At 33.8% G+C, this 52,367-nt stretch overlaps 6 protein-coding genes and 1 pseudogene across 6 annotated transcripts; 2 read left to right on the top strand and 5 right to left on the bottom strand.

Moving 5' to 3' along the window:
• The first annotated feature begins 121 nt into the window (after nucleotides 1-121).
• On the top strand, nucleotides 122-779 carry LOC113750120. The gene has a single exon (XM_027294058.1). The coding sequence runs from the start codon at nucleotides 283-285 to the stop codon at nucleotides 631-633; it is 351 nt and encodes a 116-aa protein (XP_027149859.1). The 5' UTR covers nucleotides 122-282; the 3' UTR covers nucleotides 634-779.
• Nucleotides 780-1,623: 844 nt separating this feature from the next.
• On the bottom strand, nucleotides 1,624-6,912 carry LOC113748940 (chlorophyllide a oxygenase, chloroplastic). The gene is made up of 9 exons (XM_027292544.1): nucleotides 6,740-6,912; nucleotides 5,326-5,562; nucleotides 5,004-5,108; nucleotides 4,430-4,705; nucleotides 4,002-4,149; nucleotides 3,698-3,882; nucleotides 3,497-3,609; nucleotides 2,745-3,039; nucleotides 1,624-2,279 (listed from the first exon to the last, which is right to left on the bottom strand). The coding sequence occupies exons 1-9, from the start codon at nucleotides 6,815-6,817 to the stop codon at nucleotides 2,109-2,111; spliced, it is 1,608 nt and encodes a 535-aa protein (XP_027148345.1). The 5' UTR covers nucleotides 6,818-6,912; the 3' UTR covers nucleotides 1,624-2,108.
• An 11,279-nt stretch (nucleotides 6,913-18,191) lies between these two features.
• Nucleotides 18,192-19,478, bottom strand: LOC113750741 (annotated as a pseudogene).
• A 306-nt stretch (nucleotides 19,479-19,784) lies between these two features.
• Nucleotides 19,785-20,741, bottom strand: LOC113750740 (glutathione S-transferase T3-like). Its single transcript, XM_027294683.1, has 2 exons — nucleotides 20,325-20,741; nucleotides 19,785-20,195 (listed from the first exon to the last, which is right to left on the bottom strand). The coding sequence occupies exons 1-2, from the start codon at nucleotides 20,739-20,741 to the stop codon at nucleotides 19,785-19,787; spliced, it is 828 nt and encodes a 275-aa protein (XP_027150484.1).
• A 1,938-nt stretch (nucleotides 20,742-22,679) lies between these two features.
• LOC113749902 (peptide chain release factor 1) lies at nucleotides 22,680-28,213 on the top strand. Its single transcript, XM_027293777.1, has 11 exons — nucleotides 22,680-22,926; nucleotides 24,273-24,373; nucleotides 24,718-24,816; nucleotides 25,417-25,600; nucleotides 25,716-25,764; nucleotides 25,844-25,922; nucleotides 26,112-26,186; nucleotides 26,258-26,335; nucleotides 26,477-26,635; nucleotides 27,413-27,508; nucleotides 27,597-28,213. Exons 1-11 carry the CDS (start codon nucleotides 22,719-22,721, stop codon nucleotides 27,792-27,794), a joined length of 1,326 nt encoding a protein of 441 aa, XP_027149578.1. The 5' UTR covers nucleotides 22,680-22,718; the 3' UTR covers nucleotides 27,795-28,213.
• Nucleotides 28,214-28,769: 556 nt separating this feature from the next.
• Nucleotides 28,770-33,027, bottom strand: LOC113749901. Its single transcript, XM_027293776.1, has 4 exons — nucleotides 32,536-33,027; nucleotides 31,697-32,322; nucleotides 29,203-29,718; nucleotides 28,770-29,128 (listed from the first exon to the last, which is right to left on the bottom strand). The coding sequence occupies exons 1-4, from the start codon at nucleotides 32,747-32,749 to the stop codon at nucleotides 28,982-28,984; spliced, it is 1,503 nt and encodes a 500-aa protein (XP_027149577.1). The 5' UTR covers nucleotides 32,750-33,027; the 3' UTR covers nucleotides 28,770-28,981.
• Nucleotides 33,028-45,493: 12,466 nt separating this feature from the next.
• LOC113750739 (abscisic acid receptor PYL4-like) lies at nucleotides 45,494-49,293 on the bottom strand. Its single transcript, XM_027294682.1, has 5 exons — nucleotides 48,775-49,293; nucleotides 46,348-46,427; nucleotides 45,921-45,975; nucleotides 45,782-45,832; nucleotides 45,494-45,592 (listed from the first exon to the last, which is right to left on the bottom strand). The coding sequence occupies exons 1-5, from the start codon at nucleotides 49,291-49,293 to the stop codon at nucleotides 45,494-45,496; spliced, it is 804 nt and encodes a 267-aa protein (XP_027150483.1).
• Between the last annotated feature and the right edge of the window lie 3,074 nt (nucleotides 49,294-52,367).

Below are 52,367 nucleotides of genomic sequence, written 5' to 3'. Positions count from 1 at the left end.
AAAATTTTAAATAAACATCCAAAAAACTCATTTGTGGGTTCTAAGTTGCCAAACATGAAACAAGATAAATGTATATCAAAACTTTTTCCCTCTTTTGGTACTTTTTCGGACTAGACCAGACTAGACTACGTTAGAGTGGTAACCAAGTAAGCTTTCTGAAACTCCTAGAATAAGCTTCTGAAGCTCCAGAAATTTCGTCTTTCCATATTTAAACTTCCCATTCCCATTTCCCAACTCAAATCCATATCCAATAGTTTAAGGAAAAAAAAATCAGAACCAAAAATGTTCTTCTTCTTCGTTGGAGGCGTGAATCAGCAGGTAAGACAAGTGCTGAAGAGCGGAGTAGGGAGGTGTATAGCATGCGGTTCACGCGCCGATCTTGTGGAGTACGAAAAGGTTTTGAATCTTTTCTTCATACCCGTCAAGCGATGGCCGGGGAAAGAGCCTGTCATGTACTGCGACGATTGCAAGCTCTTCTTCCCTCAGTCAATCTCCCCTCCGTCACCGCCGCCGTCGCCGTCGGTGGCGGAGACGCGGCTGCCTTCGGTTACTGATGCGTTGAAGTGTCACTATTGTTCTCGAGAGGTTGACGCTGACTTCCGATTTTGCCCCTTCTGTGGGTCCGCCCTGTGATATCTGAATTTCATTTTCAGGATTTTGTAATTTTTTGCAACTTTTTGTTTTTTTTATTGTGTATATATATTTTTTGTTTTTAGGGTTTGATTTTGTGTAGGTAGGGAAATTTTGTTGTAGCTTATGTAAAAATAGTTGGTTCTTAATTCAGGGCTCAATCTTTCAATCTTCTTTACTGAACCAATGGTTTTTAAATCAAATTAATATTATTAGATTCGATGGAGTAAATAATTTATAAAAATGATGAAAATGAATTAAAATGTTGGACGCTTCAATCGAACTTGATTTGATAAAAAAAACTCGTTTAAATTTAATTTATCAATTAGTAGCAAATTATTGATCTGAATATGAATAAAATACAAAATGGGCTCGACATTTGAGTTGAGTTCATCTTGACAAAAGTTTGTTTTACTTTGTTTCACCAATTGATCAATTTTTTAATCCAAAAATATAACATTTGGCAGCACCGCCCCCTTACAAAAAGAAAATATCAAATATTAGCATATTTTACAAGAAAGAAAATTTAAAATATTATTCAACTTGCATCACAATCAATTTTTAAATACCTTTTCATTTTACATATATCACATCACAAAAAGTATTAAATTATTATTTTAAATAATTTTTTTCAAATAATCTTTTTCCCATAAACGGTAGAAACACGCACACACAATTACATTAGAAACACTCTAGAAGTTAATACCCATTAAACCTAAACGGGATCCACAGAGAACCCACGTCCACAGCCAATTGGTGACAGGATTTTCAAATAATCTCCTATTCAAATTATAATGTATGAATTGAACTCGAATCAATAAGTATATTTGGAGATTCAAATGTAAAAAGTTCAAGCCATGAAATGTGCTTCTGATTTTGCTGATAATAATGTTTGTTGTTGACATGTTCAATCCACATATATTTTCAACTGCAAAACTGTTAAGAATGAAAGATTGTTCTAGTCCAGCTAAAAGGAGGAAAAGTCATGAGAAATCAGATCAAGGCATCAAGCTATTAATGAATATTGATTTCGTTCAAAGAAAACATGTTTTGGTATGGTACAGAAGTGGTTTCATTTCCCAGGCTGAAACAAGACTTCAGGAGTAAAAGAACCTGCATGGTTCCCATGAGGCTAAATCACAAATAAAAGAATCTGGGGAAGGCAATTGGGCAAAAGTGGGAAAAGGGAAGTGTTCCACTCAGAGGATACAATAGGGAGGGTTGGAGCCTGATTAACTGTACACTAAGCAATCAAAAAAAGATAAGTGCAGAGTTCCTTTACAAGCGTGTTATTCGAAAACCATTTTCTTTCTGCCTCGAATGAGTATATTACAGTTCCCGGCTGAGACTGCAGCTTTCCTGTGGTAGAGCAGGTAGAAACTGATACCAGTTAAAGGGATGGCACAATCGTCTGCAGTTCTGGCATGCTTTGATGATTTATTATGAAAAACCCAAGTTGAACAACCTTGAACCTGATGCTATACTGATTTGCTGAAGGGTAATTGTTTCACTCCCCGGTCCACTGCGTCCCTCCACATTCTGTATCTCACTCCTAACTTATCATATGAAACTGGCAAATTCCAAACATTTGCTCCATTAATCATTCTATCTTGTTGGCCAACCACTAGTCGTAGATCTTCGTTCAAAACCTGCAGGAAAGAGAATGATAGTAAGAAATTGGGGAAAAGAGTCGTTAGAGGGGAAAGAACAGGAAAAGAAAGATCGAGGGAGAAACAGAGTGAATGCAATATTTGGTCAATGCAGAAAGTGCAAAAGCAAACTGAGCATATTTTCCAATTTCTAATTGTAAGTTGAGCTCTCTAAGAATGCTTGGATAGGAAGTTGAGCTCTCTAAGAATGCTCGGATAGGTTTGAGAATTATAAAATAAAATACAGGAAAGATCATTGTGCATGAAATTTTGGAAGAAGCACCAAACTGCAGGTCATGGAATTTTCTGCCGGCATCATTTCAAGATTTGTGAAGTTGGTCAGTTCAAGCAAAATCAACACTGAGTCCTTAAAAATTGTATCCATGCAACCCCCAGTAACGAATATTATGTTATGTAATTTATCTAAGTGATACCTCTCAAGGTCAATATAACACAAGCATTTACCTTTTCTGCAAAATGCCTCCATAAATATTGCATGAAAGGGATATGTTTTAGCACAGGAGCAAAATCTAGTGACATTCTGTATAATAATCTTGTCTTTTGCCTAGATGCAGGTAAGCAAACATGAAGTTGATGAAGGTGAGTAGTGCATTGATCAGTGCTCCGTCCCTCTAATTTGCCAGGCTCCGAGATTCCGATGGTTGACAACACCATACAGGGTGGTCGAAATTCCATATCTATTGGGTATGGATCCCAATATCCTTGAAGGCCAGATGCAGGTGTCAAAAATTTAACCAAGCTGCCAAAAAACATTAATCAGGAAACAGCATAGGTACATCTGAAATCATACTATGGTCACGTGTTTAAACAGGTAAGATTGATGAAGAGAATTCTAAAATTGTTGTTTTTTTTTTCCTTTATCATATTGCATTCAAACTACAATCAACACAACTGGTTGTATTGTGTGTAAGTTGAGAATTGACATTTCTTTGTTCACTCAGTTCTTTTGGCACCAGCATCGCTAAAAAGAATAAAGATCATGTATGTTCTTAGCTTAACATCAAAGGCAACTACATCCTGAATCCAGTGTATTTTGTCTGTTATGGTAGGACTGGTTTAAAAACATGGAAAGCAAATCTCAGTGGACACCATGTTCAAGCAGTGATCATCAAAAAGTGCTTAAATAATTGCTCTTGAGCCTAATAATGTGAACTAGAATATAGAAGCCGAAAACCAAAGAATCTAATACTATGAACCTGGGTACACTCCATCCCTTGGCAAAAGTGGATGTATGAGTGAAAGGAGCATGTGCAAGATCCAAAAGGTTGTCCAAGAGTAGTCCATGTTCTACTGGAAGTTCCATAACAATCTGCAAAATAAATAAGGGTGAAGCTGTGCCATCTATGAAGATTACGCTTGCTACAAGTGAGAAAGCTCTCACTGAATCAAAGACAAACCTCAGCATGTATTTGGAATCCTGAAGGAGGCTGTAAAGAAGGAAGGGTGGCTGTTGGAGGATCATTGCCTGGCCATATCCATATCATCCCCTCGTGTTCAAAGCATGGCAATGCCCTGATCTTTACATTAGCCAATCTTGTAGATGGCATTTTTTCACATTTCCCATTAGTAGAGTATTCCCACCCTTGAGTCAATCAATTTGAAATTTAAATAGTCAGTAAGTACAAAAAGCTAGTCCTATTCTTATTTTGGATTTTTGTGCTGGAATGCACAAGTCATCCACTAGAATTATTTTGAGCTCACCATGATAGGGACACTGTATGCGACCCTCATTGACTGAACCCAGGTGAAGTGGGCAGGCTCTGTGAGCACAGGTGTTTTGGACACATCCAGGTTTCCCATCTTGCCCACGAAAGATTACCCAAGGTTCCTCAAAGCAATCAATAGGAACCTGAAACAGAAAAGTAGAAGAGGCTCACCAAAAAGTAAGTCAACACATAGTCAGAAAAGTATGTTTTTTATGTCAATGACACTTTCATTGAAACTTGTACATTCCATGCTGATAATGGAAACCAAATCAGTTATTAGAAGTTAGTAAATATAACAATATTGCAATTAATTATTACTGTGAGGATTACATCCTATTCAACTGAAGTAGTGAAATGAATAATGGTGGTGAAAATGGAGCAGCACCATTCATATCCTACAAATAGTTGAAAATTTTGACTAACCATGGTGTCATCCTTCAGGTCTGCAGAGAAAACCACGGGGTACCAAAAGTTCTTCAAACGGGGATTATAAGGTTGGACTGGTCCAGAAACATTCAAGCTGCTCCTTGGTAGCTTACTTTTTACAGTTTCAAGAGATGGTTGAGAAGTGCTGGGAGAAGAATCTACACGACTGGCTTCTGATCTGGTTGTGTCTTGAAGCAGCTTGTCATTGACCAATGTCTCCATGTAAGCCAGTTTATCAAGAGCAGTTGCAACCCTTGCTTCTGATATATGCACCTGTTACATGTAAATGGGCCATTTGAGTTGCTATGCAATATTACCCCCACAAAGTTGCCAATAAGTAACCATGATGACAGAGGATGAGCCTATTTTACTTTCTTAAATTCAGGGCATGGATATTCCTGCATATCTGAAGCTCGATTTCCGAGAACAGACTATGGTGATTTCTACATGCATGCATACTTTGTGTGCAAATAGATGTATGGTTGCCCCATATGGAGCAATAACAAAAGATCGAGGTGATAATACTGAAAGTCTGACATACATATACATTGAAAACCAGTTAGTGCTATACCTGTCTGTGAGCTTGCGCAAGCTCTTCTTGCAACTCTGCAAGCTCCTTCTTCATGGTTCCAATTGATTTGAAGTCCCGGGCAAGAGGGTTTAATACTTCTACGACCTGCACATAAAATTTTCAAAATGCCAATACAACAATTTTGTAAACAAAAATAAAGTGTTCTCATATTGTTTGTCCATCAGAAAGAAACTGACATGAACCTTGGAAATTAACTCATAAGTGTCACCTTGTTAAAAAGCCTTACAAAGTACTAAGCTACTAATTAGTAATGTGATAGTACAACACTCTAATAGCAGGTTAAAATTATCCAGACACAAACCTTTTCATGCAGGAGCATGATAGTGAGAACGTCTTGCCGAGCCCGCCAATCGCAGTATTGTATATCATATCTAGCAACTTCTAAGGCCTGATTCACGTCCAGAAATTTCCCTTTGCACTGGGGAATTTTAGACCTTGGATCCTCTACATCAAAGAGCGGATACCATGGGCTTTTCTTGTCCACTAATGCGCCTTCTTCTCCAAAGACTGCAAAGACTCTAAAGCCTCCTCTCACAGACTGAAAATTCAACAGACCAGCCACATTTAGAAGTCAAGCAAGGACTAAACTAACAGAAGCAGGAAGTGACCCCTGCATACAACACAACACACTAGTCTGAACATTAAACTCCAAGGAACAAAATTCCCAACTGCAGATTGAGAATGCATCTTTAACTCAAGATGCAACTCAGAAGATATTCTCCACCCTTTTAGCAAGGAAAAGAGACAAAGCAGAAAGCAGGCAAGAAGAGAATCCCTCATCACGCATTCTGGCTAAAATTAATAGACTAATAGCTCTTCCAAATAACTCATTCAACTCATCTTTTAATGAACACAGATCCCGACTAATATATATTTGTTACAATGAAAGAGCTTCTAAGCGCCGACCGTATACAGTATCTGAAGAAAGATTGACCAGGCCCCAAGAATTCATGCAATGTTTGTACACATTCTTTAGGGCTTACTAAACGATTAATGACCCGATAGCTAGGCAGGTGGATCAATTCCAAAAAAGTTATATCTACTTAGAGTTATAAAAAATGACACCCTCCTAAACTGCATTACAGGCTTGGTCATCATGAATAAACCAATTTTTATTGTATCCATTTTGCTTCTGCTACTGATATCCCAAAAAGGTTTTATCTTGAGCCACTCAACTGAATTCATTTTAGAACTATAAAACCAAATTAATCCACTTGATTAACAAACATATTCTTCAAGATCAAGTTATATTAGCCAAAAAGTGCAGTCCAGATGAAATCTCTCAGACTCTCAATTAAGTTCTACCATCATTAACTAAACCAAGGCTTACAAAACTGTACTAACCATTAACAACTCCAGTCTTGCTTCACCAAACCTTGTGATCTTTAACTACAGACCTTAGAATCTCCAATAAAATCTCTCAAATGGTTCCTATAAAAAGGATTGCCTACTAAATTGATCATCCTCTCCTATATCCTTCAACCATCTATTCAACACCCTGATCAAAGCCATAAATTTCAACGAGGCAGCTACCGAATATCTATTAAGAGGAAAATTTGCCACTTTCTTTACAATATAGTATCTGGAAGAAAAAACAAAAAAATAAAATATAAACTTCCATTCTAAATTTTTCCCGAAAACATTGCTCTATGACCGGACACTGTACGAAAAAAAATCGTAAAAAAAAATTAGCTAAAGAAAGAAAAGACACATACCCTTTTGGAGTTAAACTTGGAAGATCGACTTAGAGGAATGGGAAGCGAAAGAGCTGTAGCAGTAGCAATGGCGGCCATGGCGGTGGCGGGTTGATAATTCAAAGGTGACAGAGACGTTGGAAGATGATATTAGAAGGCAAGAAGAAGAAGAAAGAAAAAAACAGAGAAAAATATTATTGGTTCATATTTTTTTTAGTTTTATTTTATTTTTACTTTTTCAATTTTAGAGATTTTCAAGATTTTGTTGATAAGAGGTTGGTGTTTCGCGCGATCTCACCAGGCCTTCCACCGCTTGCCACGTGGCCAATACTGGGGCTCCATGCGTTTCACACGTGGCGCTTGCATTCTCCACATGCTTTCGCCGGCGTGAAACGACGTTGTTCTCGTACCTTGGCGGATGGAATTGAAAAGTATCTTCTTTTGTTCGCGTATCTTGGAAGATGACAGGTAGGATTCTGAAGATGTATATTGTCTGTTTTCCTTTGGTGCCTTTAAATGACAAGGGCATATTTGACAACCCCAACACAAGAATGGCATTTATGGTCTGGGATATTTGAATGGATAATGTGATTAGTCCTATTTTTTAGTTATTCATCCAATTATATTTTTTATCATTTCCCTTCTGGGTACAATAATTATTTATCAAAGTGTTCTAATAATATATATTGGATTACTCCTATTTTTAATGATTTACATTAATATCAATAAATCAATTTTCTTGTGGGTTAAAACTTATCTTAATTTTTTTTTTATATTCAGTGAACTTAAGGCACTTTAATAGGTTTGTTTTTCCTAAGTTTTATATTTTTGTGTTTGACTTTAATTAGTAGGTTTGTTTTGTCAAAGTTTTAAATTTTTAACGTTGAAATTTATACTTTAACATTATATTTGGAGTATGTAAATAATAGTTATGATATTTTATTTGCATTTAGAATAAACTCAATATTAATATCATGCAAGCATTTAGATGATTTTTCATCTAGCACATGTACATCAAAAAGTGCATGTAAAAGAAATTTTATGTATGAATTCTAAATCAATAAAGGTGTATTTAGATGGTTGTTTTTTGTGATATTTTTTTGAAATTTTGATGAAAATGTAGTATTTTACCAAACTCACACCCAAAAACTTACTTTTTCTCGATGATTGCAATTTTAGCTTTTTATTTGACCAAAAATACTTTAAAAATGAGGCAACAAATCCCTTGATAGTGCAAAAAGAGTGGAGACATAATTCTAGCTTTTTACATGCCCAAAAACACTTAAAAAGTAAGGTAATGAATCCTAAATAGTGAAAGGAGTTGAAAGATAGGACTCTAGAATTGAGGAGAGTAGATCTTAGTGGAAAGCTATCAAAATAGATGATTCATGTACATTTGGGAAAGTTATAATTGAGTTAACCTCTGTATATATCTACTTAGTTAATGGTTCAAAATGGACAAGTCATCAATGCATCTAGTTTTAAATGGGTTTGAGTTATCCAATTACACACTCATGGTCCACTACTAAGTTTTGTTTACCTTTTCTTTCACATTTTGTTTAGCAACAAAATAGTATATCATTATAATAAAAAAAATAACAACATATCAAGCTAATAAATCAATGTTTAACTAAAGAAAGAGAAAAAAACATAAAAAAATTGCACGGAAGAACCTAAAATGGTGATCATAGTAAATTTCAAATTTTGTCACTCCATAAGAATCTAAAAATAATTTAGGTATTAATGCAAATAATCAATTAACATTCAGTAAATTTATTAGACTATTATGAAAGGAAGGGAGGAAGTAGGATAAAATTATAAAAAATAGAAATTAAAGAAGATGAAATATGATAAATATGTCTTTGTAAAAATTAGAATATAATTATTGGAGTGATTTAGATTAACCCACTAATGATTGAGTCTAAATCCACGTCTTTATCTTAATTTAATTAGGTCATCTATCAATTTAATATCCACTAATTAATGGATTTAATTGGGTCACTAATTTGAATCCAATTAAATTACACACACACCCATTTGTTGATAGGCGAGTCAAGTAAATAGGTTACCATTTATAGCTATAAATAGATGAAAATAATAGTAGGATAGGAGGCAAGTAGGCCTCAAATTTGAATGAGGCATGGGGTAATTGGGTAAGAGCGGGTAGAGTAAAGATAAAGTAGGATTTGGGGGATGGGAAAGGGTTGTAAGGATATAAGAAAGTTGGACTAAAAACATGAGTAAGAGAGTAATAAAGAGTACGGAGAGTGGAGAGGAGAGGGGGTTGTGGGATAGGGAAAGTGGTGCGAAGGGGAAGAAAATGGGAGAGCGGTTCCAATCCTCGACCTCATTTTCCCCCACCCTTGTAGAGCATTCTTTACGTGTTTTTGCCATGTGTCCCAATCTATATCTATATGTATTGAGGAAGGGGTTTTTATCAGAGACCCTCTCAATGGCTTCTAAATTTCTCATTCTTTTTTCTAGATTTTTGTATTTATTTTAATACATAAAAAGTAGTGGATTATAATCAACCCTATCACCAATCAAATTTAAAATTTAAAACATTCCCACTATCTACTTCATAAACCGTTTATACTTTGTTATTTATACTTTAAATCCTTTTTACTTCTTAATTAAAAACAAATGCTCACTCGTATGCTATTTTAATTCAATGTTACATTTTTATAATTAAGAAATATTTATCCCCAAACTAACCCTATAACCACCCCTACAAATGAGCTTTGTAAATTACAATTACGTTTCAAAAAAATCACAAATGTGCAACTACATGTAAAGTTGAGGGGATATAGTGCAACTATATGTAAAGTTAAGGGGTTTACTATATTTAACTCTAAAAAAAATCTCAAGAACGGAACAAGTAGTGGGTTATAGATTTTTGTATTTATTTTAATACATAAAAAGTAGTGGATTATAACCAACCCTATCACCAATCAAATTTAAAATTTAAAACATTCTCACTATCTACTTCATAAACCGTTTATACTTTGTTATTTATATTTTAAATTTTTTTTACTCTTTAATTAAAGACAAATGCTCATTCGTATGCTATTTTAATACAATGTTACATTTTTATAATTAAAAATATTTATCCCCAAACTAACCCCATAACCACCCCTTCAAATGAGCTTTACAAATTACAATCACGTTTCAAAAAAATCACAAATGTGCAACTAAAGGTAAAGTGAAACTAAATGTAAAGTTGAGGGGGTAAAGTGCAGCTAAATGTAAAGTTAAGGGGTTTACTATAGTTAACCCTAGAAAAAATCTCAAGAACGGAACAAGTAGTGGGTTATAGATTTTTGTATTTATTTTAATACATAAAGAGTAGTGGGTTATAACCAACCCTATTACCAATCAAATTTAAAATTTAAAATATTCCCACTATCTATTTCATAAACCGTTTATACTTTGTTATTTATACTTTAAATCCTTTTTACTCCTTAATTAAAGACAAATGCTCATTCGTATGCTATTTTAATACAATGTTACATTTTTATAATTAAGAAATATTTATCCCCAAACTAACCCTATAACCACCCCTACAAATGAGATTTGCAAATCACAATCACGTTTCAAAAAAATCACAAATGTGTAACTAAATGTAAAGTTGAGGGGTAAAGTGCAGCTATATGTAAAGTTAATGGGGCTTACTATATTTAACGCTAAAAAAAATTCCAAGAACGGAACAAGTAGTGAGTTATAGATTTTTGTCTAGATTTTTGTATTTATCAAATCGAATGCATAATATTTGTAAGTATTTCATTTTAACAACATTTAATTACATTCATTTTTGTTCATCTATCATTCATTTTCTAAAATAAATTTCTATTATTTTTTTAAGATCTATCTTCCAAAAAAAGACAGTTCTTGAATGATATGCACATTCTATCATATTTCAAACTATTGTTAGATAGATATTACATTTTAATTCTATCGGTACAATTTTTAAATTTTTTTTATTCACCATTTTATTTTTACTTTTTCAATAATGCCAGCACCGTGCGTAGCACGGGTATTCACACTAGTTTATCAAGTAAATCTCATAATTACTGAAGCAATAATTGCAAGGTACTGCATTGAAAGATATGTTTTTTCCATGGGACCATGATTCTGAGAAACTAAAAACAATAACTCTTTAATTTTCCTTTGGTATCGATGCACTTCAGCCATTTAAAATGATAAGAGATCAAAATAATTTTTCATGAAAGTATTTTCCCATACTACTCATTCCCAGCATCTACATATAATGGGTTTGCTTCGGTTTTTTTCTTGTCGATTTAATCCCCATTAAAAAGCATACACCGTTGATTCAATCCCCATTAAAAAGTCTTCCAAATTAAGTTATTAATTTGGTCTCAAAGCATACACTATTGATTCAATCCCCATTAAAAAGTTTCTTTCCTTTCTTTGTTCCCCTCAATAGTAAAGCATATGAGTAGAACTAATAAGGAGAGCAAATTTACACAAGCAGCAAAAAAGTAGGAAAAAATAGATGAAAAATAGGGACACATGACAAAAACACATAAAGCGGCTCCAAAGGGGCAGGGAAAATGGGGCTAAGGATCGAACCGATAGGAGAGAGGGATAATAATGTTGTTTTTGGTAATTTTTTTAATCTTTTTTTCATATTTTTAATGTACTTTAAGTTTTTAGGTAAGATACATAAACATGATACAGATTAGATAATCAAATAGTACTCTTTTGAGTTTTTAATATTTTTCTATGTAACTATTATAAATAATTCATTTATTATTATTATTATTATCTTAGATATAAACCCGTGCTAATGCTAGTTTATATGTATGTAAAAAGGGGTTTTTAGTGTAGACCCCTTAAAGAGCTGTCAACTCCCCGTCTTCTTTTTCTTATGTTTTTTATTTATTTTAATTAAATAAACAACTTTCAATCTTTGGGTCTTACAGTGTACGCAAGTATCAGTTAGTTACATTTTAAAAATATTAACAGCATCCAATATACTAACACAACTAGTGTGAATACCCGTGCTATGCACGGTGCTGACATTATTGAAAAAAATGAAAATAAAAGGGTGAATTAAAAAAGGTTAAAAAATTGTACCAACACAATTAAAATATAATATCTATCTAATAATAGTTTGAAATATGATAGAATGTATATATTATTCAAAATTACCTTTTTCGAAAGATAGATCATGAAAAAATAATAGAAATTTATATTAGACAATAAATGATATATGAATAAAAATGAATGTAATTAAATGTTGTTAAAATGAAATACTTACAAATATTATGCATTCGATTTGATAATCTTGCATGAAGGTGCGAACACTCTTCACACCAATCAATTTTTAGTACGAAAGCCAAAATTGGTGATTTAATTAATTCTGTTGAATTTTGTGGAATGTGTACTACAAATGAAAATGCACGATCTTTGCATGAATTGATTCGTTGATTGAACAACCTATCACCATTGTCCTAAGAATTAAGTACGTGCGAAATTCAAAATTAGTGTATTTTTTGGGTAAAATACAATGAACCCCATTGTGGTTTCGCGAAAAGACGCCTTACCACCCTATCATTTAGAAACCTACATATAAACACCTTAAACTTCATAACTAAAGTGGAAATTACCTTATGAACCGGCTGAGTTACCGGCAGCAGGTCAAATACCCTGGCAGGCTGTCCAATTCCTTTAAAAGAAAGAAAATAAAATATAGAAGGCCCATAGTCTCAATGTCTGAGTATTCAAAGGATCCAAAAATATAGGGAAGTCATGTAGACAAATCAAAAGTATAGGCGATTAGGCTACATCAACTACTAAATTATCTGATTTCAGTGATGTGAAAAAGCCATGGATTCCTCAAAGAAGGTGATGGTCTTGTTCACGAATCTCCTGCATTGAAAAGAAGTTCGCACCTGAAAGTTTGCCAATTAGAATGTCGATTTGGGATAGCAAAGGGGATTCACCCACTAGTCTTACGGGTATGAATTGAAGAAAGAAGCTATCCAGAGATCAAAGAAAGGATTGCGCTAACTCCTGAGCCTTCTCAGGCAGCATCGCCCAGCAGTATCCACTCCATCGACCAAGACGAGATATGGTGGGAGGTGGAAAAAATAGGGGAAGCATACTCTTCCACCCCGCCGGCAGCACGAGAAGTCGAGGTCGCTCCCTCGACAGGGGGCAAGGCAGCGAATTCAGGGTCGGGGTCGATAATTGGCAGTTGGCAGAAATTCCTCAACTTATCCTCAGATAATGAGGGAAATTCTTCCTCGGCCCCAAACGAGGAGGAACAGGAGGAGGTCCAAAGCCAAGCGCAGGATCTCATACCCCTACAAGAACTCCAGCATCGGCTGGACGAGTTTATCTCTTCTTTTAATAAAAGAGAAGTGTCGGGATAAATCTCCTAATAAAAATAGGGGATAAGCTGGGGTTGAAGAACTCTAGCCAAACAAAACGCCAGAAATGTTTGGAATTTAGAAACCAAATTTCCAATTCCAACGAGGCCGAACAGCCAAAAACTGGAAAGGAGGCAGGGGACCGATTAATTAATCTCGTCCAAAAATGGGAAGAGGAAGAAGGCCGCTCCTAATTTCTTCTTTCTTTTTTGAAAAAGTGAGAATTGTTGGCCTTGGGAATTTGTTTGAACCTTGCCTGAGTTTAGCAGTCAATGAAATGCTATGTTGTAATTTCGATTCTTTAATCTGTAGTAGATTACTCTCCATTCATAGGGATCGAGAAGGGTGCTGTTCTGCAGGAAGCGAGGGTCTTTAATGATCCTCAATTGGATCCTAGGAGATGTTCACAGGTCTAGTTTTCAGCTTGCCTTGTTATCTGATATTTGACCTGCACATCCGGTTAAAGGTCAATTTCCACTTTAGTTATGAAGTTTAGGGTATTTATGTGTAGGTTTCTAAATGATAGGGGGTAAGGAGTCTTTTCGCGAAACCACAAGGGGGTTCCTTGTATTTTACCCGTATTTTTTTTACATAGTTTATAAATAGCATTATAAAAAATAAACATATATCAAGAAATTTTACCTTCCTTTGTAATTTTCTGAGATAAGAAGCATCACAACCAAATACGAATCATGCATGTCTGTCCTGTAGATTAAAATGCATGTTACCACTGGAATCTTTGATTTGTATGTTAACATTGTACCTATTTGACAAATAAAATGTTATATACAATACAGAAAAATTTGTTGAAATTAAAGATACATGAAATTAATTACCTAACAACAGTGTCGACCACGTCATTACAATGCATACACACTGTTTTTTAAAAATGACCTTCACATAGTTGTCCACAATTTTTGCATAGTTCATAGAACATGTTTTCTATGTTAATGCTTTGAATGTAAGCAAGTATTCGAAAATATTTAACCTAGTAAGAATGAAAGAAAGTATAGGTTATGATTATAAATTTAAAAAATTTGTACAGTAATTAAATTAAATAGAGTAAATTTACCGTATGCATGATTGTATATTCGGATATCCATATTCTCTTTGAATTTACTATCAACAATACTTGTGATGTTGTAAAATTGTTTGACCTCAATCACGTAACTAACTTTCGAGCACATGTATCATTTTCAAACCTACGATTTTTTGAACTACATGTTGATAAGAGTATGAAACAGTATTAAAAGTTTGATATAGTGTTACTGATGGAACTCACCAACTGCGTAGGTATCGAGCAAAATCTAAATTGTGATTGATATACAATTTGCTAGTTCTAATTATACAAAGTGATGGTCTTGTATAATATGGTTATATTCGCTAAAAAACTATTCAAATTATATAGAGTATAAGTAAAAGCATTTGATATACCTCTGAAATTTCGTACGCAAATATTACATGCTAGTAAAATATTATTTTTTGTAGCAGACTGATATTATAGGATTTGTAGTATATTCAATAACTTAATACTCAAATCACCGATGAGGCAAAGTTTGCCTAAATAAGTTTTACAGTGTCCTAACTCCTTGCACAAAAAAAAATGCTAAATAGTCCTAATTGGCATTGCAAGTTACGGCAACGTGCCAGTGGCATCTAGGCCTAATTTTATTTTTAGGTCAAAATCTAGTCCTAATTGGTTCTATTGTTTCTTGATCATGTTGTATACTTTCGAATTAAAATTGTATTAAAATAGCATGTGAATGAGCATTTGTCTTTAATTAAGGAGTAAAAAGGATTTAAAATATAAATAACAAACTATAAACGGTTTATGGAGTAGATTATGAGAAAGTTTTAAATTTTAAATTTGACTGGTGATAGGGTTGGTTATAACCCACTACTTTTTATGTATTAAAATAAATACAAAAATCTATAACCCACTACTTGTTCCTGGAATTTTTTTTAGAGTTAAATATAGTAAACCCCTTAACTTTACATTTAGCTGCACTTGACCCCCTCAACTTTACATTTAGTTGCATATTTGTGATTTTTTTGAAACGTGATTGTAATTTGCAAAGCTCATTTGTAGGGGTGGTTATAGGGTTAGTGTGGTGACAAATATTTCTTAATTATAAAAATGTAACATTATATTAAAATAGCATCCGAATAAGCAATTGTCTTTAATTAAAGAGTAAAAATGATTTAAAGTATAAATAACAAACTATAAATGGTTTATGAAGTAGATTATGGGAAAGTTTTAAATTTTAAATTTGACTGGTGATAGGGTTAGTTATAACCCACTACTTTTTATGTATTAAAATAAATACAAAATCTATAACCCACTACTTGTTCCGTTCTTGAGATTTTTTTTAGGGTTAAATATATTAAACCCCTTAATTTTACATTTAACTGCACTTTATTCCTTAACTTTACATTTAGTTGCACATTTTCGATTTTTTTGAAACGTGATTGTAATTTGCAAAACTCATTTGTTTGTAGGAGTGGTTATAGGGTTAGTGTGGTGACAAATATTTCTTAATTATAAAAATGTAACATTGTTGATGAGAATATAAAGACCAAGACCCATTCAAACACATGGGGAATTGGAAGATTCAAGTGAAGACTAGTTGATTGCACGAATGCTTGAGTTTAGTAGGATTATTTGATTTTCCTCGTTGATTTTGGTTATTTCTCATTTTAAAAAGTCTAGATAATTAAGATAGTTTAATTGCGGCCTATTTGTTAGTAAGTAAGGCCCAAAATCTTTCTTAAGTATGTAGGGTAGTTTGATCAACTTTTGGATTAGGGTTAATGCTTGTAAGGGCTATAAATAGCCCCACTTCCTCTTTGTTTGGGATCAGTTTTTGGCTATTAAATACAATTAGTGAGTTTTCACTTTCTTTTTGGCAAGAGAGTTTCCTTTGAATACTTGAGAATCTTCTCAAGTTATTCACCCGAACTTATCAATCGAGTATCTCCTTGATTGTGGCGTTCTACTACCTCCAATTTGGTTCGTTAATTCGAGTAGTTACGGGTTGAGATAATATCAAAATTGTTCGTGACTTCTAGGGATTAGTTGGGTCAAATTTCCGCTGCCTAAGCCATGGTGTTTTGGTTGTCTAGATCGGGGTTTCACATCAATTGTATTAAAATAGCATATGAATGAACAATTGTCTTTAATTAAAGAGTAAAAATGATTTAAAATATAAATAACAAACTATAAACGATTTATGAAGTAGATTATGGGAAAGTTTTAAATTTTAAATTTGACTGGTGATAGGGTTAGTTATAACCCACTGCTTTTTATGTATTAAAATAAATACAAAAATCTATAACCCACTACTTGTTCCGTTCTTGGGATTTTTTTTTGGGTTAAATATATTAAGCCCCTTAATTTTACATTTAACTGCACTTTATCCCTTAACTTTACATTTAGTTGCACATTTTCGATTTTTTTGAAACGTGATTGTAATTTGCAAAACTCATTTGTTTGTAGGGGTGGTTATAGGGTTAGTGTGGTGACAAATATTTCTTAATTATAAAAATGTAACATTGTATTAAATAGCATACGAATGAGCATTTGTCTTTAATTAAGGAGTAAAAAAGATTTAAAGTATAAATAACAAACTATAACCGGTTTATGAAGAAGATAGTGAGAATGTTTTAAATTTTAAATTTGATTGGCGATCGGGTTGGTTATAACCCACTACTTTTTATGTATTAAAATAAATACAAAAATCTAGAAAAAAGAATGAGAAGTTTGGAAGCCATTGAGAAGGTCTTTGCTAAAACCCCTTCTGCAATAAATATAGATATATAGATTTCAAATTGCATACTTATCATGTAGCTCGTTATCTAATATTTAACATATTAACATATTACCAAACTTATAAATGATTATTGCTACTGAGAAATAATATTTGAAACCCGTCAAATTGGTAACAATAAAATGAAAACAACTTATCAAATATAAAAAATAAAACATACTATCAAATACACACACACGCATATATATATGTATATATATGTATGTATATAAATACATATATATATTCGAAGACAACTTTTCGATCTGAGCATCCATTGAGCCTCCAACTCATCATTCTATTTTTCTATAATTTTGAATTATTTTATTTGTAATAAATTCTTTTCCATATTTGAATAAATACTACCATAATTAAATCACTTAAATTGAAAATTTCTTATCTATCATATAGTAATTGTACTTAAATGCACTAATCCTACCTAATATAAACATTTGAGAACTATAATATATCAATTAAAATTGGAAATAGATTCAAATCTTACAAGAAAATATAAAAAAATTTCCATTATAACATTTTAATTTCAACTTAAATATGTAAAATGTATCATTTAAGCTTAGAAATTTCTACCTATCATATGGTAATACTAATCTTGCCCGGTATAATTAATATACTACTCTCATGTTTCCTTAGGGAATATACAAGAAGGTAATAGCAATATGCAAATATTATAAAAAAATAGAAACAATATAACATAAATGTTACAATTTAGTAGTTATGATTTACAATTCTCTTAGGGAATTAAGTACACTATATTAATGAATTTATCACTTTACTTTTTAATTTTTGTGTCATATTTCTTTATTCTTGAACTTTGACATAGCAATGTCTATCATTAGAGCATCCACAATGGTTTACACCCTTTAGGGTGTAATCTACATGCTACATCAGCATTCCACTATTTCACATCAGCATTCCACTATCTCTTTTTTTTATTACACTCTCATCCACAATGGATTACACTTACAGAGTATAATAGCATGGGTCCACATGCCACATCAGCATTCCACTATCTCCTTTTTTATTATACTCTCTCCCCTCTTTTATTTTAATAATGCACAACTCATAACCCATAAATAAATAAATTTATTATTTAAAAAATGGTTATTTTTAAAAATAAATTATTGACGTGACACCTCAAACGTGAAAATATCATAATAATCCATTATTAATTAATAATACCCAATCTACTGAATTTAACTCCACGACATAATATTAAAATTAAATAAAATACAAATAATAATATAACGAATACTAATTTTCATTATTATTGCCTCCGAATCATTCCCAAATATGCTCAACCAAATCCGATAGAAGTTGATGATGTACTTCCTGATCACGTAGTTCCGCATTCCTTTGAAGATAATGGTGAAAATTTTCGACTGAACCTTGAGTCACAGGGATCGTTGGTTCTTCATCATCATCATCCCAGTTTCTTATTGCAACTCCCTCATCCTCGACAATCATATTATGCAATATGATGCATGTGTACATTATATCTTTCAATTTATCTCTATGCCAAAACCGAGCTGGGCCACATACAATTGCCCAACGAGATTGGAGCACTGCAAAAGCTCGGTCAACGTCTTTTCTTGCAGCCTCCTGCATTTGCTTAAATTTGATCTTTAGGAGATGTAAAACTTTTAACAAATGTTGCCCATTTTGGATATATGCCATCTGCTAGACAATACCCTTTGTTATATTGTGTGCCGTTTACCATAAATTGAATATCAGAAGCATATTCGTGTAATACGTCGTTAAATAGTGGAGATTGATTGAGTACATTAATGTCATTGTTAGACCCCGCGACGCCAAAAAATGCATGCCATATCCACAAATCTGCTGATGCAACTACTTCTAGCATTATTGTGGGAGATCCTTGATCACCTCGAGTAAATTGACCTTTCCATGCCACGGGGCAATTCTTCCATTGCCAATGCATGCAGTCAATGCTACCAAGCATTAACCATGGCGCTCAGAATGCAATTGAAGTAAACGTTCAACGTCATTAGTATTAGGCCTTCTCAAGTATTGTGCCCCACAAATATCGATCACGCACCGACAAAATTGTGACAAACATTCGATTGCAGTGGATTCACCCATCCTTATGTACTCGTCCAACTGGTCAGCAGGTGCTCCATATGCTAACTGTCGGATAGCTGCTATGGTTTTTTGAAGTGGAGAAAGTCCTCTTTTGCCGGCTGCATCGACCCTCATTTGAAAAAACTCTGAATGATTTGTCATTGACTCCACAATTCGAAGGAACAATTCCCTTCTCATTTGAAATTGTCGGCGGAATATATGTAAAGGATACACTGGCTCGTCGGTGAAATAGTCATTAAAAAATCGAACATGTCCGACACCACGCTCTCGATTGTAATATCTTCGATTGTGTGGACGGATGTTACGACTTGAAGATGTATGTTGCATTTGCCATTGCTCCAACATCTTCATAATTTGATCATCAATGTCATCCATCATTTCATCGGCTAAAAACTTTTTAATTTCTTCTATAAGAGAGATATTAGGATATTGAGACATTTTTTGAGTGTGTTGAGTATTTGGTGGCAATGTATTGCGTCTTGCCAATACATATATAGTGCTAGTGTTATAACGGCTAGTTTTCCAATGGCTATTTTTCCAACGGCTAATTTTCCAACAGCTAGTTTTCTGACGGCTATTTTTGTAACGGCTAATTTTCATAATAAAATTAAAATGGTGAACTTTAAAATTTTATTTCCAAATAACATAAATGACATGAAATTATAAGTAATATTACAAATAAACTATTAAAAACTCAAATATAAATTTAACAATTACATATAGTAAAATAAAATTAAAAATAGACTAAGAAATATTATATTTGGCTTTTAGGATGGAGAACATTTGCTCATGAATTCGAAGCGGTTGATAGGTCATGCCCGTGGTATCCTTGAGTAAGATTTCGTAATCACTTCGAAAATTATAACTTTCTAACTTATTTGCCAAGTTTTCCATAGCCTGCAATTTTTCTTCTTTTTGTTGCATCAACATTTTTCGGATTTGATCAAATTCCCCACTTACATTTTCCTCATTCACCTTTGATTTTGCCTTTCTTTTTCCCTTCTTTGATGCTTTTTGACCAGGTGGGCGAACTTCACGTGCTTCATTATCATCGATGTCAAAATTTGAATCCGCATTGGATGAAGAAGTGTATGCCCCGTTTTCATTAGTCCTTATCTTTTTTGAAGAACGCTGCATAGGAGCATTTACCTTCCACTTCGGATCATTTTTCAACAACACCCACACATGTTCATGTAAAAAATGCTTGTTATTATTCTGATGAAATAGCTCACGTGCGTGTTGCTTGATCTAGTCATGATTCCACCCGCTATGATGTTCGCCAACCAATCTGTTGTAATATTGGTTGAACTCATTAACCATCCTACTCAACCAATGCCAATGTGATTTCACTGCTTTATATTTTCGTGGTGGTCCAGATTTCCGATTCTCATTGAAGTAGTCGACGACTCGTTTCCAAAAACTCTCTTCATTTTGAAAGTTACCCACAATGCTGCAATTTGAAATTGTGAGCCAAGCACATGCAAGTATCTTGTCATCATCCACACTCCATGGAACACGTTTACCGTCAGGTTTTTCCACCGCCTCATTTGTGAGATTTATATTTTCTACCTCACATTGTGTTGAATACGGCGGAAATTGAGAATCCGAAATTGACTCCGTTGGTGTTGCATTATCTTGTTGACCGGCGAAATCAAAATCCTTCCTTATCTCCGACAGAGTCGTTAAGCCTTCACAACCCATACCAAGGTTATAATACCCCGGTGTATAGTGATTTTCCATAGAAGGATAAAAATAATTAAGTGACGGATACATGGGAATTTGATATGGAAAATGTGGTGGATTTTGGAAATTTGATGGATTGGGTAAATTTGGAATTGAAAATGGATAATTTGGCAAATCTAGTGAATTTTGGAAATTTTGGTGGTTTTGATTTTGTGAAGCGGATGAATTTTCTATATTTGGACTATTTAACATATTTCTAAAACTACTAAGATTCTCATCCATAATGACAAAATACTAAAATTTATAAAATTATGTAAAGAGATTGAAAATAATGAATAAGGGAGTAGGAGAGATAATGGAGTAGAAGATTGTGAGGTGAAATGAAAAAATTACTTTATGTGTTTATAGGAAGTAAAATAAATTATCTGTTGCTAAAATATAGCTGTTGTAAAAAAAGGCCGTTGTAAAATACCTGGCTCCAAGAATGACCGTTGTAAAATGTTTCAAAAAATGACCAAGTAAAATGCTATCTCATTTTGGCTATTTGGACGTTTGTTGGTGTTGTCATGCCGTTTGGGTCCCACAATATCTTCCATGACGCGCATCATCAGTATTGTGCGTGTAATCTCCATAACACGGCTTCACATTGAAGCGGTGTCATGGAGCGGTGTAATGGGGGGCATTACACCCCCGATTATACATTGTTGTGGATGCTCTTACATATAAGAGAAAATATTTTCATTCTAGAGATTCAAATGATACTGTGTACTCTCATTAATTTCTTATCTAGATTCTGTTAACATTTAGTTTTGACTAATGTAAACTTCTTTTTTGTTTACTAAATTTAGACGCATATAAAATATGTTTTTGATATATCCACACGTGCATGCATGGGCTACACATACATATATATATGTGTGTGTGTGTGTGTATATATATAATATTTGAAGATGAGTTATATAGTAAATAAATTCTATTGAGATGAACTCAAATAAACAAGGATGTGTTTGGATGGTTCTTTTTAGGAACATATTAGGAGTTTTCGAAAAAAAATTTCATCAGATATTTATAGAAAATTTCAAAGATGCAAAATTTTATAAAATTTTTCGTCGATCCCACTTATAAAAAATTTGACCTTGGATTTGGCAAAAACTTTTGAAATGATAATGAAATAGGTCATGAATTGGAAAAATATGGTTAGGAGGTGGAAGAATAGCAATTGGTAGGATAAAGGAAATATCATGAGTGACATGGACAACTGTCCAGGTCGTGACAGCTCTTAGATCGTTAGCCTGGCAATCATTGTAGCCCATATTCGATTAGAAGAATCTTATATAAATAGAGGTGTTAAAATAGGTGATTCGGGTTTGAGCAGATATAAATGGATAATGGGTATAATTAGGTCAATCCATTTATATCCATTTAATAAATGAGTCTAAATGAATTAATCCATTTATATCCATTTAATAAATGGGTATTGATATATCCAATTACCCATTTATAACTCACTTGAAAATTTACTTATTTTTTTTATTTTTTTGCATGTTGTTTGATAAAAAATTCTGACATTTTATCGTTATTAGATTGGTAAAAAATTCAAATTTATTTGCTTAACACCTACTAAAATTTGTGTTTAAATGTATAATTATTTTTAGAAGAGTTCAAATGGGTGAGTCGTGTCAATCTACTATCTACCAATTAAATAGGTTTAATTGGATACCTATTTACATCTATTCAAAATTCATTGCACATCCAAGTTCACTTATTAGTGGACGGATTTAAACAAGTCAATATAATTGAATTATGGTTGACACTTGTATATTATGTTTATATGAAAATAAAAAAAAATATTTGTAGGGCTTGGGCTTGGGACCGCTCGCATTGCCCAATTAGTATATAGTAGTATTAAGTTAACAAGGGGAAACAGCAAGCTAGTCTGCCTACTACTTTGAACACCTTCAAAAAAACAGAGAAACCGTTAAAACGGAAAATCTAATGGGAAATGGAAGGAGATTTTGGTTTTGGCGGAACAATCAATTTCTGGCTTGGGCATTGAAAGAGTTTGGATCTTCTTCTTGCTGTTCATGCAAATTACAAGTCCTCAAGCTTAAGAATGGAGCTAGTAGGATGCAATCCTCCAGGGCGCCGGCGCCGGAGAGGTCCTCCGTGCTGAATTTCCTCCGCTCATATTCCACCACCACTGGTTTGCTGCTTCTTCATTATCCTTTTCATTTTTTATTGGTATCCTATTAATACAGTATTTTTGGACTATAAAATGTTTAGTAGAAATAAGTTCCTGCTGTTTTTGTTCTAGACACAATCATTCTTCTGTACTCATTATAGGTGTTGGAGCCATTAATTCAGTGATAACCCCCGTGTTCGTTGTGCTGATTTTTTATTAGATTAGACTCATTTTGTATATTTATTTAACTTTCCTTTTATGCAATGAGGAAAAAGCTAGGAGTAGATCATCCGCATGATCAAGCAATTACAATACAATTTCCCTGTTTTAAACTGTTAATCTAATGCAAGAATCCTGAAATCCTGAAGAACCTACAAGAAGGATAAAGGTCCAGACCATGTTATATGTTCTATGCATATCTGTTCTGATCGCAAACTTATGCTTGATTCGATTACATTTTGGTAGAATTGGGAGAATACCTCAATTTTTCTTGACTTTGATTCATGGTAGCAGTTGTTGGATATTTAGGGTCCGTTTGATTTAGTGTAAAATTTTTTGCCAAGGAAAATATTTTCAGTGAAAATCATCTTCATAGGAAAAAAAATTATTTCCCTTCATTTTCAGGTGTTTGGTGCACTTTTGAAAAATAATCCTTGCAGCAAAAACCCACAAAGAATGTTCCCCTCAAAGATTTGTCAGTTTCCTTCTGCCAACAACCTGAACTCCCATCCACACCTATATCAATTCATCACCCCAATCCAAATAGTTCAAATTCCAAACAATTAGATCGTACTCCATGATCAGGAAATCCATAGTATCGCAAACCCATTACCATTACAGCTCATACTAATTACCTAATCGCTATGTCAATGGAAATTGCATCAAGAATGAGATCCTTATCATTGATAGAGTTCTATCAGATGAAGCACTCCACTGATGCTTACAAATAGTACTAAGATAGATAAGGAAGATGGGGAGGTGTCTTTGTGGTGGTGGTGGGGGAGGCGGCTGTAGGTCTAGGTTAGGCACAATAGATAATTTTCTGTCATGATCTGAAAATTTTCGGTTTAGTCATGAGACTGATGAGCTCTCAAATTTTTTCCTCTTAAAGGGATCGTGAGGTTGATGAGTTCTGAGAGTTATTGGAAAATAACTTCAGCACAACAGATGCGGAAGTCATTTTACTCCTGATTGCGTAAAAGATTTCCACGGGAAAAAATTTTCCCAATCTTTTTGGCTGCCAAACACCAGAATTTCCTGAAAATATTTTCCAGCATATTTTCAGTCCAAACAAACAGACCCTTAATATTCATTTTTCCAATTTTGGGACGACTCAATTTGGTTTTTCTTTGGTTGCAAATTGGCAGAAACACAACCTCAATTATCTATTGATCTTGTCAAGATTATGGAGCAAAGATTGTCAGCTATTGAGCAGAGGAGTTGTTATCTTATGGGCCTCATAAATAAGGTTATTTTACCTCAGTATTCTTCCAATGTTATTATCTAATTCCTCGCTTATTTGTGTTCCGTGTAAACAAGCACCTGAGGGTCTTTTATCTTTTGGTTTTTTTTTTTGGGTTAAATTATAAAGTACTGTCGTCTGTTGTAAAGGAAGTTCGATAAACAGAATCGTGCTCAAATGCTTGTGCCTCTCTTTGGTTATGAGCTTTCTGTCAGCACAAAGCTAGTGCTGGTTCTGATGATCTTCTCTTCTAGTAATATGTTCTTGCTTTGAGGCAAATCCACTTTAAGTCATGTTATATGGCAGATTCTGTTTTCTTGATTTAATTCCTGCCTTTTGGTTTAAGACAGCCAGAAGCCTCACCAGCAGAATATTCAACGGCAAATAAGGAGCTCCGCAAGCTCAGACATTCACTAGATCTTATTAATCAATTGAGGGCCAAACAAAAGGTAAGGTTGATTTGTTCTTTAGGTACATTCTTCTATAGGCACCTGCTTGGATGATGTCTGACTATGTACATTCAACAAGCTGGAAAAGACTCCCACCTCTTTAGGGAATCTCTATAGATACAAAGCATGTAAGGCTTAGCTTTTGTATGGGTGTCTAAGAAGGGAAGTAAAAGGAAAAAAAAAAGGTTGATGAGAGAGAATTTTCCCCTTGTTTTTGAGTTTGGGAGACAAAACAATCAGAGTTTCGTTTTCTTTGTAATTATGGAAGTTGAAAAGAATAGAACAGAAAAGAAACGAAAGCAAGGAAAATTTGGTATTGTTTCTGTTCATTGGCTATTCTTTGAAAGCGATTAGTCCAGGGCTGAAACATTATTCTCTGTCATTTCTTCTAATTTTTTGATCTCTTTTTCCTCTTGGATTGCTTATAACCACCATCTCTGGTCTTTCTGGTTACTTTATTTTATTTTCCTTTATTTTTGTTACAGATACCATTACATGCTTCTAACACATTGCTTGTAGTGGACCTTGACTTCTTCTTTTGTTCGCAATGCATTTCCTTTTCGTTACCCTGTTCTCTCTTCCCCCTCCCATTTCTGATAGGAGATTAAGGATTTGAAGTTGGTGATAACTGAGTGTCAAGACGATAGAGACATGAAAGAGATGGCTTCCGAAGAACTGAGCCAAGCCATGGAAGAAGAGAAGAGACTACAATGTCTCCTCCTTAAACATCTACTTCCCAAGGATGATGCAGATGAACGTGACTGCATATTGGAAGTAAGAGCAGGTACAGATAAAAATGGGGCTTTCTTTTGAAGTTGCATTTCTCTTCTCTTTTCTGTAAATGGATTGAGTGCATTTGGAATAGATAATGTGAGTATTATTTACAAAGTCTATTTTAGGGACTGGAGGAGAGGAGGCTTCTCTGTTTGCAGTTGACATTTTTAAAATGTGAGTTTTTGTAATATGACATGATTAATTGTCTTGGATACAGAAATACTTTTGCTGTTCTGACATTTTCTTATATCAGGTATGATAAATATGCCCAGCAGAATGGTTGGAGGTTTGATGTGCTAGATGTGGCAGAGTCTGATCTTAAAGGATACAAGGTCCATTTTTCCTCGCTTTTTTTGCTAGTAATATTCCATCTTTGGTGGATATCCTGATGTGTATTTATCCTGATAGCAATATAGCATCTTCGGTAGTATCTAAAATGCTCCATGTGTTTGTTATGTTTTGCCAACTTTCCCATATATGTCTGTACAAAAGTCCTTTTGACATGTGCTGGCTCTTTCCAGGAGGCCAGTGCAGCAATATCTGGAGTTGGTGTTTATGGGAAATTAAAATTTGAAAGTGGAATTCATAGAGTGCAGGTTGCAGCTCTCCATTTATAGTTGTGAATTTCGGTCCTTCTCGGAAAGCTTACTGATATGCCTTTTTTTAGCGAGTTCCTGTGACAGAAAAATCTGGTCGTGTGCATACAAGTGCTGTATCTGTTGCAATACTTCCTCAGGCAGATCAGGTAGGAGAGTTTTAGCAAGAGAAGGGAAAACTCTGTTGTGCTATATGGTCACATGTTTCTGGTGTTTCATATGATTAAATTTGCAAAGACTAAGCTTGAAATGATAGGCTTTTATAGTTCTATTTTTAACTATTCTTGCAGGTAGATGTGCAGCTGAGGAATGAAGACTTGAGAATCGATACATACAGATCTGGTGGTTCAGGGGGTCAGCATGCTAATACAACTAACAGTGCTGTTAGGATTACTCACATTCCATCTGGGTTGACAGTTGCCATACAAGATGAACGGTCTCAACACATGGTAACTGACCCGATCTAATCCTAATGTGTCTTCAAACTATAATGGGTAATAACTCTAATGCCAAATAAGAGATTAAGAGGTATAGATATTGAGTACATGTATTTTGTCGTGGAGTCTTTGCTTGACGCAACACTATAATCGTGTCATTATTCTTTCTCCAATTTATCCATGCAAACATGGTGGGATTAATTGCCTGAACAGTTTTACCAGTTACTCATTGACCTATTCTTTCTTGTGATTTCAGGTCCATATAGGGTCTAATAATTATGCCTTGTATGTTGTAGATGCTAGAATGGTGACTGCACTTCTAATTTGGCTCTTCATTAACTTGAATATAGAAGAGGAACTGTTTAGTTGTAATCTTGCTGCTTTAGAATAGATTATTTTTCTTGAATCCCCCTCTTTTAGTTGTTTTTCCAAATGGAGCAAGAGGGACACAGATGCTTAGCTTGTAGGCCTTTTTATTTTTTTCTCCAAGAGTTGTTACTTCCATGGCTATGTGAATTGAGTTTTTACCTCAAATTGCCAATATTCCACCAACTGATCAAAGTATCTACTGAAAAAATCTCTTAAGTTTTGTCAATCACATGAAAAGAATTAGTTTTTTATATTTCTCTGATATGAATGTTTTGTTGGTTGGATGGATACCTGCTATTGGTTATCTTTAATTATGGCTTTAGGAACAAGTTGTATGAGTATACTCTTGCTGCAATTTGTTTCTTGATGCTTATGTTCAGTGATTTTTCTTAAAATTTTCATTTTGGAATCTCTTGCTAGAACAAGAGTAAAGCACTTAAAGTGCTGTGTGCAAAGTTATATGAAATGGAAAGATCAAGAGCTCACTCACTCCGATCAAAGCTTCGATTGGAGCAGGTATGGATTCTATTCATAGCAAACTGGTAAATTGACGTCACTTGATTGACAGTTTCCAGTAATATTTTAATGTTCACATGCTGAACAGATTGGTAGTGGAGACCGCTCAGAACGTATTCGGACATACAACTTTCCTCAAGGGCGGGTTACTGATCACCGCGTTGGCATCACTAGTCATTCTATGGATGAGATAATGCAGGGCCAGGGCTTGGATACTTTCATTGATGCTCTACTTTTGCAGCAGGAAATGGAAGCTATTGCATCTTTTAGCTCTGTTCACTCTTGATGGTTTATTTCATCTTTCTAGAAGAAGTAATCTGCTTCAATATTCGCTCCACAGTATATTTAGCCAGGTTTTATTGCAAGGAATAAAATGGTTCATATCTTGTTTGTGTTTAGGGTTTATATCACCCATTGTCAGGAAAGTGAAGAAGCACTGCAATCATTTATACTGTTAAGAAGCTAATTTAGCTCATGGGCTAAAGCTAAACTTAGAGCCTGCTATTGGAGAGGGATGATATGCTGAATGCTTTCTTTTTCAAAATTAAGTCTCATGGACCACGTAGATACATCAGTATAGTTGAGTGCTGGAGATTCCCTGAAACCCCTGTCTGTTAGTGTATTGGGGTTAATTCAGAATGGTAGCATGAACTGAATACATACATTATAAACAAAGTTCTTGATTTATGATTTGGTTTTACTACACTTTGTCTTACATCAACTGAGACATTTTATCTTTCCAAAGGATGCAGAGGCTGTGAGCAGAGCAGGTTGTGTTATAAAAGCTTCCACAAAGTGGTGTCTGATTTTTCCGTCAATTTGTGGAGCTAAACTTTCTGAGTTTTCCTTGTACCATCTCTGAATGCTATTCACTAGACTAGACTGATAGGTTTTTCTTAGCTTCTATTGGAATTTTAACTGTGAATTGAATTACCAGTTACAGCAGATAACCACCTTCCCTCTGTCTCTCTCTCTCTCTCTCGCATAACAAGCATTCTGGAGTACAATATTAGAGGGACTTCAAGTCATGTTCAAATACCATGTGCATGCTACATGACAAGCAGCATTCTGGCAAATGAGTTTGGCTTCATAGGTAATGGACTACAACTCATGTTACAATTATGTGCCCACTACTACACCTACTTTTAGGACATGGTAATGGAGGGTCCATAACTTATTCAACTGGTAGGAACCAAAGGGCTAATACGCTACACTAAGTATGTAAATTCAAATATATTAGAGAGCTCTTTAGAACTTCACATTTAACAAAAAATTTTCTGGAAATTTTTATTTCTAGCAACGAAAAATCGTGTGATCTACAATATGGTTAATAATCGAGGTGCCTTCCACCTCCTCTTCTCCTTCTATCTCTGTAAATACTTCTTTTCTGTTAGCTTCATTAGTATAGGAAAGCTGCTGGACAAAGCTTTATGTTGTGCTAGGGTAATATCTGAGCCTAGCTTGGATATATTGTTATGCAGATGAAGGTGGTTGGGAAGTCAGAATGACATCAAAGTCGCTGAGAGTCCATTCTGCAACTTCTTCCTTGTTGCTAACAAAAATTTCAGTTCCCACATCCAATGATGTCCATATTCTTCTAGCTGGACGGGTACCTGGATCCTGCAGAACCATGATCATGGTCATTCACATATGACAAAAATGTGCAGCTGGAGAAGGTTAGCATAATTGCTGACCTGATAGAAGTAAAGTCTACTGGAGAGTGCACCAACATTGAGCTCCCAAGTTCTCCCATCTCCCACCCAACCTTCCCCTCGTTTACTTGGATAGCCGTACTCGGCCCATACGGGGTGCGGGAGCAACTGAACCAGTTCCTGTGCCTGTGGATTGCTATAAGGATCACAAGTACTGTCGGGGAATTCCAAGAAACGGGCATTTCCAGGAGCACAGTAATAGTGATAAGCCGAGTAAGGAAAGTGAGCTGTGTCATTTCTTAGGATCTTGATGTTGTTTGGAGTGATGTGGTATGGAGGGCATCTGTTCATGCTTGCAGGGCTGCACCATGCCTGAGTTTCTGGGTTGATGATCATCTCGCTGTATCTCGTGACATCGGTGAGCACATCCCCGTCGCAAGGACGGCCGTCATTTTTCCAGCAGCTCCCTATGTCCATCAAGTAGAACTGGCTCTTAGGTCCTCCCCCTTGCTTGATGTCAAAGGTCAATTTCACCTTGAAGTTAGGGGACTCTGGAAGCTGATCCACAGACAAAATGTCATCAACAAAAAAATACTACTCATTCTCATTCTGGCTTGAAAGATTGGCATCACTTTTAGCACAAACATGGGTGACCAATGATTTGAATCCTAGAACATGCGGTACTACAGAACACATCCATATTAATCTGCATGTCTTGAGGAGCTTTTTGTTTGGTTTCGGTTGAGAAAGGTTTGGAGGAAGAATTTGGAAAAAAAAAAATTTTTTTTTGGGCAAGACAAGTTAATTAAAGATCAAAATGTAGCCCAGTAGTCAGTGGCAGACAGATTAGGGGCCAGTTGACCCCAACCTTTCGAGAAACTTTTTTGATCACAGAAAATTTTGAGAATTTGTATTGAAATCTTTCTTTTGCCCCACCTACACATTTTGACAAAATTCCATTGTCCTTTCTTTGAAGATTTTTTTTGGCGGGCTATTTAATTTGTTGATGTACCAAATTCAACCTCTAATTACACGCTTTAGTATTAGGTACTCCCTTGTAAAATTTTTCTCAGGAAAAATCTCTTAATAACTAAATTATGCACGCTTTTCAATAAATTTTTTATCCATGACAAATTGAATTCAAGTATTTGATTCTACATATACATCCTTTTTTTTTATTATTTTTATAGAAAGGACTCGTTTTCTTTCTGCACTTTCAGTGTTTGAATTTCTTTCACACTTTGTGCGTTTGGATTCATGATGTATAACAATTTATTTAATTTTGAGGTATTCTTTTTTGCATAAGTACTATGCGCTATGCACCCAAACCTAGAAGGATAAATGGATTTTTACACTAACAATGTAAGAAATATTATTAACTTTTATATAAAGTCTTGAATGAATAATCTTGTAAATAATCAAACATCCTCTTCATAAACATGTAGATAGAGAATACATAGTTAACTAGCTATCCTATTTATGTACTCCACATTTGAGGCTATTAGATATAAGTTATTTTAAAATGTTTGATGTATATTTTATTCCTTTTCTCTCCCAGAAGATGTTAATTATTCTTTTTTTTTGCTATACTACTATATATATATATGCATATATAGTAAGTGGGAGGGATCCAACCCGAGATACCTCATTTACATTCCTTCCCCCTTAATCATTCAATCCATCCATCCCTCCCCCGTACTACTATAGTTTATTGGTGTATATTTTGATTTACTACTTAATATAGCTTATTGTAAAAAAAAATTACTCAATATTGCTTTCAAATATCAAAATTGGAAAATCAAGCAAACGAAACAAAAATATATAACAAAAATACATAATTTTTATAATTTTTAAACACGTTTTTTAACCATTTTTTCCTTATCATTTTGCACACACATTTATAGACTTATAGTAGGGGTGCTAAATTTTTCTCTAAACAATCATCCAAACACAGATGTTTCCTATAACCAAAAGCCGCCAAAATCAGTGGCTCCATCACAGCTAATAGCGCAAGCATGGGTATAGGTATGAGTACTAGTTTGTCGGTCAAGTGAATTACTTTTTATTTCGTGTTTCTCGGGAGCACCAAGTCAAACAAGTTTAATCATTTGCCCCAAAAAGTTCATGGATTCCTTCTCAAAAATCATTTGGCCGGTGACCTAAAGTTGGACCACTTTCCATTCACTCATCCTAAAATTTTGGCATTGGCCAATCGGAATTCTTCTTCTTCTTTTTTTTTTTAAAAAAAAATACATGTGTTTGAATAGGAGATTATTTGTAAAAAAGTTATTTAGAATAATATTGTAATATTTTTTGAAACGTATTTTTTTAAGCGTAGATAAAAAGATTTAAATTCAAAATTTTTTACTTATACTCGCTTTTCGGTACCACTCGACTCACCCCTTCCCCCATTCATGATGCAAGTTGAATAATGTTTGATTTTTTTTTTTTGGGTGCAAAGCATGATTAGCCAAACGCACTTTTTGGAAACATTATTCTGGCTGAGACTTGGGGGATGAGAATATGGTAGACTTACAATTTTGAGCATTCCTCTGGTATCATAATGGTATCCACCAGAGAAGCCTTTGGTTGCATCAGCTCTCAGGTACAACATCAGCCAGGGGTAGAATTTAGTGGTCCTGAGTTTGTGTCTGAATATCCAACTCCCACCATCGCCAACTTTCTTCTCCCAAACCACCTCAAAGTAAGAATTCAAAGAAGAATCACCAAGAGTACCAATCCCAAAAGGAGGAGGGAAAGGAACCAAATCATAGGTGCCACTAAAACCTCCTTTCATGGTTTTGATCCCATTTTCTGAGGTGACTACAGCGGTGGGCTGATGGTACAACAACGGTTGGTTCATGCATCCCTTCCCGAAACATGGAAACTGCCCTGAAATGAAAGGTGGTACCTTCTCGCCATTCTTGGGACAAAGCCCGGATCTCGTGTCGTAGTTTCCATTCTTGAGCATAATCATCCAAAACTGCCAAGGTTTTGTTGGGGTGGTATGGTCTGCAACCTCACACAGGGAGCCCAGGTACAGCTCTTTCTCCACTGCGTAGAGATTTGGATCACTCAGAGCCTTTTCTGGCAAACCAGGGAATGGTTTCCCAACTCCCAGCTTGTTGTCAACCTCAGTCACTTTGTGGATCAAGGAACCATCTAATTTTACCAACCACGCAAAAGATTGATCAATAACGGCATGACAAGGTTAAATCCATTGACAAAATGAAACAGAAAACGTTACAGAATTTGATGCTTAACAGTATTAATGTAGTAACTACTAGTAGTAATTAAATCCGATCTTTCAATGCAAGTGTAGTTATCAGTATCACATCTACAAGGGAAACTTTTTGGGTTGGTTGGGAGGCTTACTGGAGGAGATATGAAAGCAATCGGCAGCTCTTGGGCTACCCATGCCAGGGGCCTCCTCGTTTCCAACTTCATTGCAGAAATTCCAAGCTTCAAATGCTACCCTCAGCTCATCTCTTCTCATTCCGGGATCTCCCACAGCTGAAGCAGCATTTGCAGCATCAAACAGTTGTGCTGCCAAGCAACACGCCACTACCAAAAGTAAACTGGGCTTCATGGCAGCTAAATTAATCAACTTTCAGTAAGGAATTGAAGAGAGCTGATGGGGAAAGATGAAGAGGCAGATATTTATACTGAGGACCTGGTGACTGGTGAGGAAGAAGCAGAGAGAATTGAGTCAGTAACATAAACCAAAAAAGAAATAAATCAAAGAAAATTCACCCTGTTTTCCGTGGGAAGGAATAGGAGGGAGTGATTTGAACGAGTAACTAGTGTTTGAGATTCCTTATCCTTTTTCAGTCCTTTTAAGCTGGGGATAACTAGGTACCAGATTGGGACAGCCACGGTTAGATTTTGTACAGTTGTGTACGAATATTGTATGTTTTTTTGACCCATTTGAATTGCTATATTTATAAAGTTTTTGTAGAAAAATGTAACGTAGCGATTTGATGTACATGAAATAAAAATAGTGATTAAAAAATATATTAATTAATAGAATTTACACATGCAACAAAAGTTCAGTGATCACTAAAAAGGAACTGTAGATCGAGGGTTCAAACTCCATCCACACCTGCAGTGAAAAATAATCTAAAGAAAATATCAGAGTGTCTCTTTGATCTAGTCAAATTTGTATACTCGTCATGTTATCACTGGAAAAAAAATAAAATTGTATGGGTATACATCGAATTAGTTGAAAAATATGCTAACTGTGTAACTACAAGAAAATCCCAACAGGAGCTTCTGTAGTCCACCACTAGTCCACTAGATAGTAGCAGTACGGCATCCATATTGTGAATTACGTAAGAAATATACCCTATAATAAGAAGAAAATCTCTAACGCTACCTTCCTTTAGTCCGCTAGGCAGTAGAGGTACGGTATCCGTGTTGCCAATCGTGATTATGATGAAGAAGAGACGTTTGTCTTTGCGTGTTTGTCTGTCTTTCACTGTAGATTATGTCCCAAGTTCAGTTCTGACGGTGGCGGTGCTTCGGCTCATCGAGGCATGATACCTGTCTTTGTTTGTTGGCGCCACCACCTACCCCGGCCTTGCTTCTAATGTAATGCATGGAATAGAATTGCAACAGATATTTTATAGATACTTACAAGTTACTAATATTGCCCCACCTTTCCCTATCATCCAGCTGGGAGCAAATTATACCAATTTAACTTTTCGAATGATAACTTTTAAAAATATATATTTATTTACTAAACTATCAAAAGTATTTATTTTGGATCTAATCGTTTGTGTGTTTTTACCGTTATGTCTCATGACTAGTGCAAATCCTTATATCAGACAAATTAACTTGACGGTAGAAGCAGACGGAATAATTCAAAATTTATATTTTTGATAATTTAATTAGTAGATACATGCTTTTAAAAATTAAGTAACCAAAACCCTACTATTCCAAAAGTTTAGTTAGTCGGGTAATTTGCTTCACCTGCTGGTATTGTGTATGATTTTGTGCAGTCTAGTCGTGTTGTGTTCCATTTTTATTGCTTTAACCGGGATTGTGACTCTTGTTTCTTCCCTTCTTTACTTTTTTTTTTTGTTTATAACAATAACATTTGTATAACCTACTCTAATCTAATCTATAGAGAGGAGAAGCTAATGGCAAATTCCATCGAAGAAAGCCATTTAAAAGTGACAGACACAATTAAGTGGCAAGACCCTTGACCTCCTATCCCACCAAGATTTAAATGTCTTGGTGGTACCAATAGCCTAAAAGGCTGTTGGCTCCTCCCTTCTTTACTTTGCTTTACTCCAAAAAAGGCAAAAGGGCAAATCACGTATATACACCATTACTTTTTGTTCACCCCTTTTGCCAATTCTCACAAACAATAGGATCCTCTTTCAAGCTTTTGAAAATTTTTGCTTTTATTCTTATGATCCGTTTGAGGTTGCAGTAGTTTATTGAAAAGTATTTCACTAATAAAATTTATAATAAAAACACTTATTAAGTGCTTAAGTGCTTTTAACTATGTTTTTTGGATACATAGTTCAACAAAAACTTATTGTATTGGATAATGTATAATTTAAAGTTTTTAAAATATGTTTATCTCTTTATTTAGTTCATAATATATGATAAAATGATTAAATTTAATGTTTTATTTTTTTTAAAACACTAAAGCTATTTTAAAATTATCAAATTTGAGCTTTTGCTAAAACTACTTTTAATACCAAAAGTTTCATTTCTAATTTTATAGAATAATATCCACTAAATGCCTTAAAAATACTTTTAGCATTAAAAAGTGTTTTTTTACCAGAAACACCTCAACCCCAAATAGGATCTTAGATTGGTAGATTAAAAAAAAAGATAAAATCTAAGGTTCCGTTTGATAAAACTGAATCTGAATTCTGAAGTCTGAATTCTGAAATCTGAATACTGAAACAATTAATTTGCTGAATTTTAAGCACTGAAAAAAAATATGAATGTCTGAATTTTAATGCTAAACCTATTTATACTGTTTGATAAATATTTATAGCTGAATGCTTAATAAGTTTAATTTGATAATTTTGCCCTTATATCCTTTCATTCAAAAAAAAAATAGAATCTATGATTTAATTAGTTTAAAATTGTTAGGTATGAAAATGACAATATTTATTTTTAAATAAAATTAATATAAAATATGAAATATATTATATGAGGAGTATGGAGAATATGTGAAAGTGATTAAAAAGGGAGAAAAGAGAAACTAAAAATCGTTAGATAGAGAATATTATGTTGTTTAATTAGATAAGAATTTTGAACATAATTAACAAATAAGGGTAGATTTGGTAGATAAGATAAGGTAGCTGAAGTAATTCAATTGATTCTTATCAGAATTAAACATTCAATTAGGATTCTTGTGCTGAAAAAAATACATACAGGTTCAGCAAATAGATTTTCATTTATCAAACATTCAAAACATCTGAATGTTTGAAAAAATTCAGATTCAGCACTTTTTTATGTTATCAAACAGACCCTAAGGCTTCGTTTGATAAAACTGAATCTGAATTCTGAATTCTGAATACTGAAACAATTAATTTGCTGAATATTAAGCACTGAAAAGAGATATATGAATATCTGAATCTTAATGCTGAACATATTTATACTGTTTGATAAACATTTATAACTTAATGCTTAATAAGCTAAATTGTACAATTTTGCCCTTCTATCTTTTAATCCAAAAAGGAAATAGAACCTATGATTTAATTAGCTCAAAATTGTTAGGTATGAAAATGACAATATTTATTTTTAAATCAAAGTAATATAAAAGAAGAAATATATTATGGAAAAGTCCAAATATCGGTGCAAATATATTTTTAAATCAGAGTTTGATAAGAAAAGTCCAAATATAAGCAAAAGGAAGCTGCAATAAACAAGTTTTAAATTCACACCAAATTATATAGAAATTTAATTACTTCAATTGAAAAATGTTGAAGCAAAACAACAAATAATCAATGTCACTTACCTTGGAAATAATGAATTTGAGATCGGTGAGTACGGTAGCAATAAAAAAAATTGGGAGGAAAAAAATGACAAAATTATGAAAGAGTAGAAAGATGGAAAAAGATAAGGAGTAGACAGATGTGAGGAGTATGAAGAAATTGTAAAAAAGTCATTAAATAGGGAGAAAATAGAAGTAGAAAGCCATTAGACAGAGAATGGCAGGTTGTTTAATTAGATAAGAATTTTGGATAGAGAATATTAGGTTATTTAATTAGATAAGGATTTTGAATGTAATTAACAAACAAGAATAGATTTGGTAGATAAGATAAAGTAGTTGAAGTAAATCTCTTGATTCTTATCAAATTAAGCATTCAGTTACGATTCTTGTGCTGAAAAAAATATATACAAATTCAGCACCACTTAATAAGTTCAGCAAAAAAATTTTTATTTATCAAACACCAAAAACATCTGAATGTCTGAATGAATTCAGTTTCAGCACTTTTTTATATTATCAAACAAACACTAAATCTTTTTATCAGAATCATGACTTATGATACACAGAAAGAAACCCAATAATCAAGAACACATGAACATATTGTAAATCCTAACTAATCAAAATCTAGTAGAGTTTTAACTACAGGTTCAATACTTACAATGCAAACAATAAGAAGAACTTAAAAACAACCCTTCATATTGTGTAACAAGGTGGTACCTATTGGAGTTCTCTCAATAGCAACAAATGAGAGAAGGAAAGTTGAAACCATTCTTTCCCAAATTTGGAGCTTTCAAAAGGCAAATAATATTAATAGCATTCCCAAAAAAAAGGTCTCGCACACTCTTTCTCTTCTTTTTACTGTGTAAAAAGGCAATATTGCCCATTTATCAGTTGTGTCTATTCTTTTTTTTTTTTTCAGCAAAAATACATTTGTATAACCTACTCTATCCTAATTTAGGGGGGATGGGGAGTCTAAGGAGGCTGTGGTAGGGGCTAGTGGGTATACAGACCCAACTAGACCAAGGGAGTGTTATGGCACAACTCTTAGATTTTTTTCGTTGCGGTGAGGTTTGAACCCTCACCTACAGCCCAAGGAGGGACTTAAGGTGGCCACTGAGCCATTGACCCAGTAGTTCAGTTGTGTCTATACGTTAACTACTGCAATTGCCCTAAAGCTTCACAGTTGCTATAAAAGAGTTCCTTTGCCTCTTTCTTCACTACCAAAACCGTTCTTTCCCTACCATTGTACATTTTCTAGCAATGGCAAAAAATTAAAATTGCAAGGGCCTACTAGATCACATGAAACTAGAGGAAATCAATGATATTTGAAAACCACAAGTCTGGAACAATTCCTAAATTTTATCAATTGCTTCTATCTTTCATAGGTAATATTTTTAAAGATTGATCTTTTTCATTATTGTTTTTGTTTTATTAGAAGCATATATGTTACAAGTTTGAACATAACAATTCAATATTTTGTTAGAGATCTTTTTTTTGGATAGTTTAAGTTATAAAAAATATATTTGTAGAAAAGAGGACAATTTGCAGTTGTATGCCAATATACTGGCTTTTTTTGGATTGCCATTCTGGACAAAAATCTCATGTTTTTTGGGAATATTTCCTTGATACATTTTTCAATGAACTTTTTATTTTATATATATCATTTCTAAAAAGGTATTACAATATACCCTTCCAAAAAATGCAATCCAAACAATATACTTCCATGATCAATCATAGTAGTATTGCGATTAGAACCTTTTTTTTTACAATTAGAATAAAAAACTAAAAAAGAAAAATAGAACCTAGACAACAAAATCGATTATGTGACTTGACTTTCAAGATTACTTGAAATAATTCTAATCTAGGTGAAGATAACTTGTAGTATTTTGGGTAATTTTTTTCAAAGGTCAAAAGGCTGTTTGGGTACAAAGGAATATGAGTACTAAGCTATAGGTTTAAATTTAATTTCGTTTAAATCAAAAGAAGGGAAGGACTTAGGCCTGTCAATTGGGCCATTTGAATCGAGGTTTAACAAACTCAGGTTCACTTTTATAGTTAGTAGTTAGTACCACTTTTGGATTTCGAATTATGAGTTTTGGATTGATAAATATGAAACTCGTACTTGACTCACAAAATATTCAGATTGTGAGTTTAATTCGGACTTAACTCAAACTCACTTATAACTCCTTAATTTCCTTAATGTAATTACTATAATTATTAAGTTTTAAACTAATTTAATATCCATAGGACCACAACATTAAAACTATACAAGAATCGGTAACAATTCATTAAAAAGTATATAAACCAAGAATTTTTCAACAATAATATATCCAATTAATTCAATGTACATGGAAAATAGAAATAAAACATGATCAATAGTTAATATATCTTCAAAGGTCCTCAATTTGCTCATACTAAGATTTGTCCTTCTAAATCTTTTGACATAATTTTGTATATGTAATATTACGTATATATATATATTAATATATTTTGACAAATAACTCATAAGTATTAGTATTATATAATTAGATATATAATTATATATATCAAAATATGAATATTATATATATATATGCATATTAAAGGGTCGAGCCTATATTGGGTTTGACCCTAATAAGGCCCAAACTCTGCTCACATTTAATTTGGAACTAATATTTAGATCCAATTTCAATCCAACTCAATGACAGTTAGACTCATTAGACTTTTTCTCGGAGCCGAGTTCAAACTGACTCAGCCCCATTGATAGTCCTAGAAGGATTGCCTCAGATTTTCATGCTAATCCGTTTCCCTCTCAAAATGAGTAAGAAAGGGGTAAAACAATAATTACATATATAATACTAAGTTTGAGACCAAGTATACCAAAGGGAAGAAGTATATGAGACATTAGTGGCATGAATAAATGAAGTAAAAAATAAAAAAGTTTGATTAGAATTGCTAGTACCAATTTAAGACAATTGCATTGTGATTCGCGTCTTATTTTGTCCTAATACCCTCAATATCACTATGTGAAAACTTAAGCAACTAAAATGATTAAAATTTCAATCCAAAAGTACAAAGTCAAAATTGTTAAATAACAATAATTAAATTTTGACTATTAGTCATTGTTGAGTTTTCGTCATTGTAGAATGTACCTACTACCAAAAACTTTGAGAACCAAATTTATTTTGATCAGAACATTAAAGACTAATTTAGCGCTTAATCTAAAAATTGGAGACTAAAACTACAATTCTCCCTTTTTCCAAAAGAAAAATCTACACCTTTTTTTGGTTTTATTTTTGTGCACACATGTGATTTTTTTCACCTTTGATATCACATAATGGTCCAAACCGACTGACATCGGTTAATAGATTCAATTGTTAAAATGACTTTGTAAATTGTGAGGGTGGTAATATGTAGAAAAATCCTGTTTGGTAGAATTTGGGTAAAAGGAGAGTGCATTTGATAAAATTAAAGTTTGAAAATTGAAGTTTGAAGTCTGAATTCCATTAAATTAAGTTGTTGAATTGTTAAGTATTAACCCCTATTTGATAACTCAATTTAACACTTAAAGTTAATGGATTTAGATATTAACATGTTCAAATGCATTTGATAACCAAAAAATTGTACATCTGAATTAATTAAATGACACTGAATTTTCTAGGCAAAAATGGCTTCAAAAAATAAAATGACACTAAATTTCCCAGGTAAAACTTGCTCCAAAAAATAGGTGATAAGTTATTCATTTATCATTTAATGTGATATACACTCAAATATATTACATTTAGTACTTAACAATTCAATAAATTAATGGATTCAGACTTTAAATTTAATATTTTATTTTGATATACACTCAAATGTGTCACATTTAGTACTTAGCAATTTAATAGCTTAACCGATTCAGACTTCAAATTTAATATTTCAAGTTTTGTGTAAAAAATTCAATGCCACTTAGTTAATTTAGACATTCTATTTTTGGTTATCAAATGCATCTGAAGATGTTCAGATCTGAATCCATTAAGTTTAAGTGTTAAATTGGATTATCAAACAAGGCCTAAATCATTTAGTATAAATCACATTTTATCAGTAAAGTAAGTGGAAGAACTAGGGTATAAATCCTCATTTGCCATACAAAACAGGGGGCGAAATATAAATATAAATATCCTTTGCCATACAGATTGCACATAATACTGGGAATGAAACACCGATAGACTCAAAAAAGAGTGGCTGAAAATTTTGTGACAGCAAAAACAGAAGAAAAAACAAAAGAATTGGAACTGAAAACCAAGGAGGAGCTGAGACCCTGGGAGCAGCACTCTGTTGTGACCACCATTCCTCGTTTTGACTACAACGCCTCTTTTTCTCTCCTCAGTCATTCCCACTCCGGATTCCTCATCACCTGCCCCATCAGTAAGGCCTCTCATCCCATCTCTTCTGTCCAGAACGTTATGTTTTTTTTTGTTATTTTTGTACTTTATTGGCATTTATTTATGTAATTTGCTTCTGGGTTTTTTGAAAAATTTCAATTTGATTGTTTAGGATAGTCCGGGCAGTGTGGTGATTGATAAAAATGCTTCCTTTGTTATGTAGAGAGGGAGAAGAGTGCAACAAAAGAAGCCATGTCAATTTTTGAAAAGGTAATGAATTCTGCTGGTTTTGTCTCTTGTCAGTTCTTTGGAATAATGTCACAATAAGGAAATTTTAGACATAAAGAAAATTCATGCTGACTTCAGAATCAGGACAGTTAAATTGGTTTAGTGAACTTGGTTTTATGGGATTCTTAAATTCTGGGCAAGGTTGGGAACTTGGGGTTTTTGTAAGTGAATAAGACTATAGCGGGCTTGAATTACCGGTGTAATGTGTTTGCATCTGTAATTGTAATTGTTTTGGTTTAAGATGAAGAGTAGCAATTTTATGGAATAGATGTTTGAATGATTAAGCATAAGTAAACAGCAAATGGGATGGCAACAAATTGATAAAACTGATGAAGTTTGGAGAACTGGGTGAGCTATGCAGAAGGTAGGCACAGGCATGTTGTGTTGTTCAAATGCAATAGGTGTTGATGGGGGAAAAACAAACAAACTAAAGTTGTTTACCGTTTTAAACATGATAACTTTTTGGAAATGAAGTGTAATACTAATGGTCTTCATTTGTGAGAATAATGGCAAAATTATGGACGCAACACTATTTCCATCTGTTGAACTTAGTCTAGGAAAAACATTGATGATTTTTGGGTTCTAAACTTGATTAAGATTTCAGTTTGCAGACAAACAGAAGGATAAGATGTCAATTATCCTGCCGATAGGTTATTAACATCTGAGTCTAGTAGCTGGCTTCAATTTTTTTTTTCATATGATCTTCTACTTCATCCATTTATTTGTAGCCTGTGCATTTTTGGGTCACAGATTAGTATGGTTTAGTCCTTGTTTACAAGTCTTATTCAGCATGTTTTGCTTACACACTGTCATTTGTCGCTTGGTTCAATCAAGTGACTGCTTAAGTCTGCTGTGCCTTCTTGAGTAAATGACATGATCCGACATCCAAAATGCAGCACTGGTTAACAATAGATAGATGATATGCAATATTTTCTGCCGCAAGAAAAATTTTTTAAATATAAAAGCAATTTACTAAGTGTATCATTATATTTCTCTAAAGAATGACATGGTCTTAAGTGATCATATTTCTGGAAGGAGAAGACCAGTAGTCCAATTTTGTTCAGCATTTGAGACATCAGATATTATATGCATGAAATATATAGCTGATTGCCAATCACCTATTTTGAGTTCTCAAGAAATAGATATATAAGCTTCAGTTTGCTTTTAATATCAAAAAGGCATTCTCCATTGCAGCAGCTTTAGATAATTGTCTTTCATTCATACCTAAAGGGAATTGTATAGGCATGAGATGTTCTACTCTTCTAGGGCCCAAATAATAAGTGGACAATTTAGAGTTAGCTTAAAATCTTGTGGCAGACAACTTGTTTGGAATTGTTTTTGGATATATTTACACCAGAGGCCAAGCGTTGCTGAGGCTTATCACTATGTGAAAGAAATGAATGAGTTTCAGTTATATTTGAAGTCCTCTCCAAAGCCTGTATCGTTTTTATTTCTTGGACCTCTCTCGTAGCAAAGGGAAGGCAAACGATAAACCAACTTGGAGAATGGGGAGGTGTGCATCTGGTGCTTGCAAGCTGTGTGTGCTGAATGTTTTCTTAGGGCTTCAAACTGATGTTGATATATTGATACATTATGCGTTCCATTCGTTTTTTATGAATGCCATCAATATTCACGACTGATGCAACCAATGAAGAGTTTAAGGGAAGAGTAAATTTTAATATTCTTGGGAACTTGACTGAAGATCCAATTTACCCACTTTGAAGAATGGGTAATCTTTTTAGGATCTCGATTATTTATTAAAAATTTAAATTCTACATATTTCAGTAGACTTAAAATTTATGGTGCTTTAGTAGCTTATGGGTATTGGGTAAACTGACAGTGGAGGACACTTCAGCCATTGTTTGAGACCATAGGCTTATTCGTTGACTTTGTTGGAAGGGCTTTTAATTGGAATGTTGGGATTCATCACCTCAATTTCCTGTCATAAGATATTCTGGTCCCCAGGGCTGAGCTGAAGCCCAGTACATATTGCATGTACTATTGTACACACACCCCACAGACCCAGGTTTGTTAGGCCATCCATGAAGGAGTTATTTAAGTTATTCACTGGTGAATTTTTTATGCATCTTTGTCTTGGAAGTGATGTCCTAAACCTTTGTGTCATATGTGGCTTTCTTCCTGACATTTTACTCTCATCTTCCATTGCATGTGGTAGTTTCTTTTCCCGTCCTTGAATATACACCAATGTGAAAGTAAGAGTTCAACCTGTCTTCCCCTCTGTCAAATAACATTCAGTGTTAAAAGCTTGTGTTCAAATTTTGTGTGAATGAGTTTGCTGCTTTTAGGACTATTAGTTAAAAGAGTTCAGGACATTTTTACTGATCAGCAGCTTGTGTAAGTCAGAAGCTATTTTAGTGTACTTCTAATGGATTTTAAAAGCTGGGGAAGTGCTTTGTTATCTGGGCATGGGTCTTAAGCTTGAAGCATGCTCTATGTTGTTGGAATATTGAGTTGCTGAATTTGTGCACTAAATAGGGCTCTAGGATACAATTGGTGCAGAAAATTAGAACAGAAGTAGGGAAGAAGAAATTTAGAAACCGTTGCGTCCATGGGGATACTATTTTGTACCAGTTCTCCTTTTCAAACTGCGAACATAGAGATCTGATACATCACTCCTACAGTGGACAACCTTGCATATTCTCCAAATCTCATGTTATTTTCATATGCATCAATAACTATCTGTATTCTTCTACTTCCATCAGTTGCAGCTATAGAAGACTTTTATATCCTGATTGCTGATTGAAACCTGAAGAATTCCATGAGAACAGAAATATCTGCTACCAAATCGAACTATTGACTTTTAAAGATGAGAATCCCTCTGAATCCTCCTATGGAGATAATAGAATTATGTGTCAAATATAGATAATCTTTTCTTACTGGCTATTCTATGTAAACTGTTTTCTCTTGGAAAATGGTGGAGAAATGAAGTGAGTCTGGCTAGCTGGTGGTGATCTATCGTCATTCTTTACTTTTTCTTTTCATTAATTTTTTTTCAAAATTTGATTGACTTTTAGCACTTCTGATCTTAGAACAATGCTTCTTTCTACAACTTTTTTGCTAACCCGGTTCTATCTTGATAGCTGTATTAATTTATGAAATCTTGGTTAAAAGAGTGACAATTAGCACAAGGATAATCAGAAATTTATTGTACAACAGATGGTCCAGGGGCAGAATACTCGAGTTTGGGAGCAATTCTGACATAATTGTTCGATATGATTATTAGTAGAGAAATTGCAGTTTAATGAAATGTAATTCTTGAAGATAATAGCCTATGGCTTTTATATACTTATGCTACTGAACTTGTGCAGAATCAGCATGCATGATATTTCTTCACCATCTTTTCTTTTTTCTTTTTCTTTTTTTTATAGATGATCTGATTGATTCATCCAATTTCATATATCTGAACTATCTCAATGGGAAACCTGCTTGCATCTAAAAGGTGTAAAGTGTAGAAATCAGCTTGGTGTCTTGTTACCTGTAATTGCAGTACATTTTCTTACATACCTTGTTGTGTATGTAAAACTAAATAAGTTAATTCAAGTTGCGTTTATGTTCTGTGAGATGTTGACCAGTTGTACGATTAAATATGCTTTGCAGTATGTCAGATCTTTGAGTATTCTAAATGCTGAAGGTTCTGAAAGTTTGGATGAGAATATGTTAGCTAAGAAGAGGAGAATATCTGTAAGTACAGAGGAGGAACTTGGCAACAGTTTGGAGAGGAAAGATGCGGCCGATGACTTTGGAGAACCTGGTAATAGTTTAAGTCTGGTATTTTAGTTTATACACATGCTCGTACAGATAAATTAACGTGTATGACGACCTGCAAATCTACAAAAAAAATGAAAAGGGTGGGGATTTGTCTGTAAGAACAGGTAATACGACTTGTATGCATGAAAAAATAAGAACAAGTTTATTAAAACAACTAGAGCCAGAATCTAATGGAAGATTCTGAGGTTTTTTTGTCAGTGGCTGTTTGGCTTCTTTACCTTTTGGTTCTGAGCCAGAGACTCCACAATTAGAGCAAATTTTGCACCATGGCATGTCCTGCTTGGCATGGTTATATTTTTCATGGCAATATTGCAGCTGGACTAAAACATTGTTTAATCTTTTGGCCCAATATTGCATCTCTAGCTAGAGTAATGATTCCCATTTTTGTTACAAGTGCTCTGAGTATTTGAATAGTTTATTTGGTCAAATAGTTCTTTTAAAGCCAGCATTTTATGCATGAGATTTGTGACATTGGCATATGAACTTTTTTGGGACTATTGGAGCAGGAAAATGGCCATCATTTGTGTGTACTAGTACTAAAAAGGGGCTCAGTTTTGGACTGAACCAAAACTCTCAGTGCAGGTTTGAAAATAAGCTACTAGCTAGTAGATCAAGTTGATGGTTTGAACAACAAAATCTTGCCCCCTTCAATCTGCAATTTGGCTATGTCAAATCAGTAAACTGTCAAGTTAATTCTGAAAATTTCTTAAAGCTCGCAAAGAACTATATGGAGATTTTGATGCAGTTGTAACCACGTCTGCAGGCTATCACCAACAAGCCAGGAGACCCCGCCACAAATTCCAAAATCAATAACATTGCCAGAAAGACATACTTTCCACTCACAGAGTTTCTAATCTACACACAGGACTTCAAATCCATATGTGAGCCCACGAGTTCTATAAAAGCTTGTTCATTTAATTAAACTGTAACAATACAAAATTGCATTAGACTGATCCTATAGAATTATCCCTGCCAAGAATTGCAAAATTAGAAAGTAATCAGCATCACTTCGCTCTACACATCTGTTCTGACTAAAATGGTGCTGCAAATCTACCTATAGCACACGAATTTGGGAAAGAAATTCAAGATATGAAAGCCACTCTACCATCAGACTTCGGCCACACCAAATAGTACAACTTGTGTCTGAAATATCAGTAGCGTAACCTTTTTTCCGTATCATAATTTGCCGATATAAACTACACATGTATGAAAGATCAGCATGAGATAAAACAAAGTTCATTACCTTTGCAACAGCAAGTGAGCTTAAGAACATATTACAACACAATTCAGGTGACTGAATGAACAGAAGAGAATCAGCTTAAAAGTTCCTGTCAATTACCAATGCCAAACGTACTAGTGCATGTTGATTACTCACAGTAAACCAGTTCATTGGCAGCTCTAACACACAACAGATTTACGTGAACAAGTATACAAACTCTGAAAAAGTAAAGTGCGGTTGTAAAACAAAGCAAAGTAAAAGAATGAAAGATATGTGATTGGATCATAACCCGGGATAGATGCTAAAATCCAGATCAACTATGAAATGAAGACCAGAAATTCAGCACTACCAAGAAGAATGAAACGAAAAAACTCGCATTCACCAACCTTTCATATATAATCTGCACAGAAGGATTTTGAGAACGTATGCTAAGAGCTGCCTTCTAAAACATAAAAAAAAATCCCTCCTCCTTCATCCGGACTTGGGACCGGCTGTGTGATGTATTGTGTCAACACAGGTGGAGTTAAAAAACTTCATGTCTCTAGTGCCAAGCATGATAAGCCATCTCTTCACGATCATAGACAAGTCACCTTGGACAATGAATACCCCCTATGCCATTGAATGCGAGGAAAAATTGACGATACTCCCACTCAAAAACATGTAGAGCAGGCTGTATCAAATAGCAATAATTGGTTAATTCCCAGTCTTCAGCATGTGTGAGGGATGAAATGTCATCTAGCCTAGTAAAGGAAATTTGTTCGAGCATAACAATTTGATATGAATTCAACACTAATTGGCCCATATGACAATTATATTAAAGAAAGATGGCGTGCTCACAGGAGTTGGGTTAAAAACGTCCACAAGACTCGTCTTAACTTTCCATCCACAACCAAGTTTTTTGGTTTAAAATCCCAATATACCTAAAAGTCGAAGGTCCAAGTGAGATCTAGGATTGCTCACCAGAACCAGGGCGTTAACAATGGTAACGACAGTGGTTGGCCTGCACTATAGTTGCGGTGGGGTTCCCCCCATTGTCCCTTGATGTGTGAGTGCAAGGACTTGGCTGCAGCTTGTTAATAGATTTTGTTTTTCGACTGCAAAGCTGTCCCTCTTGTGGCAATTGCAATCCCAATTTTTTTCAGAAGCACCTTTTTTTTTGTGCTATTTTGTGCTCTTTTTGCACTTATTCATTTTTAGGTCTCCTGAGAATCCAACTGGCTCACTCAGGAGATGTTTGGCATGGGAACCACAAGTGCACCCTCACTTATTATTTGGTATAGCGAGACTCCCGACTTGGCTTACTCTGCAATAACCGAACAGGGAACCACAACAGATACATGGCACTAACCTGCCCCTAATTGCTTTATCGCCTCACCAACTTATTAAGTATATTAAGATGTCAACTCCAATCACTAGGCGCAGACTTCAAGTTTTAACTCATACTTCTTTCAGTTTCTAAGCCAAGGTAGAAATGGAAAGAGGCCAATTAGGATTTCATTCACATCAAAAGCTACACCGTCGCATTATCACACAATTACAGGGCTAGTTGCTATACGTGCAAAGGTGTGTGAAGTAGCCTTAGACAGATTCCCAAGTATAGCTAACTTTGATGCCTGAAAGTGGAAGTACCTATCATTTTCACCTCTGCTATTTAGGCACATTTATAGGGAACTCACTTAGACACACTAATAGGAACTCAACTGATCATCAGTAGCTATTAAAATGCACACAAACAGTTAAAAAGTTAAGAACATAGCATTTATAGGCAGGCTAAATGGGGCAAAAAAGAATCAAGTGCTATTTAATTAACAAAAGGACAGATTTAATTATTGATCGTGTAGAGTATTTATGAGACATTAGAGTGGCAGATTTAAAATTATGCATTACCCTTTTTTTCTTTTGAAAACAATAACACCTCATGCATAGTTGATAGATACGTGTTAGGTAGAGCTAAGCGAATTTTCTATTTTTGGGGAAAAATAAGACATTCAATGCCTTTTTTTCATTTTTTAAATTTTTTCTTTTTTTAAAAAAAATTCTTTCCCTACTAATAAAAAAGTAAAGGAATAAAGAAACCAAAATCCTTTAGTTTTTTGGATTTTTTTTTTTTCAATTTTTCGTTCTTTACTTGCAAATAAAAAAGTAAAAAGGAAACCATAATCATTTTTCAATTTTTTCTTTTTTTAAAAAAATGTTTTTTCTACTAAAAAAAGTAAACAAAAAAAAGAAACCAAAATATTTTTGTGCTTTTTTGGATTTTTTGATTTTTTTGGTCTTTTTTGTTTTTGTCAATGTTTTTTGTTCTTTGCTTGCAAATAAAAAAGGAAAAAAGAAACGAAAATCTTTTTTCACTTTTTTTGATTTTTCAAGTTTTTTTAAAAATTCTTTTCCTACCAAAGAAAAGTAAACGAAAAAAAAGAAGCCAAAATATTTTTGTGCTTTTTTGGATTTTTGGATTTTTTTTGTCTTTTTTTTTCAATGTTTTTTGTTCTTTGCTTGCAAATAAAAAAGAAAAAAAGAGACGAAAATCTTTTTTTCACTTTTTGATTTTTCAATTTTTTTTGAAAATTCTTTTCCTACCAAAGAAAAGTAAACGAAAAAGATGAAGCCAAATCTTTTTTGCTTTTTTGGATTTTTTTGTCTTTTTTTTCAATGTTTTTTGTTCTTTGCTTGCAAATAAAAAAGAAAAAAAAGAGACGAAAATCTTTTTTTCACTTTTTGATTTTTCAATTTTTTTTGAAAATTCTTTTCCTACCAAAGAAAAGTAAACGAAAAAGAAGAAGCCAAATCTTTTTTGCTTTTTTGGATTTTTTGATTTTTTTCAATGTTTTTTTAGCAAATAAAAAAGAAAAAAAAGGAGGAAACCAAAATCTTTTTTTCTTAATTTTTAAAATTTTTTTGTCTTTTTGGTTTTTTCATTGTTTTTTGAAATTTCTGATTCTCTTCCTAGCTACTACTAGCCTAATTACTTAGCTAATAATCAGATAAACCAGTGAAAGAAATTGAGATTTTCAAACCTTGTTGCGCTTTGCCCGCCAAATCCTCAGCAACTCTGGACAGGTCCGCAAATTCAGTTTCACGATCGTATCCACAAAGGCACACGTCTCTTCTTTCGTGTTGGCCTCGGCCGCATCAATCATGTAAGTCTCCACAACCACCGTCTCATTGCCGCCATTGGGGTGTAGGCTCATGATCGAGCGATAGTTCGACAACCGGTGGTCGCCGCTGACAATGCTGAACCTGAAGATGCGCTGATCATGATCAAGAATCTCGAGCCGCTCGATGCTATAGGAGGCTGGAAGTCCTGACGCGACATCCACACGGCGTAAGCATCCAACTTGGTTCGCCTGGCCATCTATGATTCTGCAGGATCTCACGAATGGCTTGTAGCGTTGAGGATTTTCAAAGTCGGAAACCAGAGCCCAAACGACGGAGGCAGGAGCTGCGATAGTTTGGAACAAAGTAGATGAACATTCGTTCGGCTGCAAAACAGGGTTGTGGTGGCTGGAAACGGTTGTGGGAAGCTGAAAAACCATGGTTGTGGGAAGGGGCATTGGAGGGTTGTTTATCAGTGAAAACGATGGAAGGAGTTTTCTGTGAGGAAGTTGGAAGAATCGTAACGTGTATTTATATATAGGCGTAGGAGAAATTGCTCCAATTCCTAAGAGGAGAAAGGACTATTACCAAACTAAGAAGGATTAGGATTATGATTTCCTATGTGGAAAAGGATTGGATATCAGGTTCAAAGACCCGTTAGAAGTTAGAACTGGCAGTGGCGCAGGCTGGCTGGAGAACCATCCAAATTTGGGTTAATTGAATTACGCCATTAACTATTGGGTAAAATATAGAAATGCCCCTTGAGATCAAGTAAACACATAGAAAATCCCCCTATAGTTTTTAAACATATACTCCGGTACCTCATGGTTTGAAATTATTTTAAAAACCGATGGAAATCGTTTGAATTAACGGGTTTGAAATACACGCGTTTCTTTGCGAGTATTTGTACTGGAAACAAACAATTTTTAATTGATATACCTATTATACTCTTAGAGTTATAATACAAAAAAGTCCTCTGTAATTAATCAAACCTACAAAAAAAGCCCTTATGATTTCAAATCATACAATACAATATCTCGTGATTTTGAATTAATGTTAAAATCGGCAAAAGTCATTTAAATTAATGAGTTCGAGTTTGAGATTCCTTGACTTGAAAAATAATTTTTTTAATTCAAAATTTTAGTTGACATACCTATTAAATACCTTAGAACTCATAAAATTTTCAAAAACAACCCAAAACTCCCAATACAACTCACCTTTATTTCTATATATAAAATAAATAAAAATTCTTAAATAAAACTCACCCTATTTCTATACATAAAATAAATAAATAAAACTTCCAAATACAGCTTATCTTATTCCTATGCACAAAATAAATAAATAAATAAAAACTACATGTAACCATGAGGGGCTTTTTCCATAGATTGGCTTAATCACAGGGTTTTCGGTAAGTTTACTTAATAGGATGGTTGTTAAAAGGTCTTTTATTGCTTATATATATATTAGGGTAATTATGTAATTTCGTCTGCCTCAGCTGGTTTTGACAATTTCCGTTGCTGTTTCAAATTATTTCAAACTATGAGAGGTCGAAATGTATGATTCGAAATCATAATGGACTTTTCCGTAGGTTAGCTTAACCACAAGGGATTTTTTGTATTTTACCCTACTTTTAAAGATTGAACATTTTCATTTTTTTTGTTGTTTTGTTAGAAGCATATATGTTACAAGTTTGAACATAACAAGTCGATATTTTGATTAGAGATCTTTTTTTGGGATAGTTTAAGTTATAAAAAATAATATATTTGTAGAAAAGAAGTCAATTTGCACTAGAATGCCAATATACTGGCTTTTTTGGATTGCCATTCTCTGGCAAAAAATCTCATGTTTTTTGAGAATATTTCCTTGATACATTTTTCAATGATCTTTTTACTTCATATAAATCACATCTAAAAAAGTGTTACAATATACCCTTCCAGAAAATGCAATCCAAACAATATACTTCCATGATCAATCATAGTAGTATTGCGATTAGGAACCTTTTTTTGCAGTTAGAATAACAAAAACCAAAAAAGAAAAATAGAACCTAGACAACAAAATCGATTATGTGACTTGACTCTCATGATTACTTGACATAATTCTAATCAAGGTGAAGATAACTTGTAGTATTTTGGGTAATTTTTTTCAAAGGTCAAAAGGTTGTTTGGGTACAAAAGAATATGAGTACTAAACTATAGGTTTAAATTTAATTTCATTTAAATCAAAAAGGGGAAGGATTTAGGCTTGTCATTGGGCCATCTGAAGTGAAGTGAGGTTTAACAAACTCAGATTTGGCTCATATAGTTAGTACCATTTTTGGGTTTCGAATTATGAGATTTGAAGTGATAAACATGAAACTCATACTTGACTTACAAAATATTCAGATTATAAATTTAATTTTGACTTAATTCAAGCTCACTTATAACTCCTTAACTTCCTTAATATAATTACTATAATTATTAAGTTTTAAACTAATTTGATATCTGCAGAACCACAACATTAAAACTATATAAGATCCAGTAACAATTCATTAAAAAGTATATAAAACCAAAAATTTTTCAACAATAATATATCCAATTAATTCAATGTACATAGAAAATAATAATAAAACACGATCAATAGTCAATACATCTTCAAAGGTCCTCAATTTGCTCATACTGAGATTTGTCCTTCTAAATCTTTTGACATACTTTTGTATATTTAATATTCCTTATATATATATATATCAAAATATAAATATATATATTATATATATATGCATATTAAAGGGTCAAACCTATATCGGGTTTGACCCTAATAAGATCCAAACTCTGCTCACATTTAATTCGGGACTAATATTTAGATCCAATTTTAACCCAACTCAATGAAAGGTCAGGCTCATTAGACTTTTTCTTGGAGCCGAGTTCAAACTGACTCGGCTCTAGTAATAGTCCTAGAAGGATTGCCACAGATTTTGATGCTAATTCATTTCCCTCTCAAAATGGGTAAGAAAGGGAAGTTGGGGATCAGATGGTTAGAGTGGGGGCTTGCTTGGTTGGATAGGTTAATTTGGTAATTTCGGTTATGACATGTGTTTTATTAGATATTAGGAATATGTGAATTTGCCAAAACTTATATGTCTTTAAGAATTTAAATCTTTCCATTACTACTTCTCAAAATTTTCCAAAGGGAGAAACACAAATTTGATTCTCAATGTTTGACTTGTAGATCAAACTGGTCTCTAATGTATTAGCAAAACAAATATGGTCTCTAAATTTTCTGATTTTAACTTTACATTTTTAGTCCCTAATTTTGAAGTTTCAATCAATATGGTCTCTTAAGTTTCTAGTTATTGTTAGGAGTTTAAAAAAAAAAAAAGGTGTGAATTGAATTAAAGATCTCACAAATGTCATCCTAAATCCCTATAAATTTCATAAAAACACTTTATATCGAGATAATAACATCGTTGAACTTAAAGAGTTTTATTATTATTTTTTGAATACGTTACAATCAAATGACAATATATACATAATATATA

The sequence above is a fragment of the Coffea eugenioides genome, chromosome 10 (assembly GCF_003713205.1).
Source record: "Coffea eugenioides isolate CCC68of chromosome 10, Ceug_1.0, whole genome shotgun sequence".
Lineage (NCBI taxonomy): Eukaryota > Viridiplantae > Streptophyta > Magnoliopsida > Gentianales > Rubiaceae > Coffea > Coffea eugenioides.
The sequence above is the reverse complement of the archived record's forward strand: the minus strand, read 5'-3'. Positions and strand labels throughout refer to the sequence as shown.

Coding starts and splice junctions, on each gene's coding strand:
- LOC113750740 (XM_027294683.1), bottom strand. CDS start 20,741: ATGGGTTGTGAAGGCTTAACGACTCTGTCGGAGATAAGGAAGGATTTT. Junction 20,196..20,324: donor ACCAATATTACAACAGATTG/GTTGGCGAACAT, acceptor AATGATCCGAAG/TGGAAGGTAAATGCTCCTAT.
- LOC113750739 (XM_027294682.1), bottom strand. CDS start 49,293: ATGGTTTTTCAGCTTCCCACAACCGTTTCCAGCCACCACAACCCTGTT. Junction 45,833..45,920: donor TTAGAGCTGCCAATGAACTG/GTTTACTGTGAG, acceptor CTGTTCATTCAG/TCACCTGAATTGTGTTGTAA. Junction 45,593..45,781: donor GCTCACTTGCTGTTGCAAAG/GTAATGAACTTT, acceptor CGTGTGCTATAG/GTAGATTTGCAGCACCATTT.
- LOC113749902 (XM_027293777.1), top strand. CDS start 22,719: ATGGGAAATGGAAGGAGATTTTGGTTTTGGCGGAACAATCAATTTCTG. Junction 25,765..25,843: donor GCAGTTGACATTTTTAAAAT/GTGAGTTTTTGT, acceptor TTCTTATATCAG/GTATGATAAATATGCCCAGC. Junction 27,509..27,596: donor CAAAGCTTCGATTGGAGCAG/GTATGGATTCTA, acceptor CATGCTGAACAG/ATTGGTAGTGGAGACCGCTC.
- LOC113750120 (XM_027294058.1), top strand. CDS start 283: ATGTTCTTCTTCTTCGTTGGAGGCGTGAATCAGCAGGTAAGACAAGTG.
- LOC113749901 (XM_027293776.1), bottom strand. CDS start 32,749: ATGAAGCCCAGTTTACTTTTGGTAGTGGCGTGTTGCTTGGCAGCACAA. Junction 32,323..32,535: donor TTGCTTTCATATCTCCTCCA/GTAAGCCTCCCA, acceptor TGGTAAAATTAG/ATGGTTCCTTGATCCACAAA. Junction 29,719..31,696: donor CCAGAGGAATGCTCAAAATT/GTAAGTCTACCA, acceptor TCTGTGGATCAG/CTTCCAGAGTCCCCTAACTT.
- LOC113748940 (XM_027292544.1), bottom strand. CDS start 6,817: ATGGCCGCCATTGCTACTGCTACAGCTCTTTCGCTTCCCATTCCTCTA. Junction 5,563..6,739: donor CCAAGTTTAACTCCAAAAGG/GTATGTGTCTTT, acceptor TTGAATTTTCAG/TCTGTGAGAGGAGGCTTTAG. Junction 3,610..3,697: donor GATTCCAAATACATGCTGAG/GTTTGTCTTTGA, acceptor TTTATTTTGCAG/ATTGTTATGGAACTTCCAGT.